Below are 72,089 nucleotides of genomic sequence, written 5' to 3'. Positions count from 1 at the left end.
CCTCAGTATTCCTTCAAACTTTAATATCCTCAGTATTCCTTCAAACTCTGGTATCCTCAGTATTCTCTCAAACTCTGGTATCCTCAGTATTCTCTCAAACTCTGGTATCCTCAGTATTCCTTCAAACTCTGGTATCCTCAGTCTTCTCTCAAACTCTGGTATCCTCAGTATTCCTTCAAACTCTGGTATCCTCAGTATTCCTTCAAACTCTGGTATCCTCAGTATTCCTTCAAACTCTGGTATCCTCAGTATTCCTTCAAACTCTGGTATCCTCAGTATTCTCTCAAACTCTGGTATCCTCAGTATTCCTTCAAACTCTGGTATCCTCAGTATTCTCTCAAACTCTGGTATCCTCAGTATTCTCTCAAACTCTGGTATCCTCAGTATTCTCTCAAACTCTAATATCCTCAGTATTCCTTCAAACTCTGGTATCCTCAGTATTCCTTCAAACTCTGGTATCCTCAGTATTCTCTCAAACTCTGGTATCCTCAGTATTCCTTCAAACTCTGGTATCCTCAGTATTCTCTCAAACTCTGGTATCCTCAGTATTCTCTCAAACTCTGGTATCCTCAGTATTCTCTCAAACTCTGGTATCCTCAGTATTCCTTCAAACTCTGGTATCCTCAGTATTCCTTCAAACTCTGGTATCCTCAGTATTCCTTCAAACTCTGGTATCCTCAGTATTCTCTCAAACTCTGGTATCCTCAGTATTCCTTCAAACTCTGATATCCTCAGTATTCTCTCAAACTCTGGTATCCTCAGTATTCTCTCAAACTCTGGTATCCTCAGTATTCCTTCAAACTCTGGTATCCTCAGTATTCTCAAACTCTGGTAAACTCTGTATTCTCTTCAAACTCTGGTATCCTCAGTATTCTCTCAAACTCTGGTATCCTCAGTATTCTCTCAAACTCTGGTATCCTCAGTATTCCTTCAAACTCTGTTATCCTCAGTATTCCTTCAAACTCTGGTATCCTCAGTATTCCTCAAACTCTGGTATCCTCAGTATTCTCTCAAACTCTGGTATCCTCAGTATTCCTTCAAACTCTGGTATCCTCAGTATTCCTTCAAACTCTGGTATCCTCAGTATTCTCTCAAACTCTGGTATCCTCAGTATTCCTTCAAACTCTGGTATCCTCAGTATTCCTCAAACTCTGGTATCCTCAGTATTCTCTCAAACTCTGGTATCCTCAGTATTCCTCAAACTCTGGTATCCTCAGTATTCCTTCAAACTCTGGTATCCTCAGTATTCCTTCAAACTCTGGTATCCTCAGTATTCTCTCAAACTCTGGTATCCTCAGTATTCTCTCAAACTCTGGTATCCTCAGTATTCTCTCAAACTCTGGTATCCTCAGTATTCCTTCAAACTCTGGTATCCTCAGTATTCTCAAACTCTGGTATCCTCAATTCCTTCAAACTCTGGTATCCTCAGTATTCTCTCAAACTCTGGTATCCTCAGTATTCTCTCAAACTCTGGTATCCTCAGTATTCCTTCAAACTCTGGTATCCTCAGTATTCCTTCAAACTCTGGTATCCTCAGTATTCTCTCAAACTCTGGTATCCTCAGTATTCTCTCAAACTCTGGTATCCTCAGTATTCCTTCAAACTCTGGTATCCTCAGTATTCCTTCAAACTCTGGTATCCTCAGTATTCCTTCAAACTCTGGTATCCTCAGTATTCCTTCGAACTTTAATATCCTCAGTATTCCTTCAAACTCTGGTATCCTCAGTATTCCTTCAAACTCTGGTATCCTCAGTATTCCTTCAAACTCTGGTATCCTCAGTATTCTCTCAAACTCTGGTATCCTCAGTATTCCTTCAAACTCTGGTATCCTCAGTATTCTCTCAAACTCTGGTATCCTCAGTATTCCTTCAAACTCTGGTATCCTCAGTATTCTCTCAAACTCTGGTATCCTCAGTATTCCTTCAAACTCTGGTATCCTCAGTATTCTCTCTCTGGTATCCTCAATTCCTTCACTCTGGTATCCTCAGTATTCCTCAAACTCTGGTATCCTCAGTATTCTCTCAAACTCTGGTATCCTCAGTATTCCTTCAAACTCTGGTATCCTCAGTATTCCTTCAAACTCTGGTATCCTCAGTATTCTCTCAAACTCTGGTATCCTCAGTATTCCTTCAAACTTTAATATCCTCAGTATTCCTTCAAACTCTGGTATCCTCAGTATTCTCTCAAACTCTGGTATCCTCAGTATTCCTTCAAACTTTAATATCCTCAGTATTCCTTCAAACTCTGGTATCCTCAGTATTCTCTCAAACTCTGGTATCCTCAGTATTCCTTCAAACTCTGGTATCCTCAGTATTCTCTCAAACTCTGGTATCCTCAGTATTCCTTCAAACTCTGGTATCCTCAGTATTCTCTCAAACTCTCGTATCCTCAGTATTCTCTCAAACTCTGGTATCCTCAGTATTCCTTCAAACTTTAATATCCTCAGTATTCCTTCAAACTCTGGTATCCTCAGTATTCTCTCAAACTCTGGTATCCTCAGTATTCCTTCAAACTTTAATATCCTCAGTATTCCTTCAAACTCTGGTATCCTCAGTATTCTCTCAAACTCTGGTATCCTCAGTATTCTCTCAAACTCTGGTATCCTCAGTATTCCTTCAAACTCTAATATCCTCAGTATTCCTTCAAACTCTGGTATCCTCAGTATTCTCTCAAACTCTGGTATCCTCAGTATTCCTTCAAACTCTGGTATCCTCAGTATTCCTTCAAACTCTGGTATCCTCAGTATTCTCTCAAACTCTGGTATCCTCAGTATTCCTTCAAACTCTGGTATCCTCAGTATTCCTTCAAACTCTGGTATCCTCAGTATTCCTTCAAACTCTGGTATCCTCAGTATTCAATCAAACTCTGGTATCCTCAGTATTCTCTCAAACTCTGGTATCCTCAGTATTCCTTCAAACTCTGGTATCCTCAGTATTCTCTCAAACTCTGGTATCCTCAGTATTCTCTCAAACTCTGGTATCCTCAGTATTCTCTCAAACTCTAATATCCTCAGTATTCCTTCAAACTCTGGTATCCTCAGTATTCTCTCAAACTCTGGTATCCTCAGTATTCCTTCAAACTCTGGTATCCTCAGTATTCTCTCAAACTCTGGTATCCTCAGTATTCTCTCAAACTCTGGTATCCTCAGTATTCCTTCAAACTTTAATATCCTCAGTATTCCTTCAAACTCTGGTATCCTCAGTATTCTCTCAAACTCTGGTATCCTCAGTATTCCTTCAAACTTTAATATCCTCAGTATTCCTTCAAACTCTGGTATCCTCAGTATTCTCTCAAACTCTGGTATCCTCAAACTCTGGTATCCTCAGTATTCCTTCAAACTCTGGTATCCTCAGTATTCCTTCAAACTCTGGTATCCTCAGTATTCTCTCAAACTCTGGTATCCTCAGTATTCCTTCAAACTCTGGTATCCTCAGTATTCCTTCAAACTCTGGTATCCTCAGTATTCTCTCAAACTCTGGTATCCTCAGTATTCCTTCAAACTCTAATATCCTCAGTATTCCTTCAAACTCTGATATCCTCAGTATTCCTTCAAACTCTGGTATCCTCAGTATTCCTTCAAACTCTGGTATCCTCAGTATTCTCTCAAACTCTGGTATCCTCAGTATTCCTTCAAACTCTGGTATCCTCAGTATTCTCTCAAACTCTGGTATCCTCAGTATTCTCTCAAACTCTGGTATCCTCAGTATTCTCTCAAACTCTAATATCCTCAGTATTCCTTCAAACTCTGGTATCCTCAGTATTCCTTCAAACTCTGGTATCCTCAGTATTCTCTCAAACTCTGGAATCCTCAGTATTCCTTCAAACTCTGGTATCCCCAGTATTCTCTCAAACTCTGGTATCCTCAGTATTCTCTCAAACTCTGGTATCCTCAGTATTCTCTCAAACTCTGGTATCCTCAGTATTCCTTCAAACTCTGGTATCCTCAGTATTCCTTCAAACTCTGGTATCCTCAGTATTCCTTCAAACTCTGGTATCCTCAGTATTCTCTCAAACTCTGGTATCCTCAGTATTCCTTCAAACTCTGATATCCTCAGTATTCAAACTCTCAAACTCTGGTATCCTCAGTATTCCTCAAACTCTGGTATCCTCAGTATTCCTTCAAACTCTGGTATCCTCAGTATTCCTTCAAACTCTGGTATCCTCAGTATTCTCTCAAACTCTGGTATCCTCAGTATTCTCTCAAACTCTGGTATCCTCAGTATTCTCTCAAACTCTGGTATCCTCAGTATTCTCTCAAACTCTGGTATCCTCAGTATTCCTTCAAACTCTGGTATCCTCAGTATTCTCTCAAACTCTGGTATCCTCAGTATTCCTTCAAACTCTGGTATCCTCAGTATTCTCTCAAACTCTGGTATCCTCAGTATTCCTTCAAACTCTGGTATCCTCAGTATTCCTTCAAACTCTGGTATCCTCAGTATTCTCTCAAACTCTGGTATCCTCAGTATTCCTTCAAACTCTGGTATCCTCAGTATTCTCTCAAACTCTGGTATCCTCAGTATTCTCTCAAACTCTGGTATCCTCAGTATTCTCTCAAACTCTGGTATCCTCAGTATTCCTTCAAACTCTGGTATCCTCAGTATTCCTTCAAACTCTGGTATCCTCAGTATTCTCTCAAACTCTGGTATCCTCAGTATTCTCTCAAACTCTGGTATCCTCAGTATTCTCTCAAACTCTGGTATCCTCAGTATTCTCTCAAACTCTGGTATCCTCAGTATTCCTTCAAACTCTGGTATCCTCAGTATTCCTTCAAACTCTGGTATCCTCAGTATTCTCTCAAACTCTGGTATCCTCAGTATTCCTTCAAACTCTGGTATCCTCAGTATTCCTTCAAACTCTGGTATCCTCAGTATTCTCTCAAACTCTGGTATCCTCAGTATTCCTTCAAACTCTGGTATCCTCAGTATTCCTTCAAACTCTGGTATCCTCAGTATTCCTTCAAACTCTGGTATCCTCAGTATTCTCTCAAACTCTGGTATCCTCAGTATTCCTTCAAACTCTGGTATCCTCAGTATTCCTTCAAACTCTGGTATCCTCAGTATTCCTTCAAACTCTGGTATCCTCAGTATTCTCTCAAACTCTGGTATCCTCAGTATTCCTTCAAACTCTGGTATCCTCAGTATTCCATCAAACTCTGGTATCCTCAGTATTCTCTCAAACTCTGGTATCCTCAGTATTCCTTCAAACTCTGGTATCCTCAGTATTCCTTCAAACTCTGGTATCCTCAGTATTCTCTCAAACTCTGGTATCCTCAGTATTCTCTCAAACTCTGGTATCCTCAGTATTCTCTCAAACTCTGGTATCCTCAGTATTCCTTCAAACTCTGGTATCCTCAGTATTCTCTCAAACTCTGGTATCCTCAGTATTCTCTCAAACTCTGGTATCCTCAGTATTCTCTCAAACTCTGGTATCCTCAGTATTCCTTCAAACTCTGGTATCCTCAGTATTCCTTCAAACTCTGGTATCCTCAGTATTCTCTCAAACTCTGGTATCCTCAGTATTCCTTCAAACTCTGGTATCCTCAGTATTCCTTCAAACTCTGGTATCCTCAGTATTCCTTCAAACTCTGGTATCCTCAGTATTCCTTCAAACTCTGGTATCCTCAGTATTCCTTCAAACTCTGGTATCCTCAGTATTCCTTCAAACTCTGGTATCCTCAGTATTCTCTCAAACTCTGGTATCCTCAGTATTCCTTCAAACTCTGGTATCCTCAGTATTCCTTCAAACTCTGGTATCCTCAGTATTCCTTCAAACTCTGGTATCCTCACTATTCCTTCAAACTCTGGTATCCTCAGTATTCTCTCAAACTCTGGTATCCTCAGTATTCCTTCAAACTTTAATATCCTCAGTATTCCTTCAAACTCTGGTATCCTCAGTATTCCTTCAAACTCTGGTATCCTCAGTATTCTCTCAAACTCTGGTATCCTCAGTATTCCTTCAAACTTTAATATCCTCAGTATTCCTTCAAACTCTGGTATCCTCAGTATTCTCTCAAACTCTGGTATCCTCAGTATTCCTTCAAACTCTGGTATCCTCAGTATTCTCTCAAACTCTGGTATCCTCAGTATTCCTTCAAACTCTGGTATCCTCAGTATTCTCTCAAACTCTGGTATCCTCAGTATTCCTTCAAACTCTGGTATCCTCAGTATTCTCTCTGGTATCCTCAAACTCTGGTATCCTCAGTATTCCTTCAAACTCTGGTATCCTCAGTATTCCTTCAAACTCTGGTATCCTCAGTATTCCTTCAAACTCTGGTATCCTCAGTATTCTCTCAAACTCTGGTATCCTCAGTATTCCTTCAAACTTTAATATCCTCAGTATTCCTTCAAACTCTGGTATCCTCAGTATTCTCTCAAACTCTTGTATCCTCAGTATTCCTTCAAACTTTAATATCCTCAGTATTCCTTCAAACTCTGGTATCCTCAGTATTCCTTCAAACTCTGGTATCCTCAGTATTCCTTCAAACTCTGGTATCCTCAGTATTCCTTCAAACTCTGGTATCCTCAGTATTCCTTCAAACTCTGGTATCCTCAGTATTCCTTCAAACTCTGGTATCCTCAGTATTCCTTCAAACTCTGGTATCCTCAGTATTCCTTCAAACTCTGGTATCCTCAGTATTCCTTCAAACTCTGGTATCCTCAGTATTCTCTCAAACTCTGGTATCCTCAGTATTCTCTCAAACTCTGGTATCCTCAGTATTCCTTCAAACTCTGGTATCCTCAGTATTCCTTCAAACTCTGGTATCCTCAGTATTCTTCAAACTCTGGTATCCTCAGTATTCCTTCAAACTCTGGTATCCTCAGTATTCCATCAAACTCTGGTATCCTCAGTATTCCTTCAAACTCTGGTATCCTCAGTATTCTCTCAAACTCTGGTATCCTCAGTATTCCTTCAAACTCTGGTATCCTCAGTATTCCTTCAAACTCTGGTATCCTCAGTATTCCTTCAAACTCTGGTATCCTCAGTATTCTCTCAAACTCTGGTATCCTCAGTATTCTCTCAAACTCTGGTATCCTCAGTATTCTCTCAAACTCTGGTATCCTCAGTATTCCTTCAAACTCTGGTATCCTCAGTATTCTCTCAAACTCTGGTATCCTCAGTATTCTCTCAAACTCTGGTATCCTCAGTATTCTCTCAAACTCTGGTATCCTCAGTATTCTCTCAAACTCTGGTATCCTCAGTATTCTCTCAAACTCTGGTATCCTCAGTATTCTCTCAAACTCTGGTATCCTCAGTATTCCTTCAAACTCTGGTATCCTCAGTATTCCTTCAAACTCTGGTATCCTCAGTATTCCTTCAAACTCTGGTATCCTCAGTATTCCTTCAAACTCTGGTATCCTCAGTATTCCTTCAAACTCTGGTATCCTCAGTATTCCTTCAAACTCTGGTATCCTCAGTATTCCTTCAAACTCTGGTATCCTCAGTATTCCTTCAAACTCTGGTATCCTCAGTATTCTCTCAAACTCTGGTATCCTCAGTATTCCTTCAAACTCTGGTATCCTCACTATTCCTTCAAACTCTGGTATCCTCAGTATTCTCTCAAACTCTGGTATCCTCAGTATTCCTTCAAACTTTAATATCCTCAGTATTCCTTCAAACTCTGGTATCCTCAGTATTCCTTCAAACTCTGGTATCCTCAGTATTCTCTCAAACTCTGGTATCCTCAGTATTCCTTCAAACTTTAATATCCTCAGTATTCCTTCAAACTCTGGTATCCTCAGTATTCTCTCAAACTCTGGTATCCTCAGTATTCCTTCAAACTCTGGTATCCTCAGTATTCTCTCAAACTCTGGTATCCTCAGTATTCCTTCAAACTCTGGTATCCTCAGTATTCTCTCAAACTCTGGTATCCTCAGTATTCCTTCAAACTCTGGTATCCTCAGTATTCTCTCAAACTCTGGTATCCTCAGTATTCTCTCAAACTCTGGTATCCTCAGTATTCCTTCAAACTCTGGTATCCTCAGTATTCCTTCAAACTCTGGTATCCTCAGTATTCTCTCAAACTCTGGTATCCTCAGTATTCCTTCAAACTTTAATATCCTCAGTATTCCTTCAAACTCTGGTATCCTCAGTATTCTCTCAAACTCTGGTATCCTCAGTATTCCTTCAAACTTTAATATCCTCAGTATTCCTTCAAACTCTGGTATCCTCAGTATTCTCTCAAACTCTGGTATCCTCAGTATTCCTTCAAACTCTGGTATCCTCAGTATTCTCTCAAACTCTGGTATCCTCAGTATTTCTTCAAACTCTGGTATCCTCAGTATTCTCTCAAACTCTGGTATCCTCAGTATTCTCTCAAACTCTGGTATCCTCAGTATTCCTTCAAACTTTAATATCCTCAGTATTCCTTCAAACTCTGGTATCCTCAGTATTCTCTCAAACTCTGGTATCCTCAGTATTCCTTCAAACTTTAATATCCTCAGTATTCCTTCAAACTCTGGTATCCTCAGTATTCTCTCAAACTCTGGTATCCTCAGTATTCTCTCAAACTCTGGTATCCTCAGTATTCCTTCAAACTTTAATATCCTCAGTATTCCTTCAAACTCTGGTATCCTCAGTATTCTCTCAAACTCTGGTATCCTCAGTATTCCTTCAAACTCTGGTATCCTCAGTATTCCTTCAAACTCTGGTATCCTCAGTATTCTCTCAAACTCTGGTATCCTCAGTATTCCTTCAAACTCTGGTATCCTCAGTATTCCTTCAAACTCTGATATCCTCAGTATTCCTTCAAACTCTGGTATCCTCAGTATTCCTTCAAACTCTGGTATCCTCAGTATTCTCTCAAACTCTGGTATCCTCAGTATTCCTTCAAACTCTGGTATCCTCAGTATTCTCTCAAACTCTGGTATCCTCAGTATTCTCTCAAACTCTGGTATCCTCAGTATTCTCTCAAACTCTAATATCCTCAGTATTCCTTCAAACTCTGGTATCCTCAGTATTCTCTCAAACTCTGGTATCCTCAGTATTCCTTCAAACTCTGGTATCCTCAGTATTCTCTCAAACTCTGGTATCCTCAGTATTCTCTCAAACTCTGGTATCCTCAGTATTCCTTCAAACTTTAATATCCTCAGTATTCCTTCAAACTCTGGTATCCTCAGTATTCTCTCAAACTCTGGTATCCTCAGTATTCCTTCAAACTTTAATATCCTCAGTATTCCTTCAAACTCTGGTATCCTCAGTATTCTCTCAAACTCTGGTATCCTCAGTATTCTCTCAAACTCTGGTATCCTCAGTATTCCTTCAAACTTTAATATCCTCAGTATTCCTTCAAACTCTGGTATCCTCAGTATTCTCTCAAACTCTGGTATCCTCAGTATTCCTTCAAACTCTGGTATCCTCAGTATTCCTTCAAACTCTGGTATCCTCAGTATTCTCTCAAACTCTGGTATCCTCAGTATTCCTTCAAACTCTGGTATCCTCAGTATTCCTTCAAACTCTGATATCCTCAGTATTCCTTCAAACTCTGGTATCCTCAGTATTCCTTCAAACTCTGGTATCCTCAGTATTCTCTCAAACTCTGGTATCCTCAGTATTCCTTCAAACTCTGGTATCCTCAGTATTCTCTCAAACTCTGGTATCCTCAGTATTCTCTCAAACTCTGGTATCCTCAGTATTCTCTCAAACTCTAATATCCTCAGTATTCCTTCAAACTCTGGTATCCTCAGTATTCCTTCAAACTCTGGTATCCTCAGTATTCTCTCAAACTCTGGAATCCTCAGTATTCCTTCAAACTCTGGTATCCCCAGTATTCTCTCAAACTCTGGTATCCTCAGTATTCTCTCAAACTCTGGTATCCTCAGTATTCTCTCAAACTCTAATATCCTCAGTATTCCTTCAAACTCTGGTATCCTCAGTATTCCTTCAAACTCTGGTATCCTCAGTATTCCTTCAAACTCTGGTATCCTCAGTATTCTCTCAAACTCTGGTATCCTCAGTATTCCTTCAAACTCTGATATCCTCAGTATTCTCTCAAACTCTGGTATCCTCAGTATTCTCTCAAACTCTGGTATCCTCAGTATTCCTTCAAACTCTGGTATCCTCAGTATTCCTTCAAACTCTGGTATCCTCAGTATTCCTTCAAACTCTGGTATCCTCAGTATTCTCTCAAACTCTGGTATCCTCAGTATTCTCTCAAACTCTGGTATCCTCAGTATTCTCTCAAACTCTGGTATCCTCAGTATTCCTTCAAACTCTGGTATCCTCAGTATTCCTTCAAACTCTGGTATCCTCAGTATTCTCTCAAACTCTGGTATCCTCAGTATTCCTTCAAACTCTGGTATCCTCAGTATTCCTTCAAACTCTGGTATCCTCAGTATTCTCTCAAACTCTGGTATCCTCAGTATTCCTTCAAACTCTGGTATCCTCAGTATTCTCTCAAACTCTGGTATCCTCAGTATTCTCTCAAACTCTGGTATCCTCAGTATTCTCTCAAACTCTGGTATCCTCAGTATTCCTTCAAACTCTGGTATCCTCAGTATTCCTTCAAACTCTGGTATCCTCAGTATTCTCTCAAACTCTGGTATCCTCAGTATTCTCTCAAACTCTGGTATCCTCAGTATTCTCTCAAACTCTGGTATCCTCAGTATTCTCTCAAACTCTGGTATCCTCAGTATTCCTTCAAACTCTGGTATCCTCAGTATTCCTTCAAACTCTGGTATCCTCAGTATTCTCTCAAACTCTGGTATCCTCAGTATTCCTTCAAACTCTGGTATCCTCAGTATTCCTTCAAACTCTGGTATCCTCAGTATTCTCTCAAACTCTGGTATCCTCAGTATTCCTTCAAACTCTGGTATCCTCAGTATTCCTTCAAACTCTGGTATCCTCAGTATTCCTTCAAACTCTGGTATCCTCAGTATTCTCTCAAACTCTGGTATCCTCAGTATTCCTTCAAACTCTGGTATCCTCAGTATTCCTTCAAACTCTGGTATCCTCAGTATTCTCTCAAACTCTGGTATCCTCAGTATTCCTTCAAACTCTGGTATCCTCAGTATTCCATCAAACTCTGGTATCCTCAGTATTCTCTCAAACTCTGGTATCCTCAGTATTCCTTCAAACTCTGGTATCCTCAGTATTCCTTCAAACTCTGGTATCCTCAGTATTCTCTCAAACTCTGGTATCCTCAGTATTCTCTCAAACTCTGGTATCCTCAGTATTCTCTCAAACTCTGGTATCCTCAGTATTCTCTCAAACTCTGGTATCCTCAGTATTCCTTCAAACTCTGGTATCCTCAGTATTCTCTCAAACTCTGGTATCCTCAGTATTCTCTCAAACTCTGGTATCCTCAGTATTCTCTCAAACTCTGGTATCCTCAGTATTCCTTCAAACTCTGGTATCCTCAGTATTCCTTCAAACTCTGGTATCCTCAGTATTCTCTCAAACTCTGGTATCCTCAGTATTCCTTCAAACTCTGGTATCCTCAGTATTCCTTCAAACTCTGGTATCCTCAGTATTCCTTCAAACTCTGGTATCCTCAGTATTCCTTCAAACTCTGGTATCCTCAGTATTCCTTCAAACTCTGGTATCCTCAGTATTCTCTCAAACTCTGGTATCCTCAGTATTCCTTCAAACTCTGGTATCCTCAGTATTCCTTCAAACTCTGGTATCCTCAGTATTCCTTCAAACTCTGGTATCCTCAGTATTCCTTCAAACTCTGGTATCCTCAGTATTCTCTCAAACTCTGGTATCCTCAGTATTCCTTCAAACTCTGGTATCCTCAGTATTCCTTCAAACTCTGGTATCCTCAGTATTCTCTCAAACTCTGGTATCCTCAGTATTCCTTCAAACTCTGGTATCCTCAGTATTCCTTCAAACTCTGGTATCCTCAGTATTCCTTCAAACTCTGGTATCCTCAGTATTCCTTCAAACTCTGGTATCCTCAGTATTCTCTCAAACTCTGGTATCCTCAGTATTCTCTCAAACTCTTGTATCCTCAGTATTCCTTCAAACTCTGGTATCCTCAGTATTCCTTCAAACTCTGGTATCCTCAGTATTCTCTCAAACTCTGGTATCCTCAGTATTCTCTCAAACTCTGGTATCCTCAGTATTCTCTCAAACTCTGGTATCCTCAGTATTCCTTCAAACTCTGGTATCCTCAGTATTCCTTCAAACTCTGGTATCCTCAGTATTCTCTCAAACTCTTGTATCCTCAGTATTCCTTCAAACTCTGGTATCCTCAGTATTCCTTCAAACTCTGGTATCCTCAGTATTCCTTCAAACTCTGGTATCCTCAGTATTCTCTCACACTCTGGTATCCTCAGTATTCCTTCAAACTCTAGTATCCTCAGTATTCCATCAGACTCTAGAGGTACCAGTATCCTGTCAACTTCTAGTAGTCACAATATCCTGTCAAACTATGATACCCTCAGTATTCAGTGAAACACTTAACTTCAGTATACCACCAAAATCTGATAGATTCAACAACTTTGTAAAACTGTAGCAGCATCAATATTCAAAGTCTCAGTATTCTATGAAAATCTAGTAGTTTCATTATTTTGTGAAAGTCTCGTAGGCTCAGTACTCCTTGAAACTCTAATAGTTTCAGCATTCTGTCAAACTCTAGTAGCCTCAATATCTAGAAATCTATTCTCTTCTACAAGTAATCAAACCACTGCCAACAAGTTCCCAGCCTGTCGCTCTACCGACTCATCCAAAGATAACAACAGAAAACATATCACCAACATTGACCTACCTCCATTGCCCCACAGGATTTTACAGGGTATAACATGATTCCTGTAAGTCTTTTTGTGTGTTCATCACAGCTTTCTAAGATATGAACCTTTTCCAAAGGTGACAGTGACAGACTCTCTGATTGGTCATATTGTTTATGTAATACTGTTTCCAAAACCTCTTCTGATCGGCAGTCTTTAAATTCTTCCTCTGATGAGAAACCAGACTCTGAGTTGTCAAAACATGATGGCTGTCTGTTCGCTTCTGATTCTGAATGGGACAAATGATCAGAATGGAAATCTTGCAGGGACATATTCAGGAAATTAAACTTTTCTCCAGATTTTTCTAGAAAGCATTCAGTTATGAAATTCAAACAGATCTGTGCATCCTTGAGAATGGATGGGTATCCAAAAGAAATCCGGACCGACCCTGTGGGAATTCCCTCAATCAGATCTCTACTGTCCCCACAACTGTGGCCCGCCTACAAAAGGGAGATAATCATTTTACAAAAGTTTGTTTCATCATGAATAAATAATTTTGAAACATAACTTGGTTATATTTACTCATTTGATATTATACACTAAGCAGACTGTTTACAATAAATGGAATAAAATCTAAAAAAAAGAAAAAAGGAAAGTCTTATTCAGGAATTCCATGAAAATGCATTCTTTTTGCTTTAAAGTTTTGCTACAATGACAAAATTTTGAACCTACGAAAAAAGTAGGACAGTATTTCAGTATTCAATCACAAGTGTTGTTGAAGATAATCTCATGCATATTTGTGATTCGGATATACTACAAAAAAAACTGCATCATACACCAACATTTCATGCCTGTAATCTAAATTTGACCTAGACTCATAGAGACTCTCGTTAAAGTAGTGTGTACCTGAAAATTATCTTTAACCTGCTTTGATGACAAATGAAGGTACTTTTGACAGGCTCCAATGTTACAGAAACAGCCAGTCCTCAGATGTATGTTGTATAACTGTGCCATCTTATCTACCTGGAGGGAGCAAAGAATTATCATAAATTACAACAGGTAATAAAATAATAAAAAGTACAAAGACATTTTAATCATGTTAAATTACGACAGGTATGCCAGCTGATTAACAGAGATTGAAACAGAAAATCAGCATTATTATTCTTTGAAAAGTCCTGACAGCTCACATATTATCTCTCACTCAAAGGCAGGGGGATGGGCTTATTACAGGACAAATGTATTTGTAGGTAAATTCTCTAGCTATTGGTTAATCTATGATTACCTCTGCAAAGCCTACGTAATCTCCATTAGCTCGTCTCAGATTAAAGTTGATTATTGGCCCCTGAGTTTGAATGTCATCGAACTTGTTGTCACAGTAAATTTCAGCCACTGGACGTCCATTACCATGGTGTAACGATGAAAGATTGTGATGGAAATATTGTGCAATGGTAAAAGTATGCTGGGAAATCCTCTCAATACCCCCTGGTGTTGAAATAAAAAATACCAAGATATATTAACAAGAGATCCCTGAGGGAACTTGGCACCCAAGATTGTTTGATCTTTATTTATTCTTTGAAAGTTCTATCTTTTCCCTTTCTTTTCTTGTCTCTTCTCTGTTTTTGCTCTTAATGGCAAAAAATTTGAACATTAATCCTCTGCAGAAATAGCAATAATAATCTTTAACTGCCAAATTCAAGACAGTAACCTGGTCCCTGGATGGCTGTCTGTCAGCCATTTTGTTTTTCTAGTCAGTTCTAAAATAAAACTGGCACAACTAAGGATCAAGGGAAACAAACACAACAAATTTGAGAAAGACCTATGTAGCAGTTCTTAAGTAAAAGCAATAAAACATTTTCAAAATCAAAATCCAAGATGGCTGCCTGTTGGCCATTTTGTTTCTCTGATCATTCCCAAAATCAAACTGGCACAATTAGGGGCCAAGGGGAACCAACACATTATATTTGAGAGAGATCCATTCAACACTTCTCAAGAAATAGCAATAACAATCTTTACTAGGCAAAATCCTAGATGGTTGCCTGTCAGCCATATTGTTTCTCTGATCAGATTTGAATTCAAACTAAGGATTGAGGGAAACCTATACATGAAATTTGAGAAAGATCCAACTTGTTCTTCTCAAGAAAAAGCAATAACAAAAATGGTTCACGAAAGGACAGAGGGACAGGCAATCATGGTGGGATAACAAATTTGAGAAATGCTTTATAAAAGAAATGCTGAAATGTTGAAAAAGTTGCATCATATTTTTTTTAAATTGTAAAATATAATGTAAGTCTGAATTGTTTGTGCATTAGGGGAAAAATAACTTAAGGGAAAAAAATCTGGGAAAAAAAAACCGCAAACAAACGAAGGAAGCTACAAAGAGATATGAAACAATGACAGGTCTTTTGTAAAATACAAGAGTTATCTCTCTTATGTCACAGAACAATTTTGACTACATGATGGATTTGATATGAATTCTTCGTCAAAAAGCAGTTAAGATGCAGAAGTAAGCGATTTAAGTCCTTATAATGTCAATGGTAAGATGTTGGGTGGAGAGGGGACTAAATATTTGAAGAAAAGCAATCTTAAATTTCCGAAATTAAAATATGTTTTATTGAGGATATAAGCCCTAAGGATAAAATTAACAAGAACTAACAAGCTAAGTTAGGGGACCATAATGGTAGAGCAGGGGTCCTGTCAGTAAAACACAAAACCATCAATGTGAGGGTGGGGGGCTGTAATGGTAGGGTGGGGGTCCTGTCAGTAAAACACAAAACCATCAATGTGAGGGTGGGGGGCTGTAATGGTAGGTGGGGGTCCTGTCAGTAAAACACAAAGCCCATCAATGTGAGGGTAGGGGGCTGTAATGGTAGGGTGGGGGTCCTGTCAGTAATACACAAAACCATCAATGTGAGGGTGGGGGGCTGTAATGGTAGGGTGGGGGTCCTGTCAGTAAAACACAAAACCATCGATGTGAGGGGGGGGGGCTGTAATGGTAGGGTGGGGGTCCTGTCAGTAATACACAAAACCATCAATGTGAGGGTGGGGGGCTGTAATGGTAGGGTGGGGGTCCTGTCAGTAAAACACAAAACCATCGATGTGAGGGTGGGGGGCTGTAATGGTAGGGTGGGGGTCCTGTCAGTAATACACAAAACCATCAATGTGAGGGTAGGGGGCTGTAATGGTAGGGTGGGGGTCCTGTCAGTAATACACAAAACCATCAATGTGAGGGTAGGGGGCTGTAATGGTAGGGTGGGGGTCCTGTCAGTAATACACAAAACCATCAATGTGAGGGTAGGGGGCTGTAATGGTAGGGTGGGGGTCCTGTCAGTAATACAAAAAACCATCAATGTGAGGGTAGGGGGCTGTAATGGTAGGGCGGGGGTCCTGTCAGTAATACACAAAACCATCAATGTGAGGGTGGGGGGCTGTAATGGTAGGGTGGGGGTCCTGTCAGTAATACACAAAACCATCAATGTGAGGGTGGGGGGCTGTAATGGTAGGGTGGGGGTCCTGTCAGTAATACACAAAACCATCAATGTGAGGGTAGAAGCCAAAATGGAAGGGTTAGGTCCTATCATTAAAATTAAAAAGATAACAACTTGATTTCTGAGAATATTATACTGTAAATGAGTGGAATTTCCCTTTTTAAGAAATATCTTTTGAAAACATAACTTAGATAGGCAAGCAAAAGTGTAGAATTACTTAAACCCAGGTGTACATTTCAACACTTTTAAAACAAACAGTAAAACATTTTTTTTAGGACCCAAGGTAGCCCCTTGTCCTTAAACAGATTACATGTATATTTTTCAGGTAACTTGTCATATCAGCAACATCTATACTGACATGAACAATGACATGCTGAGTGTATCTTAAATAAATCATGTGCTCAACTACACCTCAGTTAATTAATGGTCACAATGATTAAAAATTTTTAAAAAGTTGAAAGTAAATTGAAAGAAGATATGAAGCTAATTTATATGCAAGTGTTAAAATCTGAAAATGAAAACAAATTTCCAATGAGGTTTTAAACAGACAAATGAATCTTCCCCAAAACAAAGGGAAATGTGACACATTTAACAGGAAGGACATAAATATTTCAGAAACAGAAATTAAAACATCATTAATTCCAAGGACAAGAAATAATTGAACCAGCGTTTCAAATCAACACATGTTTGATTGAATAAAAGGATCCATTACACCAGGGAATTCCAATGCACCAATCACAAAAGTTCAATTGTTTTAAAAATTCAAATTAAAGTATTATCAATTTCAAGGCCGAATATAATTGGACAATAACTACAAATTAAGTTGTCTTTGATTGCAGGAAACAATTCATTTCACAAGAAAAATTTAATGCATCTGAGAATTGCAAAGGAACAATCTTTTAGAAAAAAGTCTGAAAAGAAATGGCAATAATTTTATAAATCATTACACAAATCCTGTTGGCTAAAATTATCGCTAATTAAGACTAATTAAGACCATATGACATTTTTTCAATTGGTAAAGATATAAAAAGATAATCTTATCTCATACAAAAGGAACCTGTGTCATTATGGAACTTATGTACTTATGTGAATTACTGAGGAAAGAATGTTGTGCTGATGATAATGAACTTAGAAGTCTTTTCTCTTAATTTGATAATTTAATCATACCAATCAAACTAGGTGTTGGTCAGATGAGAAGAGGTTTAAGAATTCATTCTAACGAAAATTTCTTGACACCTCTAAAGCTTGGAAAGTGCTAATTTTTGCTCAGTGATACAGCGTGTTAATTGTCTGTTCTTGGTGATAATTTCCTGTGTTGTATACATTAGCACCAATCCCAGTCTGTTCGTATCTCTTCTCTTAAGTTATGTTGTATGGTAATAAATTATCTATATGAGAGGTGAGACTATGAATGTCAGCATCTCTTTAACAACAGAATATAGAAATTCAATGTTGTCGTTAAGGTATTTTTCTTTTGGGTATTCATCTATTTGTTTATCTGATGGGTGTTTGTGTTTATCTGAGGTGAATTTGTGTTTATCTGAGGTGAATTTGTGTTTCTGTGATTGGCGTTTGTTTGATGAGTGTTTTGTGTTTTTCTGAGGTGAATTTGTGTTTATCTGAGGTGAATTTGTGTTTTTCTGAGGTGAATTTGTGTTTCTGTGATTGGCATTTGTTTGATGAGGGTTTTGTGTTTTTCTGAGGTGAATTTGTGTTTATCTGAGGTGAATTTGTGTTTATCTGAGGTGAATTTGTGTTTTTCTGAGGTGAATTTGTGTTTATCTGAGGTGAATTTGTGTTTCTGTGATTGGCGTTTGTTTGATGAGGGTTTTGTGTTTTTCTGAGGTGAATTTGTGTTTATCTGAGGTGAATTTGTGTTTATCTGAGGTGAATTTGTGTTTATCTGAGGTGAATTTGTGTTTATCTGAAGTGAATTTGTGTTTTATCTGAAGTGAATTTGTGTTTATCTGAGGTGAATTTGTGTTTTATCTGAGGTGAATTTGTGTTTATCTGAGGTGAATTTGTGTTTATCTGAGATGAATTTGTGTTTATCTGAGGTGAATTTGTGTTTATCTGAGGTGAATTTGTGTTTATCTGAGGTGAATTTGTGTTTTATCTGAGGTGAATTTGTGTTTATCTGAGGTGAATTTGTGTTTAATTGAGGTGAATTTGTGTTTATCTGAGGTGAATTTGTGTTTATCTGAGGTGAATTTGTGTTTATCTGAGGTGAATTTGTGTTTATCTGAGGTGAATTTGTGTTTATCTGAGGTGAATTTGTGTTTAATCTGAGGTGAATTTGTGTTTATCTGAGGTGAATTTGTGTTTCTGTGATTTGCGTTTGTTTGATGAGGGTTTGTGTTTATCTGACGGGTGCCTGTTTGTTTGATGTGATTTTATTTGTTAGTCTGATGAGTGTTTGTCCAACTCTTTGTCTAAAATACATCAAAATAACATTATTTTGTTTCAATGGCACTATCTTCTTGATCTGTATTACAACTCCGTGGAACTTTATAGTTTAAGTCTAGTGAATTGATTTGTACAGTTGATATATCATCACTGTATGTAAAAGGCTGTTACCTCCGATCTTATCCAAGGCGTTAAAACCATGACGGAGACCAATGATATCCAAAAATGGTACGGTGCCATCTTCAAATCTGGAAAACACAATAAACGATCAATTATCATCTACTGACTTGTCATCTCTTTCTTATGAAGGACAGATTTTCTTCATTCATAGTTTATACAGGACATGTATTACTTATGAAATATAAAATGCATTTACTCTGCATAATTTCTTCCTGTTAAAGAAATGATATACAAAGTAATATTCCTGGAAAAAAAGCAGAAACAATAAAAAGGCAACTTTTAAACTTCATCTTCGATTAACATTTACTAGACTAAAAACAAAGGTATTAAGTCCAGAATTAAGTTACCTTGAAAATGATGACCCCAACATATATATCTTGTAAATAGAAAAATCTATAAGTATTATCAATGACTTTGTAAGCTGTGAATTCTAGCAATACCTGTCACACTTGAGAATTAACAAGCTAAATTTGAAATCTCCGACTGGTCTTTTGTTTGACTCAGTTTCACATACAAGCCAGAAATAGAAAGCCTGGATTCCAACAACATCATCAATGGCAGTTCTATCTATCCAGTTATTGGACCAGGGATTAAGTTGTCAAACGCATTTATACAGTCATAGTCTTGTCTATTGGCAAACCTTATAGGATTCAGTCTGCACATTTTGAGACAAAACCCTTTAACAGTTATAGTACAAGTTGTTTCAGCTCCTAATCCATCCCGCCTTCCTCATCATCCCAACACATCCTTTCCTCTCCCAGAACTTCTTTAATATTGTTCATTAAACATGGACTATCAGTAAATTAGAAACCTCATTTCAATTTCAAAACATCAATCAATCCTTTCTATCTAGACGCCATGTTCTCTTAGTTCGAAATTACAAGACTAAGGTTGTGTCATTATATTGTGATTAGACAGAAATCTTCCATCAAATGTAGGTAATGAAATTTAATATGTACATTAGTAACATTGCTAAGCATGTATTTGAATCAAGTCTTGAAAAAATATCTAATTGCATAAATCATAAACATATTTTGAGTGAGTTTTTATATGTTAAGCATTTTTCTTCTTTCTCTGAAAAAATGAATCTGTTAGAAAAAAAAAATCCATTTGGCATAATACATTTAATCAACTACACTAAAAGAAAGTGATCTGATTCCAGTCAGAAGATTTTCCAATCAGTGGTGCACAGGAACTGAACCAGAAACAGAGGAAATTTTCTGCCCAGGAGGAGAGAAATGGTGGTATAGATTTTATCGATTGTGACCAAGCCGACCACTGATCCTCGCACACCCATCTAGCTCCTGATAAGTAATTGCTTAGTAATTACGATGGGCTTTATATACTTGCAGCACTACATTTTTTCTCCTTATTACTGCAATGATGAAAAAAGTTCCCAAGCATTGTAGTGATCTGGATTAAGTCCTATTGATTTCTATGTAGCATGCAAGCTTTTATGTGATCCAGTAAATGCCGATTGTGTACTGCAAGACAAATAATTTGTCAAAGACTATGGGTAATTTACTAATTACTGATTTGTTTGTAGGAATGGATCTAACATTAAAGAGGACACGATATCAGGATACTTAAATGACAGCAAAACATTTACCACTAAAAAAAAAATCAAAAAGGGTTAAGAGCCAACGCCGTGCTTTTAGTAAAAATTAGATGGGTTCTGAGGTCCCCTTGCTTGGATACCTCCAGGTATGCAGGGCGATTGCAAAATAGTAGGAACTAAGAATTAAGAAGCAATCGCAACAAGCTAAGGGTTCCGAGATGATAATTTATTATATTGTCTACCGGTTTCGCCCGCAACATATGGGCTCGTTCAGGACAACATTCTCTGTAAAATTTATCCCTAAAGTACTAAAATTACTAATATAATAAATTATCATCTCGGAACCCTTAGCTTGTTGCGATTGCTTAATTCTTAAAAAAAAAAAATTCAAGCTAACACAAAAAATATTGTTTCTTGTCTAGAATTTTGTCTTTGGAGATTAACTTTTTTATAACATGACCAAAAGAGTATCAATAAAACTTTCACAGTCATGAAACAAACAAAAAATGTGACACATGAATTTCATTTCCCTGAACAATAAACGGACATCAAAGTTGTATGTTTCATGATACTGACACCACAACTAACAAACACTTTTATCTCAGGTGAAGATAGCCAATTTATAAATCGGCTATTTCTCTAGAGAAAATGTGATAAATCTCATTTCTACGATAACTATGTACCACAAGTGACCTCTATCACCTTGGAAAAAAAACAAATTAAATCGAAATTGTGTTTTGTTGAAGAAAAAATCCCAGAAGGAAAGAAAAAAAATCATGTGGGTAGGTATATAATTATGTTTGGTCAAAAGTTAATCTTCTATTCTCCAATATTTATTGATTTTGTACATGGCAAAGACCTTTCAGTGACCTTTCTGTGAACTTTTTCTTCGGGGATCACTCCTGAGTCCATGGACCCCTCAGGAAGTTTGCATTGTTCTAACATTTAATCAATATCGCCAGTTTAAGCCGGGACCTGTGCGGGGAGACAAGTTGGAAGATTCAGTGATAGTTTCTAATACTTTTGTGATCATTATTCATTCAATTTATCTACATCTAAGTGAAGGTTTTCACAGATTACAATCTGAATGTATGGAACAATGAGGGTGTTCATTGCTTATGGATTCAATATATATTAAATAAGTAGCTGATAATTAAATTTGTGATGAACCAATAGGGGTCTTGTCCTTCATTAACAACACATCTGATAGGTAGATATTAATGTAGATCCCTTATCAAAATTGAAAACTAATATAGTTTCACACAATGGTGTGTTTCTATGAAAATTTGGATCACAGGTTGTCAAGTACTGTCATGATTGTTTCAAAAGGCAAAACACATTACCAAAAATGTAATGGAAACCATGCAGTGGACTTCCAGCATGATGTTCAGTGAGGTAGCCATAAGTACTATAAGGGGATTCCTCCTGAAAATGACCCTGACCTCTGATGAGAAAACAATACAACTCAGACCTTTAATTCAGATAACAGGAAAGTCCAGTGTTCTACTCATGACCAAGTTACTCCATTTCTTCTTTGGACAAAAAACTAATTTACTAAGTCAACTTCCTCAGCTCACAGTCTTTGTGCAGGAGGAATCAACAGTTAAACCCAGACCACACTGTATACTGATTAACTGTGGAGGGCTGACACTAACAGCAGGGAAGTGCAGGAGCTTCCCAAATTGTGTACCTGCCTAGCTTACATAGATATTAATAAAAATGTCACATAGATCTGTTCAAGAATGGAACACCATCCATACTGTCCTGAAAGTGTTAGAGCAGTGCTTTACTGATGGTATCATCATGTGAAGTCTGCTTTATGTAATTTGGTGTTTCTCAGCTATATTGTAAAACTTATAATACAATATATTTCATCAGATTAACAGTTTTCAGATTGTTATGTGATGAAAACTACATGTAAAATATTATATGAAAAGATGTGTGTTATTCTAAATGATGGTGAAGACACACACAGCCTACAATACTCTAAATTATGATAATGACAGTCTGTGTTGTACTCAACAAGATGGTGAAGACACACACAGTCTACAATACTCTAAATTATGATAATGACAGTCTGTGTTATACTCAACAAGATGGTGAAGACACACACAGTCTGTGTTATACTCAACAAGATGGTGAAGACACACACAGTCTGTGTTGTACTCAACAAGAAGGTGAAGACACACACAGTCTGTGTTATACTCAACAAGATGGTGAAGACACACACAGTCTGTGTTGTACTCAACAAGATGGTGAAGACACACACAGTCTGTGTTGTACTCAACAAGATGGTGAAGACACACACAGTCTGTGTTGTACTCAACAAGATGGTGAAGACACACACAGTCTGTGTTATACTCAACAAGATGGTGAAGACACACACAGTCTGTGTTATACTCAACAAGATGGTGAAGAAACACACAGTCTGTGTTATACTCAACAAGATGGTGAAGAAACACACAGTCTGTGTTATACTCAACAAGATGGTGAAGAAACACACAGTCTGTGTTATACTCAACAAGATGGTGAAGAAACACACAGTCTGTGTTATACTCAACAAGATGGTGAAGACACACACAGTCTGTGTTATACTCAACAAGATGGTGAAGACACACACAGTCTACAATACTCTATTATGATAATGACAGTCTGTGTTATACTCAACAAGATGGTGTCTGTGTTATACTCAACAAGATGGTGAAGACACACACAGTCTGTGTTATACTCAACAAGATGGTGAAGACACACACAGTCTACAATACTCTAAATTATGATAATGACAGTCTGTGTTATACTCAACAAGATGGTGAAGACACACACAGTCTACAATACTCTAAATTATGATAATGACAGTCTGTGTTATACTCAACAAGATGGTGAAGACACACACAGTCTGTGTTATACTCAACAAGATGGTGAAGACACACACAGTCTGTGTTATACTCAACAAGATGGTGAAGACACACACAGTCTACAATACTCTAAATTATGATAATGATACTCAACAAGATGGTGAAGACACACACAGTCTGTGTTATACTCAACAAGATGGTGAAGACACACACAGTCTGTGTTATACTCAACAAGATGGTGAAGACACACACAGTCTACAATACTCTAAATTATGATAATGACAGTCTGTGTTATACTCAACAAGATGGTGAAGACACACACAGTCTGTGTTATACTCAACAAGATGGTGAAGACACACACAGTCTACAATACTCTAAATTATGATAATGACAGTCTGTGTTATACTCAACAAGATGGTGAAGACACACACAGTCTGTGTTGTACTCAACAAGATGGTGAAGACATCCACAGCCTCTCTGATACTCTAAATAATAACGATGCTCACACATCTTGTGTGATACTCTAAATTATGGTGAAGATAAAAACACTTCAATATTGTGATGGTAAAGACAAATTCAGTCTGTGTGTGGTACTCTATACAAGGTAAAAACACCCCAATATTGTGATAGTAAAGACAGTCTGTGTGGTACTCTATACAAGGTAAAAACACCCCAATATTGTGATAGTAAAGACAGTCTGTGTGTGGTACTCTATACAAGGTAAAAACACCCCAATATTGTGATAGTAAAGACAGTCTGTGTGTGGTACTCTATACAAGGTAAAAACACCCCAATATTGTGATAGTAAAGACAGTCTGTGTGGTACTCTATACAAGGTAAAAACACCCCAATATTGTGATAGTAAAGACAGTCTGTGTGTGGTACTCTATACAAGGTAAAAACACTCCAATATTGTGATGATAAAGACAGTCTGTGTGGTACTCTATACAAGGTAAAAACACCCCAATATTGTGATGATAAAGACAGTCTGTGTGGTACTCTATACAAGGTAAAAACACCCCAATATTGTGATGATAAAGACAGTCTGTGTGGTACTCTATACAAGGTAACAACACCCCAATATTGTGATAGTAAAGACAGTCTGTGTGTGGTACTCTATACAAGGTAAAAACACCCCAATATTGTGATAGTAAAGACAGTCTGTGTGTGGTACTCTATACAAGGTAAAAACACCCCAATATTGTGATAGTAAAGACAGTCTGTGTGGTACTCTATACAAGGTCTATAGTAAAGACTGTGTGTGTGTGTGTGTATACAAGGTAAAAACACCCCAATATTGTGATGATAAAGACAGTCTGTGTGGTACTCTATACAAGGTAAAAACACCCCAATATTGTGATGATAAAGACAGTCTGTATGGTACTCTATACAAGGTAAAAACACAATATTGTGATGATAAAGACAGTCTGTGTGTGGTACCAAGGTAAAAACACCCCAATATTGTGATAGTGTGTGTGTGTGTGTGTGTGTGTGTGTGTGTGTGTGTGTGTGTGTGTGTGTGTGTGTGTGTGTGTGTGTGTGTGTGTGTGTGTGTGTGTGTGTGTGTGTGTGTGTGTGTGTGTGTGTGTGTGTGTGTGTGTGTGTGTGTGTGTGTGTGTGTGTGTGTGTGTGTGTGTGTGTGTGTGTGTGTGTGTGTGTGTGTGTGTGTGTGTGTGTGTGTGTGTGTGTGTGTGTGTGTGTGTGTGAGACAAATGTGTGTGTGGTACTCTATACAAGGTAAAAACACCCCAATATTGTAATAGTAAAGACAGTCTGTGTGGTACTCTATACAAGGTAAAAACACCCCAATATTGTAATAGTAAAGACAAATTCTGCCTGTGTGGTATTCTAAAGGAGGGTAAAAACACCCCAATATTATGAGGTACTCACTGGTTCAGAGACATCCAAAGCTTGGCTTAGTAAGATAAACAAAAATGTATGTGTGTTACACTGAAAGTATGTCGAAGGAATGCTTTGTTCTCTTGGGAAACATTGGATGTTGGTTCTTACGTTTAAAACATCATCATTTGTGTAACAGGAGATGCCAAGTGCTTGTGAATTATCAGACAAAGTTCCTTGGAGGGACATTCTTGATTCAAGCACACACATAAAATGGCTGCCAATTATCTCCCTTAGCAAACACTGACATGAAATATCTGCTTTCTTGGCCCCCCCTGTTTTTTTCACTAATAGCAGGATAATGATTTCTCTTACGCAAGCAAAATTGTCTTCATTTATGTTGGCACAAACACAAAATACAACTGAAGCCCAGGCAATGCCACTTGTGTTCCTAACCTCTGACTCCATTATCATTAGTTATGATAAAAGCCTACAGGAATTAGCGGACATACAGATATGGTTAATAAAGTCCCATCTCTGTGAAAGAGTGGATGCTATTACCTGAACGAAAACTGTATGTTCTGTTCCCTCGTGCTCAATACTTCACTTTAAGTTAGAAGAATCAAAATATTCATCTTCAATATGTTCATCTTGAAGAAAAAACTTTTTAACACAATGAAATTTTACAAAGGGACAAATGTACAGTTGGACTTCTTCAATTGGATTACTGTGTAATCTGACCAGTATCATGTTGGCACTATTGATACTTTTTAACCATTAATAAACCAATCACTGGTAATAAGCCCAGCCATGTCAATTGCAATTCAATGAAATCATACAAATCATTCCATTTTCAAGTGATAATCACACATCCTGGCTTTATTGCAGGATAAACATGGTGCCTGCTACTTTTTTCCTAGACTTCAGTTGTACAACTCTCATAGGTAGCATTTATTTGGGAATGAAATGTGTAAAGAAAACAAAACTGGATAATGGAGATTGGAATATTTCACATTTAAATGTTTATGCTAACCTTGACCTACTATGGTATCTAAAATATGTATATGGCAGACAGTGCATAAGAAATGTTTGTGACATTGTGTTATCAAGATAATTGTAGCATTACAAGGGAGTCAAGGTCAAAGCAACTGTAGTATTACAAGAGAGTAAAGGTCAAGGTAGCAGTACACAGTTTCTCGGTGTGGCCATGGGTGATTTTTTTGCTCATTAGATTACCCCATTATAAAGGTTTTAATTACAAATGAAAAAAAAAATCCTTGCTAAAATTGGTCCTGTCATGTTAAAGTGGACAATGTGGGGTTTCATTTTTTTCAGGATAATATTTTAGCTTTGTGTTGGAGATTACTATTTGGGCAGTCTCGAATCTGTGTCTATGCACCAAAAACTAGCTTTACAGGAAGTGAAATTTTCATAGTGTTTACATGTGGTCATGTTATGAAGAATTTCCGAGTTGGAATTTGCTGAAATGTAAGTACTTTGTTACCATGACAGTGTTGTTGATTGTAAGATAGGTGATTAGAATTAAATTTCTCCTAGAAAGTTGTAGTGTTGGATTGGAATTAGCAGTATTTTTGCATTCAGTAGGTAACCATGACAATCAAATGTCAGAAATCAGAGGAATTTTTTTTTTTACACAAATTTCATCTCTCTACTGTTAATGTAATTGTTATACAGTTTATAAATATATATACATGTAATGATGTATTTTTCATAACCAATCTGCTATACCTGTATATCTCAAACATGACAAATAATTTCAGGAAAAATGCAAATTAACTGTTTACTGCTACCAAAAATAACTGAGGTATTACAAGAGAGTATAGGTCAAAACAATTGTGGTATTACAAGAGAGTACAGGTCAAAACAACTGTAGTATTACAAGAGAGTACAGGTCAAAACAATTGTGGTATTACAAGAGAGTAAAGGTCAAAATAACTGTGGTATTACAAGAGAGTACAGGTCAAAACAATTGTGGTATTACAAGAGAGTACAGGTCAAAACAACTGTGGTATTACAAGAGAGTACAGGTCAAAACAACTTTGGTATTACAAGAGAGTAAAGGTCAAGACAATTGTGGTATTACAAGAGAGTACAGGTCAAAACAACTTTGGTATTACAAGAGAGTACAGGTCAAAATAACTGTGGTATTACAAGAGAGTCTAGGTCAAAATAACTGCTTTTACAAGAGTCAAGGTTAAAATAACTGGTATTATGAGAATGTCAAGGTCATTATACCTGTATAGCTGGTAATCTTTATAGGTAAAAAATTGTAACTTGCAATATCAGAGTGTCGAAGTCAAAATAACTATTAAAGTGTTACAATGGAGCTAGGTAAGAATAAATGTAGTTTTAGGAAGGAACCAAGATCAAAGGTATGGCTACATTGTACACCAGATATAATTGTGAAGGATTGCATATCTTTTTTAATAGTTACCTCCCATTAATTATAATTCTAGACTTTCTCATTTCTATTTCTTGTTAAAGTGAAGAGGATATTTGAATTTCTTATTTTGTTTAATTTAATGCAATAAAGATGGAACCTAACACATATAAAAAAAAAGTGTTCCATTAATGGTTGTGCAAAAAATCTCATTATCCTTCACAGAAAAGATTGGAAAGAATTCTAAACAATTTTATTGCTTTAATGGATTCTAAAATATATACTAAGAGTAAGTGGTGTTTCAGTTACCATCTAACGTCTATGACCATGAAGTCCGTTCTCTCTCAGCCTGACAAAGACTCTTCCACGTCTCAACCAAACCAAATAATTTTATTTCCATCTTCATGTAAGAGGAGAAACTTGTCAGGTGGTCTCCCACATTTCAAAGAGATTTATACGAGAATGAGGTTCCTCAATTTGTGAGTAGGTTTTATAGGATGCAATGCAAATGTAAAATTTATGATATTGTAGATTTTTTCTGTAAGGGAGACTCGTTTATAGTCTTAACTAGGACTAAAACTTGCGAATTTCTTTTCTCTAATACTGTAGTTCTATAGACCTTTAATATGATTTTCTATCCATTTTTCAGCGACAACTATAAGTGTTCACACTTGCTTATATGAATACAAAAATAGTACATAAATATATCGTATGATTATACAAAAATAGTCAAGGAAACCTGTTTGTAGTGAGTATATCAATGTGATTTCCAGGAGATTTAAAGGGACATCACAGTTAAAATGTTATTCTCTTTATTGATTGTGTGTGTTTCTTACACTTCAAGTTACACGTCTATAAGCTATCTTGATATTCACAGTTTGTGACAGTATATCAAGAGAGGCAGATCATTTGTATACATGAACACATGTGATATCGGAGAGAAATGTACTGATACAGTAAGAAATCACCTGTTTTTCAGCACACAAAATTTGTAGAGAAAACATTATATACTAACACAAATTTCATTCAGATTACGAAAAAAGTGACATAAACAGGCATTGTTTATATCTAGTTGTATAGCTACAACGCAAAGCTTTAATTTTGTCAGTCAATCCAGCAGAATGTGTACACTATCCAATTCTTATCTGATAAGATCCCTTCTGCCATGGTAAGCTTCCCCGCCTAAAGTCTGAGGTTTTCCTCTGGCCATTTGACCATATCCTTCATTCTGTGGTTGACAAGGTAACATTTTTCAACTGCGACCAATTTAATTGGGAAGCCATTCTTGTTTACTGATATGGTGTGGTGTGTGATATCATACATGATGAGAATTTTATTTTTATAATTTTTAACATTTTTGTGAACATATTTCAGCGAAAACCATCCATTACCGTTCTTAAAGTGATACACTTGATAAATATATACGCAGTAATAACAAAAACATCAGGAAAAAAAAAGGTTTTATTGTGATGTTCCTTTAATAAGTAAAATAAGTCAATAAAAAATCTGACATGTAGCAAAGATTAAAGACAAACTTTGAGATTTAAGAGTCTGAAACAAGTTCTTAAGTATTACCATAGTGACGGTTCACAAGGAAAGAAATTCCCTGACATGAAGTCTTGATTTTTGGACATGTATTGCTGGTTTTATAATGTAAAAAGTTTCCTTACATGTGTACAAGCTTTTTGATAATTATTCTATACACATACGAGTACAACAGTTCTACAAGAATAAGTTAACAAGTCTAGCTGTTGCAGTTCAAAGACCTTCGGAATTCCGACAACTTCTTTTCTGTAGTACAGCTATTCTGTCGGTGCTAATTACGTATATGTAAGTATTTTCCGTATCTACAGCTGACGTGTGAGATTCTCTCCCATCACATGTATACTCTTCATACACACTTCACAATGAAGATGTCAAAATGGCAAGAAACCTTCCAAAACATAAGATTCATGTGCAACCAATTTTGATCAGAAATCAGGGATGAGGATTTTAAGTCTAAGTCAGTATACCTTAAGATCATGACAGAGCAATGTTAAATCATTAATTAACACAGTAGTTTCACACAGAAAATCCTAAATCTCACAAATACAAACCACCTACTCCTAAATGAATTGGCAAAAGGTGGATGGCTAATTGGAACTGTTGCTTTGTCATAACAGATGTGCGATAAGCTAAGCCACGGAAGAACACAAACAAAATTCTTAGTCTTTGTGGAGACAACATATATTATAAAGAAGACATGCTTGAAGCAGAATAGGAGCTACCTCCCAGAAACAGACAAAACAAATTACACATTATATACACTATGGCTGCACGTTAATCCAAGAGGACATAACTCTTGCTTTCTGTCCAATTTCATCACATTATGCAGACTCACCGGAAGTACAGTCATCTTGATGAAAAACTTAACTTCATTTATGTAGCAGAAGCTTTAAGTATATATACATATCTATAGGAATATTTGATATTGTCGATACATATTGTATGGTCTTGCAGGCTAACAGCTAGGAGTTTTTGAAAAAAAAAATAGAAATAAGAGATGTTCATTTCTATTATCTTCAATTATCCTACCTTCCTTTGAAACATAAACTCAGGCATCTTCAAGAGATAAAATTTTCAATCTGATTTCTTTATCAATTCAATATTCTAACCACTGAGATCATGCAGTCCAATATCTTGTACTTCCATCTTGGTTTGATAAATTTTGCTTTTACCAAATTCTTTTCCTTTAAACATATCAAACCAATCTAACATCTAACCATTGATTAATGCTATAAAGATTAATGATAGATATAGGACCTTTTGCCCATGAAATAATGAAGTCTTCAAGATATATTTCCCTTATTTAGATATTGATATCTATTTGTAGTTGAAATATTTAGATTAAAAGAGAGATTAAAAAACTGTTTGTGGCGACATCCATTGTAAGTTACATGTATGTATATCAAACATTGAGCAACAACAATTCAAAGTTAAAAACAAGAGAGCCTGCGTTGCTGATCTAGTATTCAATGGTTTTCACAAATACATTAACATTTCACATCATTGACATTCAAGCCTCGGTTAATGAGAAGAAGTCATTTGGAGGTTTTAACAGAGTTGATCTCTGGGACCTTGACTGTGGGTCATAGTCATGAACTTTGTTGGGCTTCGTTCCACAAACCTTTCAGTCACATAACATAATTCTACACATCTTGGTTTGTCAGAAGAAGTTGTTTGAAGACTTCTATGAATTTGACCCTTACAACCTTAATTATGTGTTTACTGGTAGGTCATTTCCAAAACTTTGCTGAGTTTTATCCAAGGAACCTATCAGCCAAATATAATTCTTGGTGTTTTCATTATGGGAAGAAATCATTTAAAGGGAATGCAAGCTCTCTTGTCCTGCTCAGGAGAGCTAAAGTTTGTATACCAATACGCTTTAATAAAATAATGCCTTTCCAGAGAATAAAAAGCAGTTAGATATTATTTGCTGCAATATACTGCCTTCCACTCCACCAAGATCTAATATGTTGTGTGGTTGTTGAAACCAAATCTCAGAACCAGCACATGGCATGGGAGTGTGAAGAATGTATCATACAGATATTCCAGTTGACGAGTAAATTATATGCATGTACATACCACTGTCGTTTTGGAATAGCGACAGGAATTTCGTATGTATGAGAACGGAGAGAGAACCAATGTTCTTCACATACCCTTTAAACCTCTTATACAGGCCTGTACAAAACTTTTCTTATCTATTTAATGGTCTTGGTGAAATATTTTCCGCTGAAACTGTAATTAATGTTTAATCAAGAGACAAAATCATTATGTTTTTGATTTTATCAGTAATTTTTTTCTTTTGTTAATTAAAAGCAGGGAAAATATTAGATTTTAAGAAGGAACTACTCATTGCTATGTCCAGGATGCCATCCTCACTTCTGACAGGAAGAATGGTATTGGCTAATATTACAGGACAATGATATAATGGTGCTATACGTTTCCAGATTAAGACATTACAAACTTGGCAAAGCTCAGAACCAGCACTTGGCACTGAAGCATCGAGAATATATCATAAAGGTAATCCAGCTGACGAGTTTATTATATGCACTGTCGTCTTATAACAGGCAAGAATTTTCATGTCAATGAGAATCATATGAGAGTTGTACCTTGAGATAAAAAGCTCTGAGAGAAGATACAAGTTTCTGTCAGGTTTCTGCACATCTTTTATTGACTTAATGGTGCTGATTGAAATATTTTGATGGCTTACCAGCTAGTTTGATCAAAAGCATGTAGGTAGGATTTTAACATTTATGCGAACAAACTTAACTTTTAATAGTTCCTCACTGTTAATAACTGTAGGACAAACTTCAAACTATTCTAAGCATTATGGTTTTTTAAATGAAGATTTTTAATACTTCCATCACATCAGACTCTTGTGCCCATGAATGCCAGTTAAGAAAGCTCATGTACTGTAAACACCTACATAATGTGCATGGATTTTATTTTAGAAATTAACGGTCCAAAGAGGTATGCATGCACATTACATAGCTATTGGTTTTTTTTTTTTTTTTTTTGAGAAAACCCTTACAAACATTTGATGCTAAACTTTAAATAAAAGTATTTGCTCCAGATTTGCATAATATAAATCGATAAGGATAAATAACATATATAACAACTACTAAATAAATTAATATATGACATTATGGTAATTTTCAACAGAAAAGATCTGTTTTCTATGATTTATATCAGCTTGAGATATTGCAGATCTTGTCCTCTGCTACAAATGCTTTAGCCTTCCACTGCCTGAAAATAAAAATCCCGAACAAGAGCATGAGCGTACACAGAGCGATTTTGATACACAATCGCTTCTCGACTAAGTTCTTGATGACATGGATGCAGAGGATCCTGAGAAAGGCCACAAAACACATTCATGACAATTTAAAAATGCCTGACCCCAAGTTTGAAGTGAAGTGGAAGATGACCAAAGGAATCAGTATAAACGTTATTCTTCTGTGTTGCTTTCTGAGAATTTTTATAATTTCTAAAATATACTGACAAAATCAATTATTACAATTAATTATGTTTTGTATTATTTTAATGTGTTGAAAATTTTGATTTGTTGAAGACGTCGAAAAAAACAACTTTGCAGTTCATTGAATTTGTCTCAAGAGCCACTCAATTCATCAACTCGTGAAATAGACAAAAACGAGATTAAATGCTTAATTGGAGACTTTCTGAATCGGTATCATCCAAAATCAGGACAAAGTGTTTAGAAACACGACAGCAACTAAAGACAGTGGCCTGTTTTGAACATTGAAAAATATATCGATTACAATATAATTACATTTTGAAACACAAGTTCGACTGTTAAGAAATTAACAAGTTTCATTTGATTCTCCTTCACAGTGAATATCGCAATGAGGAAGCCATGAGCACATGTCTATTATCATGTGTGTAGGCAGATGTTATTGTTGACATATTAGTATGCGAAGTGTTGACCAAGACTTATCCGACATATTAGTATGCGAAGTGTTGACCAAGACTTATCCGACATATTAGTATGCGAAGTGTTGACCAAGACTTATCCGACATATTAGTATGCGAAGTGTTGACCAAGACTTATCCGACATATTAGTATGCGAAGTGTTGACCAAGACTTATCCGACATATCAGTATGCGAAGTGTTGACCAAGACTTATCCGACATATTAGTATGCGAAGTGTTGACCAAGACTTATCATCAACTTACAGATTTAATTAATCATTCATTAAAAAAGGTCTTATTGGTGTTTACGGAGCATATATACAAGTCTTACCAATAACTTGTTCATCACGATAAATATGGGTGGACGTGACACAATTATCTTGACAAAATGTGTAGTGAAATGCCGTTTTTCTTTTGACAATACACATATGCCTGACTACATGTACCTTCTGTGCTCTGTATATTGATTGCTTGCATATACAGAGTTAGGGCCTAAATTTATGTCAGCTGGTGTTTGCACAGTGTGACAGCGAGACATGAAAGAAAACATGACGTACAGAAATCCTAATTACCTGGTCTGGTCATTAATAGGTAGCTGATTACTCGTACCTCTGATTTCAGCACTGAACACTGATGAGGCCTAGTGTGAAAACAAGTATTTGTTTGTGTAACATAAATATATCTAGGTTAATTGGGTAAATGTACAACATAGTGTAACATGTCTGATGTCAAAGAAAAAAAATAAAAAGTGAACAGATATTAGCCAGATTTTTTTTCTTCAATTGTATTGTATTTACAATTAAAGAGAAAAAGGTAATTAAAGTAAAATAGTGAGATGGAAAGAAATTTTGAAAAGAATACTTTCAAATTTTGAACTTCATATTGTTAGTCTGAACTGTTAGCTCAACATTCTGAGATGAATTTCTTGGTTACTGGATATCGTTTTTGACTAAAATTTTGGGTGCACACATTATGCATATTTTTCAGTATCTTAAACCCTGAAAAGTACCTACGTAGGTGTGTATATTATGTGGGTTTTTATGGTATTTGAACAATTGTTTACCATAACTGATACCAAATGACCAATGGCTTATGAAAAGTATTGATGCACCCCAACACTGGCATGGTCTAAATGAGAAAAAGTGACCTCTGAACCTCAGGTCAAGAAGTGACCTCTATCAAAGTAAATCGTTCCTGTAAAGTTCTCCACCATCAGGATGATTGAAAGCTGCTACCTACAGTTTGATATGCCTGAAGAAAGAGAGAAGAACGGTCAACACACCATGTCTGGTAATAAGTTCACCAATATTTATCGCTGGTCAGCAAGAGTACCAACAGATGGTACCATTGCACTGCTATAAACCCACGGCTGACTTTAAGTGTTACACCACCGGGCTTATTTCAGGATTAATAAGGTACAATATACCATATATATCCTGCTATAAGCCCATTCCTCTATATATATTGCTGTTTAGTAAAATTAAAAACTAACCATATTTCATTGTCCAGTAATGTCATCTGATGTATTTGCCCAAAGGGCTCATTGTATGGTAAATACTGTAGTTAGAGGCTAAATGGCAGTCCTATGGTAAATACTGTAGTTAGAGGCTAAACGGCAGTCCTATGGTAAATACTGTAGTTAGAGGCTAAATGGCAGTCCTATGGTAAATACTGTAGCAAGAGGCTAAACGGCAGTCCTATGGTAAATGTTGTAGTTAGAGGCTAAATGGCAGTCCTATGGTAAATACTGTAGCTAGAGGCTAAACGACAGTCCTATGGTAAATACTGTAGTTAGAGGCTAAACGGCAGTCCTATGGTAAATACTGTAGCTAGAGGCTAAACGGCAATCCTATGGTAAATACTGTAGTTAGAGGCTAAACGGCAGTCCTATGGTAAATACTGTAGTTAGAGGCTAAACGGCAGTCCTATGGTAAATACTGTAGCTAGAGGCTAAACGACAGTCCTATGGTAAATACTGTAGCTACAGGCTAAACGGCAGTCCTATGGTAAATACTGTAGTTAGAGGCTAAACGGCAGTCCTATGGTAAATACTGTAGTTAGAGGCTAAACGGCACTCCTATGGTAAATACTGTAGCTAGAGGCTAAACGGCAGTCCTATGGTAAATACTGTAGTTAGATGGCAGTCCTATTGAATGAGATTCTATCTATTGAGAGGTCAATGTCATTTGTCAAGAACTGAAAACAAATTATGTTTTGGCTCAAAACAAAATGGCTTGGCAGCAGAAAGTAAGGAAAAAACTCCTCTTTCTCACAATTTAAATGCAGAAGTTAATAAATGTATAAAATATTAAACCTGTATAGAGTAGAGCAAGAAACCTTGTAACCTTGTTTGAGTATGTTAAACTTATACACTACATGTAGGTCCAGAGTGGGAGAGTTTCAAATGATGTGTGACTTGTGTTTATGATTCCTTATTCCTGGTGAAAAAGCGCCACCTGGTGTCCTATTATATACCAACACATAGTACAGCTGTACCCATGGTGAGATTTCGAAGTCCAGTGCTGACACTTTATGGCAGGAACCTTAACCTAAATGTCACAAACAAAGAGTATTGAGAGGGAACCATTGGGACAATGCCACGTCTGGCAACACGGGAATTTCATAGCACCAAAAACAAATGTCTTTCTCATTTTGTCAAGAGAGGTTCAAACAGATGACAGTTTGATTCCGGGCATTCGTAGAGCTATGAGTTGTCTGTAAATTCCATCTTTGCAAAAGAAACATCTTAGACATTCACCAAAGAGTGAGTTAGGGGAGAACTGACGTGTTTCCCAGACAGGAAATGCTTTGACAAGTCATAACAAGAATGGCTGACTCAGTCTCATCGCTGTGCTGGAAATGTATAACACTTAACATCTGTAGAGAGAGATTCTCATTTCAAAGATTGAAAGACTGAAAACCCAGCTTTGTAATGTTAAACAACTTGTTCTTTTGTCCTTCGTATCATTTGTGTGTTTGAGATTTTGAGATTTATTGTTTCACAGTATTTCAATCAATTCTCTACATTCTACATGGATACTCAAAATATTTTAAAAAAACAAGAAACAATTTCATATATCTACACAGATTTAAAACACTGTACAGATGTAATACATAGTTCTAGAAATCAATTTCACTTCACAGATCATGTTGAAAAATATTAAGAACCTATACAGCATGTTAATTTTTTGATTCTGTACTGATTTCAGTATCAACGGAAAGGAAAATGCTGTACATTGAAATTGATGTTAAATTTTAGTTTATAATGATGTAATAGTTTGATACGTTATAAAAAAATTACAAACAACAAAAGGATTTATTTGAAATACTGCAAACAACAACTGATTCAATTTTTTGATGGGTTCCATTCCTTTTAACTTTTTTCAAATGCTAAATCCAAATTACCATTTCCCACAAAAAACGTTACAAATGTTTCTATTTCACTTTGTAATTAAAAATTTCCAAACAAAAAGAAAATGAAAAAAAAGGAAAAAAAAAAAAAAAAAACACCAAAGAAAAAAAAAAATGCATCCCTCATGATTACTTTGTAATCCAATAGTGAGTATTGTTTTTTGCTTAAAACAAAGGTGACTGCCTCAAGAATGTGATTCAGTGCCATGAGACTAATGTCAAGGGCAGTGTGTCTCCTTACGACTAACAGAAATGTCCCAGAAGATTAATTGGACACCATGACTTTTCCTATTTCACGGGTAGTAATTCTTGAGAATTTTATTTGAAATCTTTACAGTAACAATGATGAGAAGTGATTATGCTAAGAGAAGAATGTATAAGGGCTGTTTTTACAACTGATACACACATAACCTGTCATAAGATGTGTGGAAAAGTAATCATTATGTTATAATTTGGAACTCTGACACATGTAAACATCTTCCAAAAAATACACATAAATGTTGGACAAAGTGAAGGGGAGAGATTTTTATAGCAGCCAAGCTGCAAGAGAACTCTGCAGAATGACAGATCTCGATGTTAATGGCTTATGACAACGTCAGACAAAAACACAAATCAGATAGCACTTGAGAAGAGAACAATAAGATTTGCCCAGATTACACACCTAGTAACTTATAAGTGCTGAAGGCATTTGACGGGTGAATTCTCAACCTTGATTGACATTAATGTATCAACAGGAGAACTTCTTTACCAATAAGATAACTCAATACTTGGGACGGCTCCTACTTTTGTCAGATTGTTTTAATTTACATATAAGATTTCAATCCACAGTGATTTTTTTTTAAAAATGATGTTAATATCACTATATTTATGTCAGTTAAAAGTATATTTCTATTAAGATCTTTGCAGTGATGTCAATATTCCTGTAATAATGTCAATATCCCTGTAATGATGTCAATATTCCTGTAATAATGTCAATATCCCTGTAATGATGTCAATATTCCTGTAATGATGTCAATATCCCTGTAATGATGTCAATATTCCTGTAATGATGTCAATATTCCTGTAATAATGTCAATATCCCTGTAATGATGTTCCTTTTCCTGAGTGATGTCCATATCTCTATAATCTCTATAACCATATCTCTATAATGATGTCCATATCCCCGTAGTGATGTCCATATCCCTGGAATAGTATGGTCAATATCCCTGTAGTAATGTCAATATCCCTTTAGTGATGCCCATATCCCTGTAGTGATGTTCATATCCCTGTAGTGATGTCAATATCTCTGTAGTGATGCCCTATCCCTGTAGTGATGTCCATATCTCTGTAGTGATGCCCTATCCCTGTAGTGATGTCCATATCCCTGCAGTGATGTCCATATCTCTGTAGTGATGTCGATATCCCTGTAGTGATGCCCATATCCCTGTAGTGATGTCCATATCCCTGTAGTGATGTCCATATCCCTGTAGTGATGTCCATATCCCTGCAGTGATGTCAATATCTCTGTAGTGATGTCCATATCTCTGTAGTGATGTCCATATCCCTGTAGTGATGTCCATATCTCTGTAGTGATGTCGATATCCCTGTAGTGATGTCGATATCCCTGTAGTTATGTCCATATCTCTGTAGTGATGTCCATATCTCTGTAGTGATGTCGATATCCCTATAGTGATGTCCATATCCCTATAGTGATGTCCATATCTCTGTAGTGATGTCCATATCTCTGTAATTATGTCCATATCTCTGTAATGATGTCAATATCCCTGTAGTGATGTCCATATCCCTATAGTGATGTCCATATCTCTGTAGTGATGTCCATATCTCTGTAGTGATGTCGATATCCCTGTAGTGATGTCCATATCTCTGTAGTGATGTCGATATCCCTGTAGTGATGTCCATATCCCTATAGTGATGCCCATATCCATGTAGTGATGCCCATATCTCTGTAATGATGTCCATATCTCCGTAGTGATGTCCATATCACTGTAGTGATGTCCAAATCCCTGTAGCGATGTCCATATTTCATAGTGATGTTCATATCCTGTTTGTACTGTGTACCAGCATATTGATTCTTCTCAAATCTTTTGTGATAAGGCTGGTATCTCTTGAACTTCTATGGTAGTACAAGTAATGTGGTCTTTTGCCTTCACAAAATCTAAGGTATTATTGATTTTCTGTCACAGGTGGTCACATACCTGAGTACTTATCACAGCTTCCAATTAGCTCAGCTTTTCCAGATCAGATACATCAGATTGGTAGCACTTGTGACACAAAGGAATACTTTCGCAGAATCTCAGCCCCACAATTATATCTTTCATCTCCATCAACCTTTCATCTATTATGTCTTCTTGCATCATTTTAAAAGTACAAACATTCTTTGTTGTGTATATCTACTGGTTGGATTAACACCATGTGTGACTGGATATTTTTGGGATGCATCATTTTAATTGAGTTATGTCCCTTTGATTTCATGTTTTTGCTTTAGAGAAACAATTTCTATCATATGTTTCTTTTATTAGGGATACAATCAAACAGACGAGTAATTTACATCATTTTTCTGAGTTCAAAATTGCAGGCAGACTTTTGAGGTCAATCAATCCTTCAGACTTGAGCTACTTTTTATTGTCCAGTTGAATTCTGAATCTCTAGTTTAAAATTTGTTTTTCCCAAAAAGGCATTGAATACCAATAAACATGTCAATTGATTCCCTCAGTTTAAATGTCAGTTTCTAGTGCATGTTTTTTTTTTTTAACTTTTATTCTATTTAGGTTGCAATAAACAAATGCGTATGTTTTGGAGGACTGTATTCAGGTATCTTTTGCCACAGTTTACCTGTAGCCTGTTTCATCCTTTGTCAATAGGGTGAAAATAACATGAGGTCCTAGGGCCTAAACGGTCAATTGAGTTTCAATGCTTCTTGCAACATGTAATGGAAAAGATTTTATTAAAAAAAGTAAAATAACTTTAACAACATTGTAAACATAATGCAAATGTAAATTGTGCATGACATTTACTGCTGTCCTATGTTAAGGCTTTTAACCAAAAGTGAATTAGTAGAAATTAAACTCAAAAATTGAATTTTCCTATACAAAATCTTCCACCCACAATTATCTTTGAAATTTCAGTCAATTTGACCTATTTGTGGCCCCGCCCATCTGCCCCTGGGGGTCAGCCAAGGTCAATAATATGTGCATCTCATCAAACCGTCTTTTTATACTCATAATTCTAAGCTAGTTTTGATTATTTTCAAAAGAAAATAATTTTTACCCCTTCTCCAAGGGGAAATTGAGACACTGGGGTCATGAAATTTACAATTTTGGTAAAGCACCATAAGGCACTTCCATACATTTTGGTTCTAAACTATCTGTGTATTGCAGGCCTTCCCATCCATGAAGGGTATTTGATTCTACCTGGGATTTGTGTAGAAGATTTCTGAAGTTTCCATCAAACTGACAATTTTGGCCCCACAGGCCTAACAGGGTTGGGAACCATATAATGTACAATTTTGAGCACCTTTAGCCTTGCAAGGTTATTGTAAAATTTCATTGAAATTGGTTCATGAAATGTTAAAATTTTACGATGCACGACACCAGACAAATGGGGCTCGCAATAGGTCACCCTTAGACTGTGTCTCAGGTGACCTATAAAGTGAACTTCAGTTTGAAGTTATAGCCGACAGGTATATTTTTATTATATTAAGGTGAATTTAGATCCCTGAAAGAGATTGTATGTTTTAAGAAATCACACCAATAATGCTTTCCTTACCTGTCTGAAATGCTTTGGCGGAAAACTCTGAAGTCTTCTTGTGCTGTACTAACTTCTACTGTTCCACCACCAAAATATCTCTTTTGTAACACATGGGCTGATTGGTTCCTCACCAGTAAAGCACCTGAAATAGACAATAACAAGAAGCCCACAGGCCTTAATGGTCATCTGACTACAAAAACTTTCAGCAGGGAGAAGGGTTATTTTTTCTACTTTGAATGAAATCTTACTAAGAAGCTGTTTTCCATGATGTAGATGGTAGTTTTGGTGAGAAGTAGGAAACTGTAACAAGTGTTACCTGTATTGCGACAGTAAAGTTGCTGCACAGGAATATCATGATTGTGCAATCATGTCACAAAATGGCCTCCCTGGCTGCCATATTGAAGTTTTGTAAAGGTAAAAAAATAACAACACTTTGTTGGCTATCTTTCCTTAACATTCCCTCCAATTTTTAGCTCAATGGCACCAGTGGAACTGGAGAAGAAGTGTAAAATATATTTTTCAAGATGACGACCATGGTGGCCATCTTGAATTTCAGACAAACCTGATAAACAACAAAGCTTGGTCAGAACCATCTCAGGATCATTTCAAGTTTGCAAGTTTGAGCTCAAACCCACTGGTGGAACTTGAGAAAAAGTTTGAAATGTCAAAAGTTTAAGCACGGCGGATGGTGGATGGCACATGGCAGACAACGACAGATGAAGCAAGATGGCTATAGGTCATCATGACCCTTCGGGACAGATGACCTAAAAACAGTATTTTATATACATCACATAAATAAATGTAGTGTCTAACTGGACTGTGACAAAACCTGGTTCAATTAATTCAAAAAGTTTGAAGTCTAGTCTATCAAGCATATTTGAGATATGTCCTGATTAATTCACTTTATACCCTCATACTCGAACAAAGATACACATGGCTGACAATCCAACAGCCTTGACCTTTCATTCCACAACAACCTAGCTTCACCTTACTCGCATCAAGTTTGAAATTTATGTAATTATTTATACATTGCTTATTGCCTAATGGTTTGTTAGTAACATGAAAACTAAATTCTGATATTCTGAAAGAAATCAAAATTCAAACATCAATTTGAATTCTGAATGACCATGTTCTTAACTTACATTTACTACTGTTACAATTTAAGATCTAATTTTAGCAACAATAAGTGTGACCTTCAGCTTTGGCATATCATGTCCAAAACCAAACAGTTTCTGGGTAATGATGCATACAGAATGTTTCAATATATGTTCAGCTTTATAATCTGAAAGTGGAGAATGAAATTTGATCCGTCAAATCAAAAACTAGCAGGATTCTGTCCCTTCTTGTAGCAAACCAATGAGTGTAATTATTTGCTCTGAAGTCATATGAGCATCTGGTGGAGAGGTAGCAATATACATATGGATGCATGTGTGTGTTGGGGTTGCTGCAAAAAATATTTGGGATTTGGGTGTTCGGGTGGTGCAGCGGTAATGCACTTGCCTTTCACCTAGTCATCCTGGGTTCGATTCCCAAAACGGACGTGAAAAGGTATCGGGTCATCTGCCCAGCCACGTGGGTTTTCCTCCCACAACAAGCCCACTTATATCTGGGCCAACAAGAGTAATTAGTATAAGTTGAAATAACTTCTTTCACAATTGTTGTAAAATAAATAAAGTTTATATAAAAAGATTAGGGAACCACACCCACTTTGTGAGAAAAATAATTGATTTGTAATTTGATAATTCCTTTAAATCATGAAGATTTATCTCAAGTTCACAGATGACATCACAAACAAGTGTATATGGTAAATGTGCCTAATTTTGATTTTGAGCACTAAAGTTTTAGCGCATTATCACATTTTGGGCAAATTAACCAAAAATTATGAATTCATACATCCATGAAAATTATTCCAAAAGCAGTATAAAGAAAGAGCAATTAACACAATAATATTTTAGCACAATACTTCAAATGTAAAAAGTGCTGAAATAAAACGTGTGTTAACATCAAGAATGAACTGTTCTCTATTTCCGTTTCCTGACTCTGTTTGTGAGGAATATGCTTGACCTAAATTCATTTGAGAAAATGAGTCCCCTGTAGATAAATACAGGAAAGCTGGAGAACAAAGCTTCTATAACAAGGGCAAAACATATATTTTTTATGATGTTTTTTCCTCATTGAGTTGCATCTTAGTGTCCAAATCAGTCAGGAGGAGGGCTTTTTCCTGCTGTTTTTACAGGCTGGCAATAATTAGGTTTCAGGCTTGTTAGCCCAGTGTGACATAGGAATTATTAGTAGTTTATTTCTGTGTAGCTGGGGCATTCTCCTTCCCAACTATGGCATGTGGAGCACTTCCTGCAGGAATGAAAAAAAGTAAAAAACAAACCCAGGCAGAGAAATCTCATCGCTGTCTAAGCACGTGCTAAAGTTTATGGTAAAACAGTCCACAATATGTCATTAATATTGCATATATTTTTACACCACAAAACTTGTATACTCTGTGGCGGAAACACGTTAACATCTAGTGTTCTTCAGTAGATGTTGGCAGACCTTGTACTCCTTACACACACACATCTGCATGTAAGAGTACAGATTTGTCCAATTTCTGTTGCATACTTAGCAATATAAAGATGTTCGTAGATTTTTTATGCTCATTGGGCATGGCAGACGACACACAATAAATGTCTACCATTGTGTAATCTTCTGAAGCTAGAGGCAGGTGCCCTTCATCAAATGGAGGCAGTGTTTACCCAGGAGAACATAACTCACCATGAAGTTATACTGGTCAATGACTTGCAACTGAATAGCTCCCGCATTTAACATTTTACAGTAAGCCAAACTGAATGTTCCTCATCCCTTCAGGGTTGTTGTTAAGGTTTATGAGGTAAAACTAGAAAGCCTTTGATGGTTTCTTGCTGAGAACAACATCACTACCAGATGCAAACAGTCAAAGAGGTCCCACAGATTATTTTAGGTTGTCATGGCGATACCACAACAGGAGAAAGTTATTAAGAAATTATAAACCCATCACGCTGGTTACCTGATGTATTTTTCTCAGTGGTTCTTAATTACCATTACCTTTATAATAGCAAGGTGAAACCAGTGCTATCTGTGTAGTTCTGAAAAACTTGATACAGAGGTATTCTGGCTAGGTAGCAGGAGGAAATTCTTTATTGAATTTATCAATGAATCAAGTAAAAGGTTGTAGTGATGATGGAAAAAAATACTGCATTCATAAATCAAATCAGGTAAGCCAAGCCTGACCATAATGACTATGGTCAAGTGAAATTTGGTACTCCTTCCAAACATGTTTGATTCAGGGATGTTGTATTACACTTATATCGAACCAGGCAAAAATTCGGGTAAATTGGTAAAATAAAAAAAAAAATTTTTTTTTAATTAGAAAAACATCAATAAAATCATAACAGTGTAAGTCATCCAAAAAAAAACCCCATAATAATGATAATGTTAAAATTGTAATAGTCGGCAGGTATGTGTTCCAGCAAAATGAAATACTATGAGTTCATTGATAGTTCTAATTGATCAGTCTTGTTACATCTTTATAAAGTTTGTAAGAAGAACATGGAAAAAGGCTTGATTTTCATTACATTAAAGGAAGCAACTTACCTGGTAAATTAAATCCAACATTTAAGAAAACCACAATAATTTTTAAAATCTCAAATACAATTCTTGTAAAATCATGAAATTTTGCTTTGTACCAAGGCACATCAAAGATTGCTTTTGTTTAACTGTTATTAATCTCAAAGTTTAGTTAAGAAATATAATATTAGATGCAGACTTCAACATAAAATCATAATGCAAAGATTCTTGAATTTAATAAACCACTTAAAAACATTTTGGTAAACGTTGAAGATAAAAAAAAAAAAAAACTTTAATGCTTAAAATGTATTGGAAATTATATTTTGAAAAAATATTGATCTCTTTTCACGAAATATGAGGATAAAAATCCTGAGAATGATTTTTTAGCCCAAAAAAACCGAAAGGCAAAGTTGTAGTGATAATAGCATTACAGGGAGAATGGTAATTTCATAATGGCGGACATATGGTGAAGTTTACCATTTGTGCCCCCTGTGTGTAGGTAACCCCACTAAAGCAACGATTCGGAAAATAAGCTTTATTATTCTTTTTTGTTTTATCTAGGGTAGATAAGAGTTTGCAGACATGTCTGTTTCATATCTTGATCTATCATAATTTTTTCTTTTATGCTATAATCACGGATAGAGATAAAATGAGTTATGGAGTCTGTAGACTGTAATGTATGTTCCATATCAAACTACAAAGGTACATTAACAAGATCAGCAGTTAAAGACTTAAAACATCTTACCAAAGAATTTCATTCTTAATTTGCTAGTGCTTACACAACTGTTCACTTATAGTACAACATTTTGGAATAATTACTTAAAAATTGGTGTAAATTTGCTTATTTGGTGAAAAAATATATCCTTGGCATGATTCGAAACAAGAACAAAAACAAAAAAAAATGTCAAGCAATTGAAAGAATTCAAAAAACCACATTTTAATGGTAAGGTCAATCAGTAAGTATACCAACTTAAGTTGGCAGTTGAACACATTTGATCTCGCCCAATAAATTCTGAATCCTTACAGATTTCGTACCCACAGATATCTTTGCAGTTCACTGTGTACAGGGGTTACAGCACTGGACTGATAGTTCACTGAGATGAATCATATCTTAACTGCATAATTATCGATTTCCACAAAAAAAATGAAGTCATGATTTTAAGTTTGATGTTCAACTAAAAGTTCAGTTTAATTCAATGCTGTTACATGGACTTAACAGCCAGGGTCATATAAAGATGTGCCAGGTTTGGATTGTGGAGGAAAGTTGAAGATTTCAGAGAAAATCCACTGATTTGTCTCCAGTACCTGGCAATTTCCCTATGTAGTCCTCAAACCCAAAACTCAGAAGTGGAGGGCAAGGGCTGACAAATGCATTTTGGAAGAACAGATTTGTCACATAAAATATAAGTCAAATATCATACCTCTGGGCCTTTAAGTTTATGAGAAGAAGTCGTTTAAAGATTTCAATGAATCTGACCCAAGTGACCTTGAATATATGTCAAGGTCATTTCTTTTTGCAAACCTTTTTAGGCTTCATCCTTGGAACACTCCAGCCAAATATCAAAACATTTGGTCTGTTGGTTATTGAGAAGCAGTTGTTAAAAGAAACAAGTTGATGCTGAATGCAAGATGGTGACAGATGCCATGTCACGGCAAAAGCTCATTAGGCCCTTCAGGCCAGATGAACTAAAAATCACTATTTTTGTTGCCATGGCCAGCAACAATTAAGAGTTACTAAATGGGCTGAATGAAATTTCCTGGTTCATAGTGCTTTGATCTAAGCAATGTGTCTATTTTTGTGAAAGTGTCACACAATTTTTGCTGTTTATTTCATTATGCAACTGCATTAGACTCAATTGCCACACAACTCACACACTAATGTCTACAATTAAGACAAAGTCTAAAATACATACATCCTATTTTCCTAAAGACTAAAGATAAGTAAACGGTATTAAGTGCTTTCTTCATTTATATGGTTCACAAGAAAGCAAATAAATAAACATATAAATCTATCTACAGTCCAGTCATTCATTAAAAAAATAGCTAATGTTTCCAAGATTTTCTGAGAATCTGTAAAGCCCCAAAGCAGATATTATCATTCTTTCCACCACATGGCTTCAATTACAAGGGAGATAAATCTAGTGATGAAAGGTTTTCCTTTTTCTTCATTGAATAAATACGGAATAAATAAATTGGGAAATAAAACATGAAGGGAAATTTAGCACAGTATAATTTTATCCAAGATATGAGGCAGACAAGCTTATAAAGGGAGAACAAAATAGACTGTATTTGATCTCGTGAGTGTACAGTAGGATGAAATAATGTCTTATTATTAAATATCTTATTCAACAAGTTCCCACTAATTAACAAGAAATTAAGAATCTGTATAAATGTCTTGATGAGTGCTCATGATGTATTCTTTTGTTAGTCATAAAGATGAATCATTTTTCTGATCAGGAATTTTGTTTTGTTGAATATTACTGAACAAATGATCACCAACTTGCTTTTCAGATCAAACAATATTTCAGTAAACCATTTGAAAAAGAAAATTAATGCTTTGAAGGTTTCATTTTTCATAATCAGGAATCATGATGTCAAAATAGAATTTATTACATTATCCAACACGACCCTGAGCTTCCAGTATACCCTTGATAGTATGTTTTCACTACCCAAAATTTTTTACTCTTGTGTTCGAAAATCTGTGTCCAGTTGACAACTATTTTGACTCTCTGAATTTCATTGAAAATGTTCTTCTAAAGCCTTTTGACCTTGGCATGTTTCAAAATATTTTTATTTCTAGAAGAAGCAAACTCACCAATTCCTGTTGGGAATCCAAACATTTTGTAAAATGACAACGTCACAAAGTCTGGTTTGTATTTCTCAAGGTCAAGGACAGAAGTACATATCAGTGCTGCAGCATCCAGAACAGTATACCACTGACCGGTGAGTTGCTTTTGGAACTCAAACTGACCATGACACACCTTCGCTAACCATGATAATGGATATTTAGTGCCAGAAAAATTAGACTGTGCAGGAAAAGCAAATAAATTGTTTCCTCCAGGTTCTGAATGTTCTGTCTTAAAAATGAGACCTTCCTTCACCTCCTCTATGTCCCGATCACAATCAAGGATAGTGGTGTCAAGACAATACACTAATCTTGCTCTGGTTGCCATAGTTTCCCGCATTCCTTGTACCGAAGTGTGATTGTCCAACAGGTAAATAAAAGAGCCTTTTTGTCGTTTAGATATGTTACAATTAATTGAATAACTGTCACATTGGTTGCTTTGAGACAAGGGGTCAAAGGTGAATGTCTCGGCCAATAGTTTCAAAGCACCTGTACATCCTGATGTAAACACCACACTGTACTCTTCATGGTTTGTGTTAAAGTGCTGTAGTATCCTGAAAGGAAAATTCATTGAGAATCATAGATTATTAGAATTAAGAAATAAAACTCCAGAGAAGACATCATTATGAATTTGCCTTTAAAGTTGTTATACAAGTACATACTTTCCAATGTAACAGATGTCTCCAATACCATGGGAATTCCCCCTACCCTTCATTGTTATTGTTTGTCTGGAAAACTTACTTAGAATGTTGATAATTAAACAAAATCTAGTAGTTGATAATTGTTCAAATCTTTGATTTACCTGTATCGTACTTGATCAATGACATCTGTTGCTAGGCAACTGCTTAGGCTGTTGCTATGGGGATTTCCATACAGGTTACCAAGAAGGTCCCGCTGGAACGCCTCCATTTGACTTCTGGCATACAAAGTTGTTCCAACATGTTCAACATACGTTTCTCCTAAAAATTAAATATCAAGGACATTCTTTTTTCAGTTGAGTTAGCAAAATGCCAAAATATAATACAAGAAACATTTGCAGAATATTTCTGGAGTTTTGTTTCACTGTTGAATAGGTATGCATCTATACAAATTGTACCTTGTAATGCCACTAAATTGTTCATTAGTTTGGCAGCCTAAGTCTGTATAAGTATTACAGTCATTCTTCAGCTAAGATGTTTGCTATGTAATGTACTTTTTCCTTGCATAGCCTAAATGTTATCTTGATTCAATAACATCCAAACGACCTTGCTTTCTTTAATTATTATCTCTTGTTTCAAAAATTACTTCAGCAGTTTCCAAGTTTCATGAAAAAGATATCATTACTATTATTGTTACCCCTTTTGTAAAAAGTTGAAAAAAAAAGAAAATGAAAAAGAGAAAGAAAAAAAATAATTCAGGAAAAGAAAAAAAAACCAAACAAACAAATACACACACACACAAAAAATTCAAATCTTTTCTCCTTTCAACATTTCATTTTCTCCAAAATAAGACACCTTCCCCTTTCAATAAATGATTTCCTTCTAAAACAATAACACTTTCTCTGAGATTTTCCTCAATTTATAAATTTCTTGTTTAAAACAAAACAAATGTTAGCCTGAAGACACAGTTTTGGGTAAAGCATTAAACAAACATTACCGCTACTACACTCAGGAGGTTTTTTGTCCAAATTTATCGCTACATGTATAAAAGATTTCAACAAGATGTAGGATTTCATTTTTAGCTTGTATTAATGTTAAAAGGGACAACTGATGGTCATGTGTTACAATAAGTTTTGATAATCTGCAGATCGATGTTGTAATATTTCATATTTATTCTGTTCTAAATGAGAACACATTGAAACAGATTTGATTGTATCTAATGTCTTGTAAATGATAAATAATAGATATCAAGTGACATTTACGTTTCCAAATCTCGTAAATTCTTATTGTACTCACATATTTCCTTATCATAAGAATTATAATTCCATATTTTTGGATTAGAGAACATCTGTTGTGCAAGAAATATCTGAAATTGAATCTTATATTCATAAACCTTAATGTATTATTAAATTACTTCTTATTTTATGTACTTTATAGAGTGAAATATTTGCTTAAGTTTTTTTTCAACCTTATATAAAATGTCCCTTTACAAAAATATTTACATAGAAATCTTTTTTTTTTATATTTTTCACATCTTTCCCCCTTTTTTATGGTTGAGGTGGTGTGGGTGCAGGGGAGAATTGTGAGATTATAAAATCTAATTATATTCGAATCAATATATTCTTTTAAAAAAAAGGATGAATGAATGATACATAAAGTTTTAGGAGTGAAATAAAACAACATTTACATGTAAGTTAGGTAGTTTAGATATTATGATGTTGTATGAAGGTTCACTGCACTTGACATAGACATATTATATAAATGTGTGATCTACCTTCATGTTGAAAATATCTATGATACTACAAAGTCTGTTTCATGGCAGTAACGAGAGAATATTAATTACAGATCTGAGTTATCTCTGACTGTTAAAATTGCTGCACTGATTGGCAGCTCATTGACCTAAGCCTACATCAGAGAACTTGCATTCAATAAACGTTAAATACAATGACATAAATATCCGATTTACACTAAACACAAAAATAATTAATCACGCTTTCAGTTCACAGTCAATCAAACTTAATGCTGTTGAGCACCAGGCAGGTTCTTTGAGCGTTCTTTATCCAAAGTACCAATAAAAATCACGTCCTGACATCACACATTTTGTGAGGGTACCGTTACTATACATTAACAGATATTTCTATTCATTGACGTAAATTTGTATTCATCGACAAAGATTGTATAGGTCCCCATTATTGCGAGTGGTTATACCAATTCGTCCTAAGTTTTTGCCCATTCTGTAGGCGCAAAACCCATCAGCCTTAACCTGCATGATTAGGCAAACGCTTTACATGACAATTTTTTTGCCCTTTTAAATCAAGTGTGGGCTCCGAGTCATCAATTTCTATCTTCGCTTGACTGGTCAAGGAAGAAGATCAATTGTATGATAAGAGCTTGCTCCTGATTGGTCCTCTGTTCTCACCATTTTTGTCAACAATGTGATAAAACAATGTAATGGATCACAACAACGATTTTTTGAGATATTTTCCTGAAAAAAAATTCCCAAGATGAAATATTATCTGATGGAACCATACCCATATCGACAATTATCAAAATACTTCTGGTGAAAGACAACAAGGTAGATGGTCAGATTACATTTATCAGCATTGATCAGAAAAAAAAAGAAGCTGTTTTGTACTTTCATCAATGTACAACGTATCAGCACCAGGTGGTAAACAAAACTAAATAATGAGAGAGAAAAAAACACTGATTCACAGAGGAAATCTCAGAAAAAATCATTACACTATCATAATCAATGGATACAACTCATAATTAAATAATTTACAGTAAGCTTTTATGTTTTATATCTAACCTAGCATTAAGTACATGATCATACAAACTTCTGCAGTGGTGCAGAGATTCACATACATAGTGATCCTAGACTTGCTTTGGGGGCTCATTTGCTGAGCATAGTTCAGTTAAACTTAATATTGCTTTATGTCCTATAAACAGCCAGGATCATATAAGGACGTGCCAGGTTGGCAGTGGAGGAAAGCTGGAGTTCCTAGAGAAAAACCATCGCTCTGCAACCAGTACCTGAAACTGCCCTAGGTAGCACTCAAACCCATGACCTTGTGTTGGGATCCACATATATATGATGACTATATATGAATCTGGTATAGCATTCATGTAGTGCATAACCAAAGACATAGCACCCAGTCTAAATGGCATGGTATCATGATCATATGGTGACCAAGTACCTGATGATGGCATACAGTTAATCAACATTGTTTAAGGAGATGTAAACACTAGTACCAGGCAACTTACATGGTCCCCTGTCTACATCTTGCTGACATTTACCAAGTTGTGGGACCCAATATTCAGTTTACAGTACACATATATAATTTCCCTTGTGTGGAACCTCCAGTGAAGATACATTATGAGGTATGTTGTTTAATGGTCCCAACTTTGGATGGTTAGTGTTTCTATGGGAACAACCTGTGCAACTTTGATTGTGTCACCTGGCAAGTCACCAAATCCCCATTGCTCTGGATGGCATGCAATAAACCTCCCATATGTTGTTCGGCAAGGTAGGCATCACTACCAGATACTCTCCCTCAAAATGACCCTGGTTGTTGAAGAGGTGATAAATCCAGCACACAAACAGACATATAACCAAGATTACATGATGCCCCTGTGTACTGTATAATGTATAATTCCCCCATATGTGATCCTTTATATATTTCTATTACTTGTGATTCCCACATGTGTGGCCCCTGTATAATGTCTATTCTATAATTCCCCTGTGAGGCCCCTGTATACTATTTATTCTATAATTCTCCGGTGTGGCCCCTGTATACTGTTTATTCTATAATTCCCCTGTGTGGCCCCTGTGTACTGTTTATTCTATAATTCTCCGGTGTGGCCCCTGTATACTGTCTATTCTATAATTCCCACATGTGTGGCCCCTGTATACTGTTTATTCTATAATTCCCCTGTGTGGCCCCTGTATACTGTATATTCTATAATTCCCCTGAGTGGCCCCTGTAAACTGTTTATTCTATAATTCCCCTGTGTGGCCCCTGTATACTGTTTATTCTATTATTCCCCTGTGTGGCCCCTGTATACTGTCTATTCTATAATTCCCACATGTGTGGCCCCTGTATACTGTTTATTCTATAATTCCCCTGTGTGGCCCCTGTATACTGTTTATTCTATTATTCCCCTGTGTGGCCCCTGTATACTGTCTATTCTATAATTCCCCTGTGTGACCTCTGTATACAGTCTATTCTACAATTCCCCTGTCTGGCCCCTGTATACTGTCTATTATATAATTCCCCTGTGTGGCCCCTGTATACTGTCTATTCTATAATTCCCCTGTGTGGCCCCTGTATATTCTCTTCTGTATAGTTTCTCCTCATACCTGTAAATCATGGTGGACTCAGATGAGCGTCTAAATGACAATTGTCTGTGACAGGTATAGCCATACTTAAGTATGTTACATTTTATATATCAGGTTTAAATGTTGTAATGTATGTTGATTAAGTTGTTTTTCAACAAAATCAGGTAAATCATTCCTTTTCAATCTCAATTTCTGTCAGAGGTGAAAGAACTTGATTATAAAACATTTGTTCTGATCTCCACTAGTCAACTACGTGTGATATCATAGATATACTTAAAAAACATATTGAGGAAAAAGGGAAAAAATGAAGAAAAGTCCTCAAAATAGGTAACTTATACTACACACAACAACAACAAAAACAGAAAAATAAAACACTATTTATACAGGTTTGATAGAGGAATAATACATACACTGACAGACTCTTTCTGATATAAAATCCTTGGTAATGTAAATCAATAAATGAAAAAGTGATGCAGGAAACTGATTGTCAGATGGAAATCCTGTTAAAAAAATCATCATGTTATTGTCTGTATTCTTAAATCACTTTTAGCTGATTTTTTTTTAAAAACATAGTCAAATTTATTTCATAGTCATTGTATACAAGGATAATGTACTGTAGTAATCATCCTACACCCAACAAAATACTTCTCAAAAACTTCATTCGTTTCATCTGTGATGGATTTGTACATGTCTCTTGGTTTTAAAGGTTTGGTAATTATACCAGGAGTCTCCTGGCCTCTAATTTATTTAATTTCCACTTGTCATCATAGCAAATCAAAGAGTTACCTCCCCTTCATAAAAACTTGGTACAAAGTGTATTTGTCCTGTAATAAGCCCAGATGGTCAACACACAAGTCCTGACTTTATATTGAGAGACAGCAGTATTACAGGAAAATGAAACAAATATTTTGTTTATCATTCTACTGAACAGCAATAATCCATATATATATTATCAGGTGTGGGCAAAAATCTGCCGTTTTCAGATATCCTTGTCAATGACATATATTGTTGTTACATTTATTGCTAATGATTTAGGTACATATCCATCATAAATAATGACACACATTTGTCATTTTCATGATCACTTGTCATATATTTTTGTCTTCAAAATGCATATGTAATTGGCAATTAACATAATTACGTAAATGTATATATGGATACATTGTACATAAACAGATTCTTTAGTTTTTGAGAAAATCTGTTTATCTTTTCATTTGACTCTATATTACATTGCATATCAAAAATATTTTAAAAAAATATAAAAAAAAACAATCTCGCAGAGAAACTGAATGATGCAGATTAATGACCATGAAGAGTAGTTCTACAAATGAACCATCATTAAGCAATTTATGATTAGCAAAATAACTACCTGTTCCCTGATCTATAGTGTGTAATTTCAAAAAGCAGGGATAGAATATTCCTTAAATGGGGGTTTAAGTTGTGGTAGTGGGATGAAGTGGGGGAGGGGGTGGGGGACTGAGTGGTGGTAGGAATTGGAGTTGTAAGCATTTTAATGACAAATGAAAATTTACCATGAGTACAAGAAAACAAAGAGAACTTCCCAATGAAGTTTAATCTTTGTTTTCATATATGTTTGTGTATAAAATATCATGTTTTTATAACTAAACTTTCTACAGAAAAACAATATATGATTTTCTTAAAAATGACTTATTTGATATCACCCAACAATGACATATTAAGCAAAATGGAAGAATCAGAATAAAACACTAAAATCATGCTAAATAATTATAAAATTTAAAAAAATCATTTTACACTGCTTACCAGCTATTACCTGCACAATATAAATGTTGAATTTCTTTTTGTTATGTATCATATCATTGATAGTCAACACCACATTTATTTGAGCCTGTGCATTATGAAACTTACGCAAAAGTCAAGTGCATGTAATTGCCTTTCTGATGGTTTGCGATCTTTATTGCCCTTTAGATCTTCACCAAGACCGGACAACATCTACATGTTATTTGTCAACCAGTTGACTTCTACTTAACATAGTGTGCTATGGTCTCACCTGTGATCATTCTGTGTTGATACTGTACATTATATAGTTATATAAATATAATTAATTATATGTATCTGTAATTTCTGTAAGAATGCTGCAGAAGGGTGAGAATGTAACGATTAGGAGCAGACGTTTCTAAACCAGCGCGACCGTTTTCGCTAGCTGCATTGCTCCCAGACACGAAAATGATCTTGTGTGTATTGATTACTATGAAATTGGCCACGCCCACTTTTGCCAAGCGGTAGCCAAAAATGTATGTGTGCAAATTTTGCAGACCCTGACCCTGATATATCGCATCGAATGCTGGTATGGTGGTAACATATATCGATATTGCATTATCTTTCGCGAGCCGCTTCACACGAGTTTAATTGATAGGACCAACTTCTGATGTTGCAGGTAGCTGTCATGTCATCTTGATCAAATGTAAACAAACCAAATAGTGAATGATCCCAGGTGCTAGTTTACCTCTGAGGTTTGGGAATTCCTTCTCTCGTATTGATTCAATATCTTTGTTGTATGAAGCATCAATATCCATATTGATTTCTGTTCCAGTTGCGAAAACAATTAATAGAAAACAACTTTTTGATCCACTAAAAATATTTCATCGATTTCAACCTCATGGAAGCTGCCATGTTGTACAGATAATCTGTCACATGATTTAGGTCATGACCCGAACTTAGCAAAGTTCATTGTATCTCTACGCAAAATTATAGACCACAAATAATTGAAAATGCTACTTGAATGTACTTCCTTTTTATCATAATAAATCACTATAAACATGAAACATTTTTAAAACTTCCGAATTCGTGTTTATTTTTGTAGTTGCATTTACGCACTATGTTTTTTTACAGCGGAGTGATGTGCTGTGTTGTTCGGTCGGTTTCTGACACGGTATTCATAACCCTACCGCTTGAGCACCTCTCCATGCATCCTGTCCTTGTGGCTGCTATCCTGTGTGTGTATTGATACCCGCTCTAATTTTTATCCAGAATCCCTGCTAGTAAACCCAGGTACGTTTTCTTCACTTTTTCCAGGTAGCTTATTCACCTTTTCTATTTTAACCATATTTTATTTTTAGTGTTTCGACTGCCTCTCTTTTCTACATTGAAAACCGTACGTTTCACGCTGTGGAGAGAAATCACACTCGCTCGTGCAAATTTCACAGGGGGCTAGGGAGAATAGAAAAAAATGACAACTATTCCCTGGTTTTTGTTTAATATGTGCCTATATTGCTTTTGCTAATGCATGTTTAATTTGTCAGTAATAATTATTTGATATAGAAAAAAATACGTTAAAAATCATTGGTGAATGGGTATCCGTAATACTTACCATAACTCTATTTCCCTTATACACACCGTCCGATATGAATAACAGTGCCATCCATTGTATCACACTACCCATCTATATGCCCTTTACTGTTCTTTACATTATGTTCCCGTAGCAAAATTACCCTATATTCCCTCGGTTATTTTTTTTTTTTACTTTTGTTTATGCCTCACTTACATTCATCCTCTTGACCCTGAACACTCTTCCCACGAAACATATACCCGATATCCGACTCGTTTTTGCATGATGGAATTTAAAGAAGAGGAAAAGAATATGTATGAAGATGAACTATCCTTTGCATGGAAGATCACCGCTGTATCTTGGCCTCCATTCTCTCTGTATGTTTATACTAACCCCCGGAACCATGTATATACTCTTTACTGCACACCAAATCCATGCTTCTCTGTACATGTGTTAGTTACTTAGCTGTGATGGGATTCTGCTCAAAGTGGATGTATAGCAAGCAACAAAGACCAGCCAAGACCAAGGATCTACACCTTGATGGATTTATCAGGGGAATCAGAGGACAACTCTTGTCATGTTCCGTGTTATATGTGGATTTTCAAAGTGCTAGAATGTATATAAAACAGAAAAGAAACTGTGGTATGTTACTATGCCAGTGGAATTCTTGCAACTGTGGTGCTGATTATTGTGATGATGAAGTTTAAATGTCACTTTGTCAGATTCTGCAAATGATGGAAACGGAGGCAGGACATACATTTGATCAAAAGAGCTTTTATCTCAGAAAAAGGATTTTATTGTACATAGCTTTAAACCCAAGGATAATGCTAATGCTGAAAATGACTGCCTCCTGTTTGAATTTCAAAGTTGGATGGATTTTAAATTATATTGAAATTGATTCATTTTGTGTAATTACTTCTTGGGATGAATGGAATAAAGGAACAAAAAATAAAGGTTGGTATTTTTGTGATTCTTGAACATGAAGCATATAGTGTCAAGAAAGTCAATATCTGATTATATGACTCGGTGACTGAAATCAGAAACCTAAAATCAATATTTGCTAAAGCAGTACAGAAGCTTAGTATATTACTGAAAAGGTTGGCTTTGAAGCATTTCATTCTAGTGGCATACAACATCAGATTAGCAAAAGGAGTTACACATGATAGCAGATAAATTTTGAAGTTCTTTTTAACAGAACTTCCAAAAGAAAAAAGAAGGCTTTTGAATGATTCTATCACATTCGATGTAGAAATATGCAGCTGTGAGGTATGTCAGTCGGTTCAGGTCTGAATAAGTCATTTCACCTAGCATGGGGAAAAATAATTTGAAACATCTAACATTGAATAAAGATGAGATGTTTCATGCTGTGCATATTGTAAAGTACATCATAATATTATAGTTGAAGGAATTTTACTTGAAGTACATTAAGAAAGTTAGAACTTGTATGCTTCATTGTGTAGATTTGTTTGGGGCTATAAAATGAATAGTAATCTTTTAAAAAGTACTTACCTTCATTTGCATTTAAATGCATTTTGTTCAGAATTAAGAAGCAGTTCAAAAGACGCATTAGAAAATGAGGTCAGTAAAGCAGTATTTAGTGACACTCATTATTGAAAATTTTTTAATTCTTGGCAACTTTGGGCTTAACGGTAAATCTTAGGTCGTCATGGTCTTTATTAGGATTAAGTGATATTGGGGTCATCATGATTATGTAATATTCAAGCTTAGAATCTGTCCATTTCTCTTCTTACACAAGTAGAAATTTGCATTACTTGACAACAGTATTTAGGAGTACTGAATTAAATGGTTCTTTCACGGATCAGCAAGCACCTATTGTACCAGTATGGTGCGAAATACAGATAGCCATCTTTTAACCAGATACAATCGTTCATGGGTCGACAGCTTAGCATATCACTTACAAAATTCATTCAACTGCTACAAAACAATTTCTTTGATAACAGAAATTTTGTACCCATGATGTTAGCTTTATTGCAAAGATATTATTTGATAACAACAGTGCTTGGATTTATGTGTATGAAAAACATATACCTTGTTAATTGAATATTCTGTAAAGAATTAAGATTGGGAAAAGTTGACGGTAAGGTTTAAACAAATATTTGAACCCTGCTACATGTAGAAACATACACACACAGGAATGTGTATTTGATTAAATAACAGCTGCTATGTTAATTGTTTTGTACAAAAGAACATATGTCAGTGTAATAATGATCAATTAACATTTTAATGTGTAATATATGTTAATTATTAACATATTTAAATAGTTGTGCAAGTTTAACCTTGATATGTTACAGGAAAATTTACGAGGGAAATTAATTTCAAATGACAATGCTTATTTCATTTGCCCACAAATCAATTACACCCCCGCTGTATGTGACAGAGGTAGATATACTGTAGACAACAGGCTTTATGTTGAACATATAAATCATTTATGTCTTTCTCGGGTTTTGTAGAATTAAGAGATTTATTTGTATATGTGTGATGGTCAGAAAGTGTATGATAGTGTTTGTTTCAGGAAGATTTTAGACCTAACACATAATTTTACCTTGTTGTGATATATGTATTTGTTATCTGAGATAGGAAGTTTAAACGCTCTAGACTACTATAAAATTTTCTGCTATATTGAGATCATTTATCAATGTTGTCAAAAAAACATTCTCCTAAAAATCATTATTGAAACACCTAGATAAGAAGACTTTTAGCATGCTCCAGTCCCTGTCCTGAGTCTTAAGATGATAAATACACATGGTGAAGTGTAATACGTATTCCCAACAGCTATCTGCAGAGGCCAATACACAATCGCATCTACAGTTCAATACCAGATATGATACATATCTATGTTGTGGTGTGCGTGGTAGGTCGTCTCGTCCTCACACCATGTATTTAACAGAAGGACCCTGTCCTGGTGTTGGTCCCGACGACGCTATTGATGTTACTCTCTGATCATTTGATTTATGTACGCTCTGTGAAAATTCATGTTTCATACAATTTGATCTTGTTAAAAACTAGAGATGCCCTGTATAGTATTTTTCCTGTCGCGGACCAGACATTTACAAATCCCAAATCAGATTTTTATGTCCGTATAGAATCTGGACACACAGTTAAGCCTAGTTTTACACAGGTAACACTTTAAACAGGCTTTCATGCTATGTTTAATTGTCATTTTTTATAGGCTTTTTAAATACCTATCATCTCCTTGATAAATGGGATGAAATTGCTTTTATCTTAATGTGCATGCCACTTAAAAAAGTTTTTAAAAAAAGCAGAGCACCAAGTATGAGAGAGTACATAGTATGCAAGTGTCAACTATTGAAAGTAAATTGACACATTGATCTGTTCAAAAGGTAGACTTCAAGTATACTGAGGCTGCCATCACATTAACAAAAATCTTACCGGTAAATACCAAAGTTTGGATAAAATTGGTCTGTGTTTTATTTAAAAGCAGTTTCATTTTAAAAACATGTCTAATCAAGATTCAAAAGCAGCTAATGAGGACATTGAGATTCATGCACACATGTACCTCCATACAGCACATTAAATATTCATACCAGCATTTTAAATTTAAATAAATCGGACTCTGTTGTAAATTGACTACCAGGATGATTGAAAAGCTTTTTACATTTTCTATATATATATGTAATGTATAGTTTTTTTTAAAGTCACATTCCTGATAAGTAAATCCAATTAAATTCAGATATTTTAAGTTTCTCATACAAATGATAAGTGTGGCCTAAAGTTTTAAATTATTTCTAATAAATAGTGGTTTGATGTGCACTTTGCAGTCAGCTTTTGAAATCCTTTTGAACGGAGTCTAAAATAAGATATTCTATAACAGACATATTTGACTTTGTATTGCTATGAAGTTTTACAAAGATAAGAACAAAATAGTCACAGGTATTTTGTAATCATTATGAAATCTCAAAATATTACACTAGATGTCATGTGGTAGACCTGATATAGACAAAATATTCTGTTATTTTCTTCATATAGTAGAATAATTTTAACCTTGAAAATGATGGTTTGGTACATACTTTTATATCGAGTTGAGTAAATGGGTTGATAATTGTGAATGCAAAAGATACAGCGTGCATGTACGCAGTGTCATTATAGCTATATCATAAATTAATTATTTTCATATTGGCCTTCAAGTCTTGCGATATTGTATCTCAATTTGTTGATTTTTTTGTCAGATGTATGTAATGGGTTTGATTTAGCCAATTATTTATTTCAATTTTATAACATCAGATATTTATGTAAAATGTTTATTTAAGTATATGACAAATCAAGGCTATCCAGTTCGCTTGTAAAATAAAATGTTCAGTGAAGGTTTACAGGCCTAATACATGATTACACCACAGGTAGATGATGTATGTGTTCATTGTAGACTGATCACAGATGTCCAACCCATCAAAGGCCAGGTTTTGTGAGGGACCCCAGGGAGTAACCTAAGACACCACACAGTATAAACTGCTTGTAGTAGTACACAATAGCCCAGGAATGATAGATGGTGTGTGTTGTCCTTGTGATCATGTTGATGCTTAATCTCTTCCTCAACATACACCATGTAACATATTTTTTCATTGGAAAAGAAATCACATGAAAACAACAAGGACATCTTTCTGGAGGTGTTTTTCGGCTGTGGCTTCTTTCATTTTGTGTACAAACATCAAAGTTGAAGAGCGGTGACATGTTACCATAGAGATTGGGAGTAACACATTCACCTGCCACCTCTCTGGGGTTCAAAACTCTCTCAAACTCGTCATCCTTGCTGATTGTATCTGATTTAATTTATTTGGACCATTTCAATATTTTTGCAAGATTAAAGATAACTGTTGAATGCTATGGTGATGGCATCCATTATGCTAAACAATATTACTAGTCTTGGTCTAAAATATTGGTTGCAAAGTAGCTAGTTCGGGGGAGGAGGGGAGTGGTGAAAAAATTGCACATCATATCCTCGCAAAAATAGGCGAAAAATCCTTATGATTTTATTGAATCTGTAAGGATCACTATGTACTGAAACAAAAAAGCTGTGACCTAGAAAGTGGATTTAATATGTTTTAACTAATGGTTTTACTGTATATATGCCAAGCTTTTTCTTGAACTGTATCAACTTGTTTTAGTTTCATGGAGTTATTCTGTTTCAAAGAATGATTGTTATAACATAAAATGATAAAAGTTACTTGACAATTTTGATTTATTTAAATAATAATAAATAACATAGAGTTAATGGGCCTGAGTATGTCCTAGAATACACAAGGGAGGAGCACAGGCACAGTTATTAAAGAAATATATTTCATGCTGTAGTTAAGAGGCAACATGAGAGCTACAAGAAGTATTGGCACGTGTTGTGTTACTATTAATAGATTGGTGCTGACCTCACCCCTTCGGTGGTGTAGTTATCTACAATGTTAGATTATCCAATCTCCCAAAAATTTCAGGACTTACTAAATCCAAATTGTCTATGTCATCACATCTTACAGTTCTTAGATTTAAAGGTTTGGAAATACTACTTTTATTTGAGAAAATTGAAAATTTTGAAAAAAGTAATTAACCTGTGTAATAATGTATTTACATTGAAGCTAACACAGCAAAGTGTTTGTACTTCAACAGGTTTGCCTATCTTGAGCTGACCTCAAGGCTAGAGAACAGTTATCCAGTGAGATCAAACCTGTGATCCCCAGTTTGCTTGGACAAAGTTATGGCTATTATTCACACATTGGCATTGAGGATCATGACTGGCTAAATCCTTAATACTACAATCTGCATACATGAATAGCTATTGGGGCAGGCAAATTAGCAAGTGTAGTTGATGTGTGCACAAGGTTATTGTCAGTTGTTATAGTACACTGGTTCAAGTGTGGCTAGACATTGCTAGGTACAACAACATATGTTCCTAATGTATGCCAGCAAGTCACTATCATTAGGTTAATAGGGAAAGGAATTTGGGGGAAAGGATTGTGAATGATAAAGGACTGTTTATGACTCCAAAATAAATTTGATTCATAAAAGAACAATGCTGTTATCAAAAATATGTTGTGTTATTAGATTAACGCTCCAATAAAGAGTCATTCTTTAATACAGTATATCCATAACTTTTAATCTCTTTTGAACTGTTCCACTATCCCAATGAGGGGTGGTTTGTTTTTCTCATGAAACAGACCAGACATTCCTGTATGTTGTGGCTGTTTCCTTGGGCAAGGCAATCTACCCAATGCTCTAGATTTGCTCCACTGAGCCTCCCTTATGTTGTTCAGTAAAGTAGCCACTAGCTTCTGCATGCTACTAAAATGATCTTAATTATGGATGGAATGATCACACAGCAAACAAACGATTTTAACTAGCCATATGGTGAGTTACATTCTTCCCTTGCTTCATATTAAAAAGTCACAGTCATTTGTGTATGTGAAGTAACTCTTGATTAACACAGTGTTTGGGATAATCATAATTGAACACCAAGACTTCTAAGTAATTTTTTAGTGAAAGTAAAACATTTCCATGATCATGAATGTTGAAATGCATTGATGTTAAGAAAATAAATCTCCAGACACATGGCCTCTAAATCTCTAGATCAACAGCTATTTGTGTAAATGGTCTGATAGTTCGTGATCTTATCTACATTTATTTCCATGTTTCTATTGGGGATGATGGAAAAATTATTTTACTGGTCATATACATTTATTTAATTAGATAAAAGTAAAACAAAAATCCCTAATTTAATTTAGTTTTTTTTTCTGCATTTATCATCTCCCTTTAGTGTAAGTTGTTAAATGTATAGCATTGTTAGTGATATGTATTTGAGTAGGTCAATGTGTGAAGTACAGGAGACCCGGACACAATGTGACGGACATTCACTTGTAATGATAATACAATAACGTTGGCCGAGAAATATTGCAAACATTGTAGCATTAGTGAGGCTCTGTGTCAATAAAGACAGATAGATAAGTTATATTAGCTAGTAAATACGCTGATAAGGTCCAACAGATAGCTGATCTTTCACAGGTACAACATATACCTTTAAAGCTCAGGTAGACTGCCCTATTGGACTCGGCCGAAGACCTGCACTGAGATGTCTGATACAAAATAGGGATACCTGGGCTGAGCCCAGGTGTAATAAACCTGGTCAGCGGGAGTCCTTTTGTTGGGATATGACAGAATTGCCTCAAAATCTAAATTAAAATATGAAGCTTATGGCCGCTACCTGGCTTGTCAATTTAACTTATGACAGATATTTCTTGGGTTATTGGAAGCTCAGCAATGATATTAAATTACATCTTAGGAATCTCTCAGAATAAAATTTTGTAAGTATATGGGCAATTTGTGAAAAATAATGTTTGTGTAAACTGAAAGTGGCTGTCCACAAATCAATTTTGAATTTCATGAGCGGTCACTGGTATGTTCAATATTGTGCCACATCAAAACTGTGCAAGGGCTTTTAGAAGTCTGCACAGATATGAAAATGACCACTGGTTTCTGATGAAACTGGTGTTCACTTTTTACTTATTCCACACCTGACTAAATCAAGAGAAGTAGTATAAACATACTTATAAATAGTTGTAATCTTCAATTGTGATTCATTTACAACAAAATTGAGGTATAGATATTTTGATGATATGGCTGAATGTTGAAAAGTGAGGACCCAATGGTGCCTGTGTAAACCAGAAATGTGTGTACAATATCTTGGATAATCTGGCGTCTCCAAGATTAAAGGTTTTGCTATCAAGAGCAAAGTGTTATGATAGCACTTTAAGGAATTTAAAATCTCTTAAACTTTACAAAGAATTGAAAAATAATAAGAAATGCAAACATTGTATTCCAATACAAGGCTTAGGGAATGAAAACGGAAACTTTTATCTTATACAGGAGAGGTTGACAAATTAAAGCTTTTTTCGACATGGATAAATTGTCTCCTTCAAAATCAGATCTTAACTGAAAACAACCTGTATGATATATTTTCAAAAGAATTTGCTTAATCAGTAGTGACATATTTTAAAAGGTAGATGACATATTGAAAAAAGGTACACAATAGTCGTTAATTCTATGGAAAGGTGCATCATAGCCTGTAATTCTGTAGAAAGGAAAGGTACACGAGAATCTGTGACTCAACAGAAAAGTACACAGGAATTGATGACTATAGAAAAGTGCAGAGAAATGAGTGAATATAGAAAGAGAAGGTACACAGAAATATTTGACTCTATACAGAAAGGTACACAGAAATTGATGACTATAGAAGGGTGCACAGGAATCTGCTGCTATACAGAAAGGTACACAGGAATTGACTATGGATTTGATAGGATAAAACAGATTTAATGTATTGAATTAATTTAAGTAATTTTAGGAAATAGAGAAATCTCTTTACAGTTTTGAATTGAAAGATTTAAATTCAGATAAAATCTTGATATTTAGTCTGTAGGTGAAGTGATGTTGTTATTAAAATCTTTAGATGAAATCATGATATTTAACCTTTGGATTTTAACAAATTGTACACACAATCTATGATCATGAATGAAATTGGATATCTTAATGTTTATGCATTATTCGAATTTAGTTGTAGTAGATTGAGAGTTGTCCCTGGAAAATTTGTTGTAGAGCTAGCTCTATAAGTGTTGGATTGCATGCATGTCTTGTAGTACTGGGCTCTATATGCTGTAGGTATGTAACAAAAATACTTTGGTTAAAGAATCATGTAAAATGCATGGAACATGGTAGTGTGAAGTGTTTAATTCATTTTTTTCTCTTTCCAAAGAGTGCACGGCAAAATTGAAGCAGATTGTTCTCTGTTGTCCAAACCTTTTTTTTAAAGTGCTGAATGTGGGTAGATAAATAAATTTAACAGACTTTAAGACGTATTAACTTGGTTGTTGGTCATTGGGAAGTCCTCTTCCCAGACTGAAGTATCTAGATGCTGACGTGGCTTTCTGAGACATATAGAGCTGGAAGCATCTCATCTATGATTTTCAGTCTAGTATCTAAGTTCATTATCTGGTAATGGTTCTGTAAATGTAAACTCAAATCTCCTCAACAAGGAGTGCCAATTAGGAAGATTTAGACATGTTATGGAGGAGAGGGTCTGTCCCTATTCAGACTTTTATGTAATATATCTAGCAACGAATAAGGGATGGTTGAGAAGTTGCAGTATAATGGAAAAGGTTACACAATATTAAGATTAGTATGTCTACACCAGTATTAGGGAAGATTTAGTATAAAGTTGTCTTATAATGGAGACAGTCTTTATGCACGTAGTGAACTGTTGGTTGTGAGAACTCATTTTAGTGTGAAAATGGCTTATAAGGAATAATTTCATTAGCATATACTCTGAATGTTGGATAACTTGTTTGGTAATTGTTGTAAAATGAAGAGTTTAAATTTCAATACCCGAACCAGAAACATAATCCAGTCTTTGACTCTTGACTACTTGTAGGTTCATCAGCGGTTTCAGCATCTTTCAATGTTATAACCTCTATTTGAGGTCTGCAAATTCATGACAAGTTAACCCAGACTCTGTACCAAATATTCCTGATTTGTGGGGTATATCTTGTTTTTATATTGATAAAGGTTTATTTGTAGGGAGAAATAGAAAAACATTTGGAGTAATTAGTGTGTATATATTGATAAAGGTTAAGTTGTAGAAATTAATAGTAAATGTATATTTGTAGGGTAAATACTGGTTTTATGGTGTGACAGTATTGGTAAAGGTGAAATTGTGAGATAAATAGTGTATTTATTTCTGTAAAAGTCAATTGTGGAATAAAGAGTGTGTCTGTATTGGTAAAGGTTAATTTGTGAGATTAATTAATTTGAGGAGTAAATATTGTGTCTATATTGGTAAAGGTTAATTTGTGAGAATAATTAATTTGAGGAGTAAATATTGTGTCTATTGGTAAAGGTTAATTTGTGAGAATAATTAATTTGAGGAGTAAATATTGTGTCTATATTGGTAAAGGTTAATTTATGCCATAAATAGTGTGTCTATTTTGGTAAAGATTAATTTATGCCATAAATAGTGTGTCTATATTGGTAAAGGTTAATTATGCCATAATTAGTGTGTCTATATTGGTAAAGGTTAATTTGAGGGGTAAATAGTGTGTCTATATTGGTAAAGGTTAATTTGTGGGGTAAATATTATGTCTATATTGGTAAAGGTTAATTTATGCCATAAAAAGTGTGTCTATATTGGTAAAGGTTAATTTGTGGGGTAAATATTGTGTCTATATTGGTAAAGGTTAATTTGTGAGAATAATTAATTTGTTGGTAAATAGTGTGTCTATATTGGTAAAGGTTAATTTATGCCATAAAAAGTGTGTCTATATTGGTAAAGGTTAATTTATGCCATAAATAGTGTGTCTATATTGGTAAAGATTAATTTATGCCATAAAAAGTGTGTCTATATTGGCAAAGGTTAATCTATGCCATAAATAGTGTGTCTATATTGGTAAAGGTTAATTTGAGGGGTAAATAGTGTGTCTATATTGGCAAAGGTTAATTTATGCCATAATTAGTGTGTCTATATTGGTAAAGGTTAATTTATGCCATAAATAGTGTGTCTATATTGGTAAAGATTGATTTATTCCATAAATAGTGTGTCTATATTTGTAAAGGTTAATTGACAGGGTGAATAGGGTGTCTTAATTGTACTGCGATGAATAGTGTGTCAATGTTGGTAAAGGTTAATTTGTAAGTTAAATATTGTTGGTATAATTGGTAGAAGTTTATTGTAAGGGCAAATAGTATTTTCTAGGTTGGTAGAGGTTAATTTGTTGGATGTAAAACATCAAGTTTCAGTAAGTTTTATGTTAGAATATTAAGTAAATTTTCAATGCTTTGAATTAAGCTAGGCTTCCTTATCCTAATGTGATAGTTGGAAACTGTGTATCATTAAAACTAGACTTGTTTTTGTATATGGACATATTAACTTAATCCAAAGAATGAATGATTATTTAAGATATTTTAAGTTCAAAAGGATTTCACTTTCAATGTGCTCCTTGCAAATGGTATTTAATACATATATTTAGCCAAAAAATGGCTGATATTACCTTTCCAGCTGATTGATCATAGACTGTATCCAGAGTCCGTCTGTGGAACTGAGCACACAGTTTCTTTACTCTGTTTGTGCACTTATAGGAGGTTTTAATTTTTTTTAGTTTTCTTCCATTCTGCTTTGTTTCCAATTCTTTTCAAGTTTCTTCTTCTAACAAGTCATCACCCTCCCTTTGTCTCATTTGCCTACCAATTCTTCCATTTTGTTGTCATCTTCCCTATTCCACTGTACAATGATTCCCTTTGAATAGTTCATGGGTAATGAATCAACTGTCCATGACAATTATTTGCCTTTGAGTATACAGTTTATACAATCTTTTTTGAAGAATGTGTGGCTCAGATTCTGTACAGTTCACAAGAGTTTTGCGACAGAAATAATGAGCCAATCAGGATTGTAATAACATTCGACTGTTTTTCCAATTTGCACAATTTTGCAATCCCAAAAGACAATTCTTTTGGCGGATGGAAGACAGAAAAGACATCACAGACTAGTTATGGCTGGCATTTCTGTGCTGGAAAATTGGTAATTTACTAAAACTATTTTTAGTTAGCTGTCTTATTTCAGTATTGTCTCCCTAATAAAATTTCAAAATGTCTGATTGAATCCAAAATTGAAAAATTGGATGGCAAATCTGAGCTTAGAGTTTACATAGCCAGAACTAGCTTTGTTGGATAATTATGTTCTTGATCAGACTGTACTATATTTAGTTAGAAAATGACAGAGTCAATGTATTCTCTGAAATAATGTGAGAAATAGTTTTGTATTAGAAGAAGGACGAATACATGTAATTCATTTATTGTTACTTTTATATATACATAGGCATTCACACAAAATTATATAATGTATATATACATAATGATGTTAAGTCTGCTTTTAAATTTGCCAGGACCAGAGGATACATCCTGTTGAAAATTGAGGTCAAAGGCCAAGGTCATGAAAAAAGTTTTCTAATGTTTTGAGGGTTTGGTAGTATACAATGATTTTCTTATCTCAATACATTTGTAAGATGTTAACACATCACAATTTACTCTGACTGCATGCTCTTAAATTTAGCATCTAAGTCAGTTGTGCCTATTTAAGTCTTGGAGATTATAAAGCAAAGAATAAAACCTTGTGGGCTTTTTGAGGGAACATATGATGTTTTTTTCAATCATCAGTAAGCTGACTGTTTGAAAATCTTAATGGTTTAAAATACAAAGAGGGCTATACTGGACAAGACACACTTTCTATTTTTGCAAAAACACACTAGTGAACCTGATTATAATGGCTTGGTATTTTCTTCCCATTACTGGTAGAAAACTCATTTCTGTAGTAACAAGTTCCCTAGAAATAACTGCATGTGCACTGGAGCTAATGAGGAATGGACCCGTTGGACTGCACCAAAGGGCATTAGAAATAGAAGTGAAAAATTCTTCTTTTCAACGCGATATCATAATGAATACACCATGTTCTTAACTGGCGTCCTACTTACGAGGCTCCAAATGGGTGATTTCTGTCATTTTTTTTCTTTGTTTAAATGCTAGTCTCTATCCTTTTTCAGAGTTTTGAACTTGTGCTATGTAATGATGCAGCAAAATATCCTGAGTACCATTGATGTATTCTGAATAAGCTTTCTGAAATAGAACATCATTCAGTTGCCTGACAAAAGATGTTTTTTTTTATCAGTTGTAACTATATTCTGTATTGTGTATTCTTTCATGTGGTCCATCTTTTGATTTTGCACATGAAAATTTGATTTGACATTATTTTGAACACGTAATTGTAGTCATAGGTAGTGTAAATTATCAAACGAGGACCTAAAGTTTGTTACCATAGGGAACAATTGCTATCATGGTGAGTTGTTAAGGGGCATGAATTGGTAATAGTGGGTTGTTACCGTAGTGACTGATTGCTAACATGGTGGGTTGTTACCATGGGTACAGATTGCTAACATGGTGGGTTGTTACCATGGGTACAGATTGCTAACATGGTGGGTTGTTACCATAGCAACTGATTGCTAACATGGCGGGTTGTTACCATAGCGACTGATTGCTAACATGGAGGGTTGTTACCATAGCGACTGATTGCTAACATAGTGGGTTGTTACCATGGGGACAGATTGCTAACATGGTGGGTTGTTACCATAGCGACTGATTGCTAACATGGTGGGTTGTTATATAGTTATATAAAGTTAGATAAAGGATTTCAAATATTTTATGTTAATTTTTTGTATTTATGAAACATTAGGTTTATTAGATTCAAGGGGAATAATAATAAATATTATCACAGATGAGAATTTATGTTCATACTTGCACAGCCAAATAATTTCTCAAGGTATTATTGAGGGAATATCATCTCTTCAGATGCCATCATATATTCATTCCACCAAGTAATCCACTGTATTGAACCATGCTATTAAGTGCATACCTATGTCTAAAGACAACCTCTATTAAGAAAGAAATCACCTCTATACAGATACCATGCATCTTTATAAGAGGCCTGTACACCACTGTTAAGATTGAGATCAAACCTCTTATTAGGGACCGCCATGAAATGAGATCAGTTATGTTAAGAGATCATATATGTAAGGAGACGATTCTTTACTGTTGAGATAGTTAAAACCTCCTATTATCAGCCACCCATTGTAAAGGACCACTGGTGTTACCGACCACTTCTTTTAGAGGACTACCCTTGTACTTTTAAGTGGTCTTGGAACAGCTTTGACTTCTTTGTGAACATTCACAACCACTGATTTGCAGATTTATATAAGTTAGAAAGTTTCAAAGACAGGGATTTTTAGATTGAGGTAAGTTAGAAAGTTTCAAAGACAGGGATTTGTAGATTGAAGTGGGTTCAGAGCTGCTCATAGTCTGTTTAGAATTGATGATTGAATGAAGCAAGTGCGACATTGGTTTTAATGTTGCGGTTTGCGAGAGAGAAATCCCTGTTGAGCTACAATAGTGTGTGATCTCTGGCATCAACCACTATCAAGAGGCCGTGACTGTTTGCTTCAGCAGGAGAATAATGGCCAAAGTTATGATGGTAGTCCCAGTACACATTTGCATACATGGCAATATTGCACACTTAGGCATTCCCTTGTGGACGGGAAAGTCAGATTTTAGACACAGATTGTGCCCTCTACAGTATCATGTACAATGAGGTATCAGCGTGTTCTACACATGTACTCACAAACGATTGATCATATGATACCATCGATTATACAACTAAAGCCCAGACAATGCTTTCCTAGAAAAAAAAATTTGAGAAGAACTTAAGAATGCAGGAATTTAGTGTTTTTCAAAACACATAGGTAAAACACAACTCAAAGAACAAAGATGCATAGTCAATCAATTGGAACATATTGTATTAGTCTTTTCTCTGTGGAATGATTTTGTTAAATATTTATGGTTATGTACTCCATAGCAAGTCCTAAAGAGGAGCGATGTGGTGGATCTTAATGTAGTGAGGTGGTCTGAGAAAGCTCTCTGCAGCTGTGCAAGGGAGATTAACGTCGGGGAAAACATATTACATTGATTTTTGCTTTCTGAATAAATAGCGTTCTGATGAAACTTTTTCTCGAAATGATAAAAGACTGGTTGTGGTAGTTCTATTTAAGCTTTAGAAATATTGATAAAGCTAAGCTGTCAGGGAAAGGATTAGAATGTATGGCTCGCAAACAAGGATATCCTATTTTTTTTTTGTCTACAGACAGCTGTTGTTGGGAATACTCCTAGCAGAAATTGATAATTATCGATAAAAGGAGAGATTAGATTTAGGAGGTAGACAAATTTAAACTCGAGGGATTGAGTCGTGGTTGTGAAGTTCTTGTGACGGAATCAATAAAGAGTTTGCTGGGGTTAGCTCCAAGGGGAGGAAAGGTATGAATTTGTACTGAGGATTGTCCAAAATTAAAATCCATCTCCTATCATAGTATGTAGTATGTGTGTCTAGTGTATTAATGGGAAACTCAGCCAACAGATATCTTAGATTTATAGCGAATGTATAATATATACGTCAATACATGTCGCTAGTGTCATGATTGTCATTGACTGGTAGACAATAAAACCAGGTTTTTCTGACCCTAAACACTAATAAATACACTGTAAATAACTCCAAGATATCTTAAAGGTGTATGCTACCTTGTCTTGTCTACCTTGAATATTTCTTCGGAATTCAGGCCATATGCTACCATACCACGCACAATACTTGAGCTGACTGTGAGCCATTTTTTTGTAGTTTTTATTTTCACACAAAATTTAGTATCAAACACTTAACTGGTGCCCTAGTACACACCGAAAGGCTAACATCATTCTAGTTTTGTTTGAGTTACCTTTCATAATATCAGATACAAAGAAATAAAGCCTGTATGCCCAGGTCACAGAAGCATAAGTTAAACAGGTGTTGTGACTAATTCAAAAACACAAATAAAAAGGAAATTGTACATTGACACTTTAGATCTGTAATTCTATTCCCTTAACAATGATTTTCTCTGCATGTCATACAGATAAGGAAAGAAAGTATCAAATGCAATGTATAATTAGGGGGAAAAAGTAGGATGATGAACAGGAAATGATTTTAGAATTTGGAGTTTTCATTATCTAAATTTATCATAGTTCTTTTTATCAACCTTTTATAGACATTTCAATTAATTAATGATAAAAGGTATTGATATTTCATGAAAGATACCTAGTATTAATTGCATTGATCAGAAAAGTACAAAAAGTCAGGGTCACTTCCATTGACCGTTGAAGATTATATTCTTTGATCTCTACTGAAGGCTGATAACACATCTTCATGCTATCATGCATGTTCACTGGAACAGAAAGTTGATGAAAGTGTCTGTGCCCATGTACCCTGTAGCCTGATAAACTAATTCAGGGAGATAGCAGTTATATTATTTAATATTCTCTGAAACACCAAACATCTTTGTTTCACTGTTTATTTCTTCAAAGGCAACTTGTAGATTAATTATGAAAGTTGATAGAAATTTGATAGAAATTTTAAATTTAATTGAAGAGATATGAATTTGTGATGGTCATTATGCTATAATCATATATAGCACACATTGAAGCAGACACTACTGTATAAATCCATTGTAGTGAACAACTGATTAAAACTCTTCCTTCTCTATCTACTGATATAGAATTAAATCTGATTTATATGTCTGATGCACCTACTGCAGCGGCAAATACATTGTGACGCATCCCTGTTCTGTGGTGGAATGTCTTAGATTCTTTGTGTCAGTCGGGCCTTTTTATTTAGTTTTCAATTAAATATGCAGTAAAATGGTATAGTTTATTGGTGTTCTGGTAGATGTTAGCAATGCAATGTGGTAAGAAGTAATATTCTGATCATTTCAAACTTGAAATTTAAAAATCGAGTTTGAAAAGAAAGAGCTTTATACCGTCATGATTAGACAAGTATTTTGTTTACTGGAGATGTGTTTTGTTTGTGATGTAATCTGTGTTGATGATGACACGTAGCTGTTATTATGAGGATGACTGATATGCTGTCAGAACATGATTGTTATAAAGTAGAACATCTCAACTTCTGTTCATATCTACTTTAGAGGACAGGTGGTCTTTCCTCAAATCAGAACACATTAGACATTTTAAAATGGCACAACTGTATGTTCTTTGTTTCTAACTTTCTCTTAATGTGCAGTACTACCGTAATATATGGTTTGCAATTAGGTGAAGGTTCTTAGCAACATTTGCCTGGAAACTAGCTACATGGTAGCATGATTTTGGATTCAATAGAAAAAGTGGTAATAGGCGACTAGAAAGATCAGTATTGTGGAGGAGGAGATTGGGAGCATTGGGTATACAAAACACGGTCACGATAGCCATCACAGTCGTCACGAGATGAGGCGGACAGATGTATCACACGATCATGTTCAGTCCTAGCAAAGAGTGAAGCTAATGTGTGTCTATTTTGATGAAGGTATAGTGTTAATTAATTACAGGTGAGATAACGACAGGTGAAGAAACAGATAAGGCTTGTTCAGGAAATATCTTTGAAAATTTAATGATGTCTTGGCTATAAACAAACGCAGGCGTCTGGAGAGTTTGTTTTTTCCTGTTTCCTGATTAAGAACACAACTGTATATTTTTAAACTGTGAAAGATCACAAGCAGCATTCAAAACAAGTAATTGTTCTGAACCCAATTAAACCACTGTCCACTGGTGTGGGATGGTCCATTCTCACGAAAAAATAATTAACTTTTTTTATGAGGACAATATTGATAGCAAATTGTTTATTCAAAATGCAATTAAAGATCCATTGTAAACAGAGCCACCAGTGTCTTGAAAG

General features: G+C 35.4%; 1 protein-coding gene across 1 annotated transcript; it reads right to left on the bottom strand.

Moving 5' to 3' along the window:
• Window positions 1-12,706: 12,706 nt before the first annotated feature.
• On the bottom strand, window positions 12,707-53,990 carry LOC132559554 (molybdenum cofactor sulfurase-like; the record flags this gene model as incomplete). Its single annotated transcript, XM_060224181.1, has 8 exons — window positions 53,921-53,990; window positions 47,261-47,417; window positions 46,429-47,012; window positions 40,035-40,158; window positions 18,728-18,804; window positions 13,948-14,147; window positions 13,572-13,688; window positions 12,707-13,165 (listed from the first exon to the last, which is right to left on the bottom strand). Coding segments are annotated over exons 1-8 (1,788 nt in total), but the record flags the coding sequence as incomplete, so codon positions are not given.
• Window positions 53,991-72,089: the final 18,099 nt, after the last annotated feature.

The sequence above is a fragment of the Ylistrum balloti genome, unplaced genomic scaffold (assembly GCF_031769215.1).
Source record: "Ylistrum balloti isolate Yb309-2 unplaced genomic scaffold, AGI_CSIRO_Ybal_v1 Utg370932, whole genome shotgun sequence".
Lineage (NCBI taxonomy): Eukaryota > Metazoa > Mollusca > Bivalvia > Pectinida > Pectinidae > Ylistrum > Ylistrum balloti.
The sequence above is the reverse complement of the archived record's forward strand: the minus strand, read 5'-3'. Positions and strand labels throughout refer to the sequence as shown.